Source organism: Macaca nemestrina, chromosome 1 (genome assembly GCF_043159975.1).
Source record: "Macaca nemestrina isolate mMacNem1 chromosome 1, mMacNem.hap1, whole genome shotgun sequence".
Lineage (NCBI taxonomy): Eukaryota > Metazoa > Chordata > Mammalia > Primates > Cercopithecidae > Macaca > Macaca nemestrina.
The window spans coordinates 107,937,835-107,998,782 of NC_092125.1; the positions used below are offsets into that span (position 1 = coordinate 107,937,835).

Consider the following 60,948-nt stretch of genomic DNA (forward strand, 5'->3'; position numbering starts at 1 on the left):
AATTCTCGAATAAGACAAAACTTCATTCTATAAAACAGAATGAGTGTTCCGATGAGCTGAGCAGAGGAGATTGGTTTTACAGAGAAGGGCTGAAGAAAGCAGAAACAAAGAACAACAAGCATATAACTCGTTTCACAGTTGCTTTCCTTGTACAGTGAGAACAGGAAACAGAAAAATAGAGAAATAACTAATTGGTTAACATCGGGTTACATTTTTTGGTAATGATGAGGGCAGACAAAACTTTATTATCATGCCCATTTGGGAAATTAGGCTGTTCTCTCCTGATTTCTAGGAAGGTCAGGTAACAACCTAGTTTGGGTTTGGTTACATTAAACTTTAGTGTGACTGACTCCGTTTTTATTTTTATTCTGATCTGCTGGGGCCTAGTGCAGAAGCTTAGTCCAAAACAATGGCCTCCTATAATTTTTATTTAATAATTTTCCCCTTTTGGTCAAGGCTCAAGTGAGAACCTGACCAAAACTAAGGGCATTGGCACTAGTCTCAGTTACCATCATTTTAGGTTTCCAGTCTCAACACATCATTCATAGGTTACAGTGTCCTCATCATCATGCATTTCTTTGAGTTTTTTGTTATTCCAGCCAAAGACAGACTATTTGACATTCAACAGATGGCTGTATGCAAACATTTAAAACTTTTTTTTTGAGACAGAGTCTCACTCTGTCACCCTGGTGGAGTGCAGTGGCGTGACCTCAGTTCACTGCAACCTCCGCCTCCCAGGTTCAAGCAATTCTCCTGCCTCAGCCTCACGAGTAGCTGAGACTACAGACATGCACCACCATGTCCAGCTAATTTTTGTATTTTTAGTAGAGACAGGGTTTCACCATGTTGGCCAGCCTGGTCTCGAAATCCTGACCTCAGGTGGTCCGCCCACCTCAGCCTCCCAAAGTGCTGGGATTACAGGTGTGAGCCACCACACTCAGCCATGAACATTTAAAACTTTTTGAGAGCATACAGTGCAACAGAGAGACTACTATTATTACTCTCAGGAGGATAATAGCAAAAGTCTGGAGTATGCTCCTTAGCTAGGGTCCTCATAAAACAAACCAACTAAAATAGAATAGATTGGAGAATGAATCAGATGAGGAGTGTATCCATCTTAACCAAGTAGCCAGTCTATTGTTCAACCCAGTCTCTATGATACCTGATGTATTTATCCCTGTGCAACAAGAAGTGTTAGCAACTGCAACGATTCCTTCTTGTTCAGCTAATAGAAAATCTCATGACTGAGTTAAAGTATGGAATGACAATTTGCAAGTCACCCACAGAAGCTACTGATTGTGAACTTCTAACTATGGCATTATTCTGCCAGACAAAAAAGACAGGCATAAACAAGGAAAAATTAAGGGAAATAATAGTCTCATTATGGCAGGGTCTTGTTCCGACAGTTTTGTCTGTTTGTTTGTTTGTTTGTTTGTTTGTTTGTTTTTGGAGACAGGGTCTGGCTCTGTCACCCAGGCTGGAGTGCAGTGGCAGTGGCATGATCTCAGCTCACTGCAGCCTCCACTTCCTGGGCTCAGGTCATCCTCCCACATCAGCCTTTTGAGTAGCCGGGATTGCAGGCATGCACCACCGTGCCTGGCTAATTTTTGTATTTTTTGTAGAGTCAAGGTTTTGCCATGTTCCCCAGGCTGGTCTCGAACTCCTGGGCTCAGCAATTCACCTGCCTCAGCCTCCCAAAGTGCTAGGATTACAGGCATGAGCCATCGCACTCAGCTACTCTGACAGTCTTGAGAAAAACTCCCCACGATAAGGTTAACAACTCATGTGGGTTTGCAGTTTGAATGTCTCTGGTTATAGCATCAGGCAGTTTGGTGAACTTGATGTGGTCCACACATCAGGCATGAGGCTTGTCCCTTAAAATTTACATTGAGTTGTCCAGCTTCAGCTTTGGGGCTTTAGGAACAGAGCAATTCTTGTTCTTAGCTGGAAAATTATAGCCAGATACTGAAGGAAACTAGAATACGGGATCCAGTCCAGTACACAGGTAGATAAAAATTTGAAAACAATGAATAGGAGTACAACCTAATAACAGGTGTACTATAGTTTTTCTTCAGAAACATAATTATTTTCTTTATAGTCATCCCCATTTCTATCGAAGATAAACAGTATAAGACTAATATCTTTGCAACATAAATTTAGTCTCATCAAACTTGATCTGTAGACTTTCTTCTCAGTATTTAAAAAAAGAAAGAACCATGTTTCTTTAAAAACAATCCTTTCTTCACCTCTGGCTGCTGTCCTCGCTTCTCACTATAAGAGGTCTAAAGAGTAGTCAATCTACTCCTGTTTGTATGTTTACCTCCCACTCATTCCTCCAGCCTCGCCTCCCCACCTCAGCTGCTCTTACTGATGTCTCTAATATGTTCTGTGTTCTAAACAAAGGACATTTTCAGGTCTTCATCTTAAGTTCCAAACTATTCTATTATCTCTGTGGTAGATACTTCAACACAACATATCCAGAAAAGAACTCAGTTTTCTTCCCTGTGCCCCCAAACGTACTCCTCCTTTTACCTTTCTAAAGAGTACCTCCGCTATTTGTAGTCCAAGAAACCTGGATGACATCTTAGTCCTCCTTCTTTCCCTTGCCCTTGGCCTCATCCATTACCAAATCCCCTCACTCTACCAACCCCCACAAAGCACTCAAATGTTTTCTTGATTCCAATGCAATTTCCTTATAGCCTCTATCATGATTCTTCAAATCATATAATGCCAGTCCTCTACTAACAGTCTTCCTGTAGCTCTCCATTGCCTCCAGAGTGATCTCTAAGCACACATAGGAGAATAGAGTCCTTTGGGATCTTGAAGTCCCAGCCTGCTTCTCCAGCCTTTTCAGCCTCATCTTTCACCACATCCCCCTCTTACTAGATGCCCAAACTCCACAGAAACTCTCAGTAGTGTCCAGATCTTGCCAGGTGACTTCAGGCTGTCCTTTGACATAGAACCTGCAATGTCCTCTCTTGTCTCATTTGCTGGGCCAACTCCAACTTGTCCCTCAAGACTTAGCTAGTACTTTACCTGCTCAGGGATTTAGTAACTTGTACAAGGACAGTTTCTTTTTTTTTTTTTTTTTTTGAGACGGAGTCTCGCTCTGTCGCCCAGGCTGGAGTGCAGTGGCCGGATCTCAGCTCACTGCAAGCTCCGCCTCCCGGGTTCAAGCAATTCTCCTGCCTCAGCCTCCTGAGTAGCTGGGATTACAGGTTCATGCCACCATGCCCAGCTAATTTTTGTATTTTTAGTAAAGATGGGGTTTCACTATGTTTGTCAGGCTGGTCTCGAACTCCTGACCTTGTAATCCACTTGCCTCAGCCTCCTAAAGTGTTGGGATTACAGGCATGAGCCACTGCCCCTGGACTTTTTTTTTTTTTTTTTGAGATGTAGTTTCGCTCTTGTTGCCCAGGCTGGAGTACAACAGCGCAGTCTCGGCTCGCTGCAACCCTCACCTGACAGATTCAAGCGATTCTCCTGCCTCAGCCTCCCAAGTAGCTGGGATTACAGGCATGTGCCACCAAGCCTATTTTTTTTTTTTTTTTTTTTGAGACAGAGTCTCCATCTGTCACCCAGACTGGAGTGCAGTGGCGCGATCTCGACTCACTGCAAGCTCCACCTCCCAGGTTCATGCCATTCTCCTGCCTCAGCCTCCCGAGTAGCTGGGATTACAGGTACCCACCACCACGCCTGGCTAATTTTTTGTATTTTTCGTAGAGACAGGGTTTCACCATGTTAGCCAGGATGGTCTCGATCTTCTGGCCTCGTGATCTGTCCGCCTCGGCCTCCCACAGTGCTGGGATTACAGGAGTGAGCCACTGCACCTGGCCTTAATTTTTGTATTTTTAGTAGAGACGGGGTTTCACCATGTTGGCCCGGCTAGTCTCAAACTCCTGACTTCAGGTGATCCACCCATCTCAGCCTCCCAAAGTGCTGGGATTATAGGTATGAGTCACCGTGCCCATCCCATGTTAACTATACCTCAATAAAGCTGTCTACAAAATTAAAGAATGGTGAGAAGACTATTAAGTTTTGTATCATTGGCTTATTCAAAGCATAGTTCTATCAAGATTGAACATTTGTTCGTCTAAACCATACAAGCTTCAAACTCCTCCACTTCCATAGCTTATCAATCCTATTTCTAGACTGTAACCTGCCCTTCCTCTTCCAAATCTGACCAGACATTTTATATGTGCTGTCAACACGACTATCCCAGAGTAAGCCTTGCAAGAGTGTGGATGACTTAGCTAAATGCACTGCCTCTACTTGAAAAATTTAGAGTTAAAATTTAACGAAGTTTAAACTCAGTGTAACTGACCTATAATTGCCCTAAGTCTAAGGTCTTTTAAGAAACTGATGGGTGCCAAGTGCAGTGGCTCATGTTGGTAACCCCAGTACTTTGGGAGGTGGGTGGATTACTTGAGGTCAGGAGTTCGAGACCAGCCTGGCCAACATGGTGAAAACCCATCTCTACCAAAAATATAAAAATTAGCCAGATGTGGTGGCACGCACCTGTAATCCCACCTACTCGGGAGGTTGAGGCAGGGAGAATCGCTTGAACCCTGGAGGCAGAGGTTGCAGTAAGCCAAGATCGTGCCACTGCACTTCCAGCCTGGGCAACAGAGCGAGACTCCGTCTCAAAAAAAAAAAAACAAAAGGAAGCTATTAGGTGAGCTATTGGTACATTAATCATATAGACAATCTTAGTAGGGTTGAAGTCTATAGGTTTTGATTGACTTGACTATACTGTAAGTTGTAAATAGATGCAATTTTAAGTTACCTGAATAAACTTTTCTATTAATTAACAGTAGTCATCTCAATTTTAGAGGTTTACGTTATACTTGTGCCTCCATCTGCATGCACAACATGGGAAGACAACGGACACCAAAGATACTTTGGATTCTTGCTGCTAAATAAGTATTCAAGCACTATGTGCGCATTGTTACAATTAATAAGGCAATCTGACCCCATCCCTGCCACCAGGAAACTGCAATACTATTAATATATTCAAAAGGAAGACAACTGAGATAAAGGGAATGTGGTGGGGGGGGGGTTAGGAGATATCAGAATGCAACCTCTTAGAATTACAGAATCTCAATATCCATCATTTATGCCTGGTCTTCGGTTCCGTAGCTCTGGGATTCCAAGGGCCCCTCCTAACTGCATTGCCTTCTCTCTCCAATTCCCTTTGTCTCAGAATGTTACACCTTCCCCCGGTTAATAGTGTAGGCTTAAAATATATCTAGGTGGAATATATCTAGACAAACTGCTGGAATTGTTCATGGGAAAGGAATCAACACAAAATATCTAATGCATTCAGGTCGTTGGAGTTTTCTTTTTAATTTATTGCTTTTTTGAGATGGGGCATCCGTATGTTGCCCAGGCTGAAGGGCAATAGCGATATCTCTGCGAGACTGTCTCAAAAAACAAAACAAAACAAAACAAAACCATTAGAGTCTTCACCTTCGGATGGACTAGGGCTATGGCATACTGGTAAGCACTTAAAGGGGTAGGATGGCCCGGATTTGCAGTATCTGAGTAATGGGAATACTCCAACCCAGTCCGATTTCAAGGTCCCAGTGAGGTTACTGAATTCGAAGTTCCGAAGGTATGCGCCTAGTATTCCCGCCATACGAATACAAGAGAGGTAAATAACCTCAAAAGCATTGATAACAGTAAAATAGTTACAATACCTATTACCTTTTTAGTATCCATTACCTTCGTTTGTAATATAATTTAACTGTCAGTTTACATAACAAGAGTCTTCTAAGGCGCAAGCTCCTGGGGAGGGTATGGGGCTATTGGCAGGGAAAGCAGCTTTTCAATCGTATAAATGCTCTTTGTGCCCAGACTGCCTTATATAAACCAGCACTATCCACCCTGTCCCAGAGACTTGTCCACGACCTTCAATAAAACACTTTATTCATACCACTTCTAGCGTGCGCTCCCACCCGCCCCAGGGAATTCAGTCCCGCGGGAGGGATAACTACTTGGGGACACGGAGCACTGCGTTCGCCCTGGGTCACGCGGGAAGGATGACTGCAGAGCCTCCAGTTGGCGCGCGGGTTCCGGGGCTGAGGGGCCCAAGGCGGTAAACCGGATCCGCCCCGGCCGCGCTTCCCTTGCCTTTAACAAGCCCCAGCAGTGGTCCGACGCTTGGCCGCAGCGGGAAGTCTTCGGAAAGAAAAGACCGGAACTAAAAGATAGACACAGCGATGCCCTCCCCGGACTCCGCCAGCCTCACACCCCTGCCAGCCCGCCGCCTGTAGTGCGCACCGCCTCTTCGCCAAGCTCCGCCCTGCGTCCACCCCAGGGGTTAACTCGGACGAGCGGTCGTGTGGCAGAGGTAGTGTGCGCCGTCCGGGGCTAGAGCAAGCGCGCCCGCGCGGCCGGGAGCCATGCTGAGGAGCTGCGCCGCGCGCCTCCGCACGCTCGGGGCCCTGCGCGGGCCGCCGGGAGGCCGGCGCCTGCCGGGTAGGGAGCCGCGTCCCGCGCTGGTGAGTCTGGGCACCCTTGGGCATGGGGCGGGAGCAGGACTCACAGTCAGAAACACGCCTGCGGCAACAGAGCCTTTGATTGTTTCTCCATACCCCAACCAGCCAATCTCAGAATAAAAGCTCCCTTGGGCACCACACGGCAGCGTAAGCAACAGGGGCCTAGGAATACTTAGTCCTGAGATTCAAACCGTTAGAAAACGGATGGAAAGATGACCCCGTTTTTTTTGTTTTTTTTTTTTTAAGAGACAGGGTCGGCAGGGCGCGGTGACTCACGCCTGTAATCCCAACACTTTGGGAGGCCGAGGCGGGCGGATCATTTGAGGTCGGAAGTTCGAGAGCAGCTTGACCAACATGGCGAAATCCCCTCTCTCTACTAAAATTACCGAATTAGCTGGGCGTGGTGGCGCATGCCTGTAATCCCAGCTACTTGGGAGGCTGAGGCAGGAGAATCCCTTGAACCCGGGAGGCGGAGGCTGTGGCGAGCCGAGATCGCGCCATTAGTGAGACTCCGTCTCAATAAAAAAGAGGGTCTATCTAGCTCTGTCGCCCAGGCTAGAGTGCAGTGGCGATTACTGTAACCTTGAACTCCTGGGCTCAAGCGGTCCTCCCACCTGAACCCCACAAAGCACTGGGATTACAGGCGAGTCACTGCTCTCTGCCTGGTTTTTTTTTTCCTAATTTGTTTTTAATTGACATAAAATTGTATGTTTAACATGTACAATATGATGTTTTGAAATCTATATACGCGACTCAGTTTTGAAGCAGAGTGCAGTATGCTGGGATCTGTTCAATTCAGCAGGGAAAGGACCACTACTGCTACGACTGATATTAATAAAGGTTCAGCAGGGGCACACACAAAATACGCGACAGAGCTGGCCTCTGAACTTAGGCAGTCTGGCTTATAACCATTACAGACCTCAGAAGAAGAGCACCATCTCTTCCAATGGTTTAATCCTGATTGTCTCTGACTCGTCTTATTTCTGAGAAGCAAAGCAGCCAACACTGGAGTGAGTAGGAGGCTTCTGGATGTCAGATAATCATTAATACCCTCTCCTAAGCCAGTTTCCTCACCTTTAAAGGTTGTTTTAAGATTAAATGACATAATGCAAGCAAACTTTAACGCAGTGCCTAAAATAGTATTAAATGTTACTTGTTTATATATCCCTATTTTGTGCTTTATTGATATATTCAATTAATACTGATTAAGCCCCAACACTGTGCCAGGCATTATTGGCCACTGATGATGTACAGGTAAGAAACAATCCTTTCTCTTAAGAAGCTCACAATCTAGTATAGGAGAATAGGGTGTCAAAAGACAAAATTATAACACATTTACTTTGAAGATCTTAATTGGCTTTTATTTGCAATTGTAGAATCAAGCAACTCCTCATTCTATAAAATAGAATGTTCCAATAAGCTGAGCAGAGGAGATTGGCTTTATAGACAGAAGGGGAGATTCCATCTCTACAAAAAATTAGCTGGACATGGTGGCACATGTCTGTGGTCCCAGCTACTTGGGAGGCTGAGGTAGGAGGATCTCTTGAGCCTAGGAGGTTGAGGCTGCAGTGAGCTGTGATCACACCACTGCACTCCAGCCTGGGCAACAGAGTTGAGACTTTATCTCAAAAAAAAAAGGGGAATGCCACAGGATTGGGTCATGTAATGCTTTCACATGTTCCCTCCTTGCACAGAAGTTTTCTTGAAGCTGACCCATTTCCATGACCAGCTTATCCTAACCCAAGAGTCTGTTTTTTGCTGGCAAGCATTCTGATGCTCTCAAGTGCCTGACTCATGCCCACCAATCACATTCTGGCTTTGGCATTGAGATCCCCTTAACCAAGTCAGCCAATGATTTTTCCCTACCTAAGCACACAAGAAAAAGAAATTAAGATAATAGAACATAAAATCCCTGTGAATTTCTGAAAGCCAGGGTTCACACCCCCTGCAGTAATTGCCATTTATTGCCCATTTCTGTCTGACCCAGTCAGACACCTGAGACCTCCCTACGGGATCAAGTTATGTTTCTGTCGTGACTTCCACTCTTGCCACTGACTTGTCAAGCCACTGCAAACCCCAAAAGGTCATATGCTGTCACATAGCACAAACTAACCCTTGGTACCCACCCCAAGTTCATGTGTCCTCTCATAGCACAAACTAATCCTGGAATTGGAAACCAAAATGATCAAGGGGATCTATGCAAAAAGAGCAAAGTCTAGGCCAGGCACAGTGGCTCACACCTGTATTCCCAGCACTTTGGGAGGCCGAGGCAGGTGGATCACGAGCTCAGGAGTTCAAGACCAGCCTGGCCAACATGGTGAAACCCTGTTTCTACTGAAGATTCAAAAAATTAGCCGGCATGATGGTGTGCGCCTGTAATCCCAGCTACTCGGGAGGCTGAGGCAGGAGAATCTCTTGAACCCGGGAGGTTGAGGTTGCAGTGAGCCAATCTTGCACCATTGCACTCCAGCCTGGGTGACAGGGTGAGACTCCGTCTCAAAAAAAAAAAAAAAGCAAAGTCTGACCTTGGATGTACAAGCCTCAGACTCTGAAGAAGACAGGGGAGCCTCAAAAGACATGGGCACTGTCTCTGTTGCATGCCTCAAGGGATTTTAGGAGTTGTCAGCAAAGTCCCTCTAGTCCCTTTGTCCATGTTGGCCAGAACTGTCAAAAAATAAGATGACAAATTTAGTTTAAAGATCTTACATGGCTTTTATTTGCAACTCTAGAATCAAACAACACTTCCTCCTATAAAATAGAATGACCGTTCTGATGCGCTGAGCAGAGGAGGTTGGCTTTAGAGACACAAAGGGGCTAAAGAAAGCAGAAACAAAAAAGCAGATTGGTGGTTTCAAAGTTAATTTCCTTGTAAAGGTTAAAGCAGAGGAGACACCCTTATCATGCCAGCTAAAACTGGCTTGTTTGGGTATTTGGCTATTGTCTCTCTCATTCTCCTTCTCAAAAGATCAGATAAGCAACTTAATTTCCACTTAAAGGTGTGGAACTTCAGCATGAGTAACTCCATTTGGTTTGGTCTGTTGGGCCTGGTGTAGAAGCTCAGACGAAACCAATGGCCTCCTATAAATTTTATTTAGCAGGAATGAAATTGCAAAATTAAAATAAGTATATACTATGTGCTATAATGAAGTACTAAGGGAACAAAGAGGAGGGAACAGCTCTGTATTGATAAGAACTGAAAGACCAAATAGTAATTTAGATGAGTATAGTGTTTCTATTAAGCTACTATAGCTTTCTTTTAAAGAATAATGAATACAGATTAGTCACTAATCCTGTACCATCTTGCACATTGGGGAAAAAATGTGCTAATCTTACAAAGATGAATTCATTTATTTAATTATATGTTGGTACCTTGTAATCTGTGCTGAGAATAAGCATTAGTATTTACAGGCTTTATAAATCATGCTTCTTTCGGTTCAGTAACTTACTCTCAAAAAAGAAGACACATTTAAAGAGTCATAACTTTTCTTAACAAGCCCTACTATTGTAGGACTTTCTTCTCAGTTCAACTAAAAACCGAGTTCTTGTCACATGACTAGGAAAGATTAGGCTCATGGACACATAGTAAGGTGAGAAAACCGGAATTTACTGGGTGAAAAAGGAAAAGGAGAAAAACTTTCAGCAGAGAGGGAAGCCTGTTACCTGGCTCCTGCCCCACCACCGGAACTCACGAGGTGAGGCGCCTTCCTTCTGCAAACAGCTCGAACTTCCATGGCTCCACCCTGTTCTCCTGGTGTGCAGGCCGGTTAGAGATTCTCCGGGGACACGTTTATACTTGCTTGTCTCATTCCCCCTCTAAAGAAATACATTTAACTACCATTAGGATAAGGATAAGGATGAGGACTTATCTTAACTGCTTCCTGCTGACAGGGGGTGCTGTTTTGGAGAAAAGGCAGTCAGAGCTCCCTCAGAGGCCTATCTGAGGGTCCTTGGCAAAGGGGTCCCTTGTCCAAGGCTCTGGTTGCATGACTGTTTGGAGTTTGATGGCCTGAAGGCAAGAAGAGACAAACTGGGTTATTAGAAGACGTGTATCAAAACGAAACAGGGCCGAGGTAAGGACAGCTCAGAAATCCCAAGGCCTTTTACCAGTTTGTACAGGGAAAGGGAGGCCAAAAGCCCCACTAGTACAAAAAAAAACAAAAAAAAAGCCCTTTTGCCAGCATGTCAGGCTTCTGGGTTCCCTTTCCCTGAGCCGAATCCTGTGCCAACCAGTTTAAGGTTTGGGAAATTAACTCTTCCCAGTTTGGAGGATGCATCTGAGGGGAGTGTCCTGTAGTAAGTACAGAGATACAATTAACGTATCAGTGAAGAGAGGACAGAGGAGGAGAAAGGAAAAAGAGGTTCTCTTTTTTCAAAGGAATCCCAGGGGTTCAGGATGCATTCGAAAGGGGTACAAACTGAAGATGGATGGCTACTCATCTAGAAAGAGGGAAGCAAGTGTCTCTTCCTAGCAAATACCTGGGGTATGTGAGGGAGGGAAAGTGAGGTGTTCCTCTTTCTTTCCTCCGTCCTTCTATCCCCAAGTCCAGGCAACCATGACAGGGTGACACCCATGGGTGCCAAAGCAGCTTGTACCCATGAAGCAGGGAGGTGCTGGAGAATAGGAATTATCCGCTCTCATCTATGCCTCTATCCCCGCTACTGTCAGTAACCTGGGAGTTCTCTAAACCTCATTTATGCCATGGATATTAGCACAACCTTTATCCATAAAACAGGAGGCTTGGCTTAATCAGCAGGAATTAGCCATGCTCACCTGCACTGTGCAATTTAACTTCTGTTATCGTCTGCCTCTGGATCCCTTAGATCCAGTTTTCTTTCCTAGGGCTTTGACCTGAAGCTTGGAATTGAGTTTAGGACAGTGGCTCATGCCTATAATCCCAGCACTTTGGGAGGCTGAGGCAGGCGAATCACCTGAGGTCAGGAGTTTAAGACTAGCCTGGTCAACATGATAAAACCCCATCTTTACTAAAATTCAAAAACTAGCCAGATGTGATGGCGCATGCCTGTAGTCCCAACTACTCAGGAGGCTGAGGCACAAAAAATCTCTTGAACCCAGGAGGCGGAGGTTGCAGTGAGCCAAGATTGCACTACTGCACTCCAGCCTGGGTGACAGAGTGAGACTCCATCTCAGAAAAAAAGAGTACCTTGTTGTGCTTTTGTTTCAATGCTCAATTTACAGAAAAATCATATAATACCTTTTTGAATTTAGTCAGTATTTTCATACTGAATATAAGATTAATTTTGCAAGATTCTTACAATCTTTTTACCACTTGTTTGAACTTTTAGCCTTATCTGCAGTAGTGCAATCTTGGCTCACTAGAGCCTCCACCTCCTGTGTTCAAGTGATTCTCCTGCCTCAGCCTCCAAGTAGCTGGGATTACAGGTGCATGCCACCACGCCTGGCTAATTTTTGTATTTTTAGTAGAGACAGGTTTTCACCATGTTATCCAGGCTGATCTTGAACTCCTGACCTAAGTGCTAGGATTACAGGCGTGAGTCACTGCTCCTGGCCAGCTTTATCTTACCTAAAACAATTCAAGTAGTCTGAATTATATGTCATGCGGGTAACTCCTAGCAATTTTTAACTTTAATGTAAAACCTGGTAAGTTGTTTTAATTATGTGCTAGGTGCAGCTAAGGTTTGACTCCTTCCAGTATAATTAAGGGCGTGGTTAGTTTTATATGTCCCCAGGCCTTTCAAAGTTGTACAGTTCTTAAAAACCAAAAAGCAGTTTGTAACTGCTTTTTTAAGCAAACTTAGTAACTGAACTGCATAATTTAGTCCATCTATTTATATTTTGACAACATCTACATTTTACCAATAATCTGTGAGGCTGTTTTTATTTTTCAAAGATTAAAGTCACATAAACTAAAAGGTACCACAGCTTTTATCTTCCCTTTAAAAAAAATAGTCGATCCAAGCACTTATCTTCCTTTAGGTCAATTAATTAGAGCATTTTTTGTAGACATCACACACAACACATATGTAACTACACAGACAGGCAGAAGAAAACCCAGTTGCCATAAGATCTTTCATCACAGGGAGAGGGATCTATCTGCTTTTAATTCCTGGGGTTCCATGAGGAAAACAGAGGTCCCTCCCTCATGCGGGCATTAAAAGTGGCAAGGCAAAATGGAGAAAAATAACTCAGTCGACTGAAAAGAAACACTTTTTTCAGCAAAACAAGGTCCAAGAAAAGGAAAACATAAAGGCCTTATAAAGATAATTACAACTTAGATATCCACTTTTAATTAAGCTGAGCACTCCTTAAGAAAATTATTTTAACTCCCTTATTATCTAACTTTAGCTCCACCAAGCGGCCAATATTTCTGGCTTTCAAACTTTACTTAAAGGCTCAGAGAAAGAAAAATCCAAGGTGGTTGGTAGAGGGCAGGGGAACTGACAGATAGCAAAAGGGCATACAGATACCAAACCAGAAAGGACTCATTTCCTAAGCCAGGATGAATCTGGGCCTCACCAGGCTAAACAAAGCCATGCCATGGGGTTACAGGCCACGCCCCCAAGGATGTAAAACAAGATGGAGGCCTGCAGCAAAGTTTGCTATGGACCATACAGAAAGACATGCAAAATACACAGATTGGTTACAGCTTAAGACTAACCTCACAAATCCTTTCTCACAAAACTCTACAGAAAATATAAACAATAATCCTCTTCATTCTCAACAGAGCAAAATGTCTTCCAAAAGGAAAAGGAAAACCTCCTTTAAAAGTATACTGCTGATGGAGTGGAGAGGAGATAAGGATGCCTGGGGGAAGATCCTCTTATTCTTATGCAAATGGTTCCTCCACCAGAGAGAGAAGCTTAATTGCTGTGGGACAGAGCTAGACTCCCTGGAGGGGGGAGGGGGAGACTCTGTAGGCACCTGGTGAGGAACACCAACCAACCTTGCTGGCGCCTTGGGGCCTGGTCAGTGGCTATGGCTCATTCCTGCCCTGTGTGGCCATTGGACACCACACACACATGCTGCAGACACTGCCATGTACCCCAGCCAGTAAAGAAGTGGGGACAGGGAGCTACCCTACCCAACTGTCTTGTGAGTGCACCCGTGACCATTGGGGTGGTTGTGGACCACCTCCAGTATTGTAAAAGGAAAAATAGGTGCCATTGCTGTCACCCCAAAAAGAAGAGGAATGCCATAAGACCAAAAGGCTCAGAAACGAAAGTGAGAGGTTTTGAGTCCCCATTTGACTCACCCTTCTGTTGCGGGAATGAAGGAGGACTGGAGAGGCCACGGGGTGAAACAGGAGAACTTTACCGAGTGCACTCAGACCCAGCACATTAACATCCAAAAACTAGGCCCAGAACAAAGACAGCACTTGACTTTTATACACACTTCTAAAAGGGGGTGGGCTAGCTTGAAACAAGCTTACAGTGGCACAAAGCATAGTGGCGTGAAAGCAAGGATACAGAGGCAGAACAAAGGCAGTTAATCAAATTGTGACAGGTGCATTATTCAGGATTACATATGACCCTTGCTTATGCAGCCCAGGTGGCTGTTTTCTAGGCTTGCTCAAAAGAGCCTTGCAAGTGCTTATCTCATAACCTTCGCTATGGTGCCCAGACGGCCGCAGCCTAGGCCTACTCAGGCATGTCTTACAACCTTCACTGTGCTGTTTAGATAAAACAATACTGGAAGTTACTAGTTACAAAAAACAAGTATCTATAAACTGATAAAACTTGCAGAGCAAGGTACAATCATACAGAAGGAGGATGGGATTCAAGGGGGAACTTTACTTTTTCCTATCCTTTTGTTGAGGGAGTGCTGGGAGAGTCTCCAGAGCACATCCTTTGAGCCCTGGCTTCTTTGAGAGTGGTATCGAGACTTCACCCAGGTCCAGGCTTTGCCTGTTACTGCCTTTGGGATGAGTCAGCCTCATATAGAAAGCTTGTTTTTCTCTTTTTTAATTTTATTTTTCTTTCTTTAATTTCCTGCCTCACTTCCTCAGGCCCCACATTTGAGCGCCAAAGATGGTGTAGGACTTTCTTCTCAATTCATCTAAAAATTGGGTTCTTGTCACACAACCAGGAAAGATCAGACTCATGGACACATAGAAGGGTGAGAATAATGGAATTTATTGGGCGCAAAAGGAAAAAGAGAAAAATCTCAGCAGTGGAAGAGGGACCTGTTCCTACTTTGCCACACAGGAACTCAAGAGGCTGGGCTCCTCACCTCTGCCAATGGCATGAACTTCTGTGGCTCCACCCCATTCTCCCAGTCAAAGGCCAGTGGGAGGTTCTCTGGGGAGTTCTTTTTACTTCACTGTCTTACTGCTTTATAAATGTATAACCAAAGGTCAAGCAAGACCTTTCCTGTGTTCAGGACAAGAAAATATAATCGTTGTCCCGAACATTTCTACTTCATATATAATCTGTGCTTTGTCTTTACTTCAAGTATCTCTTAGTTTTCACCTCCTTGCTTTATTATTTCTATTTCTACATTATTATAGTGTCCATCTGGAGTAACAAACTCAACCCGTGCCAAACTAAAATAGTTCCACTCCTGTTTTCTCTCTCCTGATCCACATGTGCACACTAAGAAAAATCTTTCTTTTCATTCTATTCACCCTAGTTTTCAAAGCCACAGCTCTAGATAATATTCAAGACTCTTCTGCTTTCTGTTTCCCAGTCAGTAACTCCCCACATCCCTCAGTCCCAATGTCCTAAGTATCTTAAAACTTTACTTCTCATTACTCAGTACCTAGTTCAGATTCTGACCATATCTGACCTGGGCCTTTGCAACAGTCTTTTAACTAGTTTCCCTATCATTGCATTTCACCATTTTAATTCATTCATTACACCAGATGGAGCTTTCTAAAACCTATGTTCATATTACTCCCTTGCTTAAAACTCCTTAAGTTTCCTCATAAAGGAAAAAGGTGCTGTATCATTCAAGTACTTTCATGATTCTTTAAAGACTCCACTTTAGTTAACTTAATCCTATGTAATAACATTGGTGAAATCACATGTGGGTTTTCTACTTATATCCTTTCATAATATATGAATATATTTTGTTATATTTTAAAATACATATATTTTTGTCCTTGTGCCACCTAAAATCATTTTTCATACTGGTCTTTGGAAATACTGACCTAGAAGATGAAATCTAAGCCCTGTGATGTGATCCCTCTTGTTCTTCACATCTTGCTGCTCTTCCTCTCTTTCCACCTTACATGTATGAAGGCTGAAATCCTAGCAGTTCCCCAGTGTGATGTGGTTATTTCACTCTCCTATGCCTTTGCTTGGAGCAGGCCCCCCTACCCTGTTCTCTCTTTAATGAACTTTTTATCCGTAGGAAATCACTCCATCATTTTAAAGTTTTCCCTGAAAGTCACCCCTTCTTTGCCTGTATCTACTTCTCTTGTAGTATTTTTCACATCCAAGGCTGCTAACACTTGAAGGCAGGGTCTAAGTCTTCTCTGTGTTTTACCTGTCCCTTACATAGAACCAGGGCATATAGTAGGGCTCAAAAAAAGTTTCTTGGATTTTGCTGAATCCCAGACTTTAAAAGTTAAAATTAGGAGAACCCACAGTTAAGGGAGTCATTCTAATTCCTAAAAGCATTTAATTAGTTCTGTATCACTGGTCCATAAAAGGACAGTGGAACTGAAGGATCCTAGAGTTGCTTGTTTGAGATGAGACCAGTGGCTAATGAGATGAGTTCAAATTCGTAACTCCAAAGCTTATACATAGTATTCTGCCTCTCAGTTGACATGTTTTGGTCAATACATAGTAATCTGTGATGAATTGTCTTTGTTGGGTTACTTCTAGATTCATGTTCTTTAAAAGTTACATAATCAGGACTGGATTCTAAGGAAATAATCCAAAATAGAGGAAAAGCTATATTCATAATGTTCCAGTGGACATTTTCATTTAGAGCAGCAAAAGATTGGAAATAATTTAAATGTCTACCTTAATGGCTAATTATGTAGTATATCAGTTTAATGGACTATTTTTCTGCTGTTGAAAATGGTGGTAACTGATATTATGGAGAAAGTGAGCACTAAATAATTTCAAGTGGCAAAAGCAGAAAGCAAAATTGTGGGATTTTTAAAATTTTGTTTGTTTTTGTTTTTACTGAGTTTACAAGTATATTAGGAAAAATTATATTTTAAAAATTTGGAGGAAAGAAAATTTGCCCTTAGTTATTTTAAGAGGGAGAGATGGGTGGGTTTAAAACTTTTTCTTTTCTTTCTTTCCCAGATTTTCTGAGCTGGGTTCTGAAAGGATGAGCCGATTAAAAAAAATACGGAAGGCCGGGCGCGGTGGCTCACGCCTGTAATCCCAGCACTTTGGGAGGCCGAGGCGGGCGGATCACAAGGTCAGGAGATCGAGACCACGGTGAAACCCCGTCTCTACTAAAAATACAAAAAATTAGCCGGGCGCGGTTGTGGGCGCCTGTAGTCCCAGCTACTCGGGAGGCTGAGGCAGGAGAATGGCGTGAACCCGGGAGGCGGAGCTTGCAGTGAGCCGAGATCACGCCACTGCACTCCAGCCTGGGCGACAGAGCGAGACTCCGTCTCAAAAAAAAAAAAAAAAAAAATACGGAAAAAAATTACAAATCCTGGGCTAAGGGCAAAGTGGTTTCAACCCTGATCATGTATCCCCAACCCTCTGGTACTCCAAAGTCAGGACTTGCTTTTGTTCAGCCAGGAGGCTTTTATTCTGTAGAGTTTTTTGTTTGTTTGTTTTTGAAACAGAATCTCACTCTGTTGCCCGGACTGGAGTGCAGTGGTGCAGTCTTAGCTCACTGCAACCTCCACCTCCCTGGTTTAAGTAATTCTCGTTCCTCAGCCTCCCAAGTAGCTGAGACCACAGGCACACACCATCACGCCCAGCTAATTTTTGTATTTTTTGTAGAGATGGGGTTTCACCATGTTGGCCAGGCTGGTCTCAAACTCCTGACCTCAAGTGATCCACCCGCCTCGGCACCCTCAAAGTTCTGGGACTAAAGGTATGCCACCATGCCTCGGCTTCTGTAGACTTTTGTTTTGATTTGTTTTGTTTAATTTTTATTTTTTAATTTTTTTTTCCCGTAAGTTATTCAGGTACAGGTGGTATTTGGTTACATGAGTAAGTTCTTTACACTAGTGATTTGTGAGATATTGGTGCACCCATCACCCGAGCAGTATACACTGCACCATATTTATAGTCTTTTATCCCTCATCCCCCTCCCATTCTTCCCCCCAAGTCCCCAGAGTCCATTGTATCATTCTTATGCCTTTGCGTCCTCATAGCTTAGCTCTCACATATAAGTGAGAACATACAATGTTTGGTTTTCCATTCCTGAGTTACTTCACTTAGAATAATAGTCTCCAGTCTCATCCAGGTCACTGCAAATTTGGGTTGGTTCCACGATTTTGCAATTGTGAATTATGCTGCTATAAACATGCATGTGCAAGTATCTTTTTCAAATAATGACTTCTTTTCCACACTGTTTTCCATAGCAGCTGTACTAGTTTACATTCCCACCAGCAGTGCAGAAATGTTCCTTGATCACTGCATCCACGCCAACATCTACTATTTTTTTATTTTTTTTATTATGGCCATTCTTGCAGGAGTAAGGTGGTATCACATTGTGGTTTTGATTTGCATTTCCCTGATGATTAGTGATGTTGAGCATTTTTTCATGTGTTTGTTAGCCATTTGTATATCTTTTGAGAATTGTCTATTCATGTCCGTAGCCCACTTTTTGATGGGATTTTTTTCTTACTGATCTATTTAAGTTCGTTGTAGATTCTGGATATTGTCCTTTGTTAGATGTATAGATTGTGAAGATTTTCTCCCATTCTGTGTGTTGTCCGTTTACTCTGCTGACTGTTCCTTTGGCTATCCAAAAGCTCTTTAGTTTAATTAAAGTCCCAGCTATTTATCTTTGTTTTTATTATATTTGCTTTTGGGTACTTGGTCATAAAATCTTTGCCCAAGCCAAAGTCTAAAAGGGTTTTTACGGTGTTATCTTCTAGAATCTTTATAGTTTCAGGTCTTAGGTTTAAGTCCTTAATCCATCTTGAGTTGATTTTTGTATAAGGCGAGAGGTGACGATCCAGTTTTATTCCCTACATGTGGCTAGCCAATTATCCCAGCACCATTTGTTGAAAAGGGTGTCCATTCCCCACTTTATGTTTTTGTTTGCTTTGTCGAAGATCAGTTGGCTGTAAGTATTTGGGTTTATTTCTGGGTTCTCTATGCTGTTCCACTGGTCTATGTGCCTGTTTTTATACCAGTGCCATGCTATTTTGGTGACTATGGCTTTATAGTATAGTTTGAAATCAGGTAGTGTGATGCCTCCAGATTTGTTCTTTTTGCTTAGTCTTGCTTTGGCTATGTGGGTTCTTTTTTGGTTCCATATGAATTTTAGAATTGTTTTTTCTAACTCGGTGAAGAATGATGGTGGTATTTTGATGAGGGTTGCGTTGAATTTAGATTGCTTTTGGCAGTATGGTCATTTTCATAATATTGATTCTACCCATCCATGATCACGGGATGTGTTTCCATTTGTTTGTGTCATCTATGATTTCTTTCAGCAGTGTTTTGTAGTTTTCCTTGTAGAGGTCTTTCAACTCCTTTGTTAGGTATATTCCTAAATATTTTATATTTTATTTTTTGCAGCTATTGTAAAATGCATTGAGTTCTTGATTTCATTTTTTGCTTGGTTGCTCTTGGTATATAGAAGAGCTACTGATTTGTGTACATTAATCTTGTATCCGGTGGTCGGGTGCAGTGGCTCACGCCTGTAATCCCAGCACTTTGGGAGGCGGAGGCAGGTGGATCACCTGAGGTCAGGAGTTTGAGACCAGCCTGACCAACATGGAGAAACCCCGTCTCTACTAAAAATACAAAAATTAGCCAGGCATGGTGGCACATGCCTGTAATCCCAGCTACTCGGGAGGCTGAGGCAGGAGAATTGCTTGAACCCAGGAGGCAAAGGTTGTGGTAAGCTGAGATCGTGCCATTGCACTCCAACCTGGGCAGCAAGAGCAAAAATCTGTCTTTAAAAAAAAAAAAAAAAAAAAAAAGTCTTGTATCCAGAAACTTTGCTGAATACTTTTATGAGTTCAGGGAGATTTCTGGAGGAATTCTTAGGGTTTGCAAGGTAAACGATCAAACAGGGATGGTTAGACTTCCTCTTTACCAATTTGGATGCCCTTTATTTCTGTTGTCTGATTGCTCTGGCCAGGACTCCTCCAGTTGAAGAGGAGTGGTGAGAGTGGGCATCCTTTGTCTTGTTTCCGTTCTCAGAGGGAATGCTTTCAACTTTTCCCCATTTAGTATTATGTTGGCTGTGGGTTTGTCATAGATGGCTTTTATTACATTAAGATATGTCCCTTGTATGCCAATTTTGCTGAGGGCTTTAATCATAAAGGAATCCTGGATTTTATTGAATGCCTTTTCTGCATCTGTTGAGATGATCATGTGATTTTTGTTTTTAATTCTGTTTATGTAGCGTTATCACATTTATTGACTTGCATACATTAAACAGTGCCTGTATCGCTGGTATGAAACCCACTTTATCATGGCAGAATATCTTTTTGATATGTTGTTGGATTCGGTTAGCTAGTATTTTGTATTAGGATTTTAGCATCTTATGTTCATCAAGGATATCAGTCTGTAGTTTTCTTTTTTGGTTATGTTCTTTCCTGGTTTTGGTATTAGGGTGATGCTGGCTTCAAAGAATGAATTAGGGAGGGTTCCTTCTTTCTCTATCTTGTGGAATAGTGTCTAAAGGATTGGTACCAGTTCTTCTTTGAATGTCTCGTAGAGTTCTGCTGTGAATCCATCTTGTCCTGGACTTTTTTGTTGTTGTTGGTAATTTTTAAATTACCATTTCAATCTCGCTGCTTGTTATTGGTCCGTTCAGGATATCTAATTCTTCCTGATTTAAGCTAGATGGGCTGTATTTTTCCAGGAATTTACCCATCTCTTCTTGGTTTTCTAGTTTATGTGTGTAAAGATGTTCATAGTAGCCTTAATCTTTTGTATTTCAGTGGTGTCAGTTGTAACATCTCCTGTTTCATTTCTTAGTGAGGTTATTTGGATTTTCTCTCTTCTTGGTTAATCTTGCTAATGGCTTATCAATTTTATTTATCTTTTCAAAGAACCAGTTTTTTGTTTCATTTATCTTTTATATTGTTTGTTTCAGTTTCATTTAGTTCTGCTCTGATCTTAGTTATTTCCTTTCATCTGCTGAGTTGGGTTTGGTTTGTTCTTGTTTCTCTAGTTCCTTGAGCTGTGACCTTAGATTGTCTGTTTGTGCTCTTTCAGACTTTTTGAGGTAGGCGTTTAGGGCTATGAACTTTCCTCTTAGCATTGCCTTAGCTGTATCCCAGAGGTTTTGATAGGTTGTGTCATTATTGTCATTCAGTTTGAAGAATTTTTTAAATTTCCATCTTGATGTCGTTTTTGACCTGAAGCTCATTCAGGAGCAGGTTTTTTGTTGTTGTTGTTGTTTTTGTTTTTTTCTGAGACAGAGTTTCGCTCTTATTGCCCAGGCTGGGGTGCAGTGGCATGATCTCAGCTCACTGCAACTTCTGCCTCCTGGGTTCAAGCAGTTCTCCTGCCTCAGTCTCCTGAGTAGCTGGGATTACAGGTGCATGCCACCACTCCTGCCTGATTTTTGTATTTTTAGTAGAGACAGGGTTTTGCCATGTTGGTCAGGCTGGTCTCGAACTCCTGACCTCAGGTGATCCTCCCACCTCAGCCTCCCAAAGTGCTGGGATTACAGGTGTAAGCCACTGCACCTGGCTTATTTGCATGGTGTTGAAGGTTCTTTTTGGAGTTGATTTCCAGTTTTATTCCACTATGGTCTGAGAGAGTGCTTGATATAATTTCAATTTTCTTAAATTTATGGAGGCTTGTTTATGGCCTATCATGATCTGTCTTGGAGAAAGTTCCATGCATTATCAAATAGAATGTGTATTCTGTGGTTGTCAGATGAAATGTTCTGTATATATCTGTTAAGTCGCTTTGTTCCAAGGTATAGTTTAAATCCATTGTTTCTTTGTTGACTTTCTGTCTTGATGACTTGTCTAGTGCTGTCTGCCGAGACCAACTCAGTTGTGGAGTCCCTAACCCAGTGGCGCTAGAGGAATTAAAGACACACACACAGAAATATAGGGTGTAGAGTGGGAAATCAGGGGTCTCACAACCTTCAGAGCTGAGAGCCCCGAACAGAGATTTACCCACATGTTTATTGACAGCAAGCCAGTGATAAGCATTGTTTCTATAGATTATAGGTTTACTAAAAGTATTCCTTACGGGAAACAAAGGGCTGGGCTCTGGCTAGTTATCTGCAGCAGGAACATGTCCTTAAGGCACAGATGTCCTTAAGGCTCATGTTATCGTTTGTGGCTTAGGAACACCTTTAAGCAGTTTTCCGTCCTGGTTGGGCCAGGTGTTCCTTGCCCTCATTCCGGTAAACCCACAACCTTCAGCGTGGGCATCATGGCCATCACAAATATGTCACAGTGCTGCAGAGGTTTTTTTATGGCCAGTTTTGGGGCCAGTTTATGGCCAGATTTGGGGGCTTAGCCCTAGCAGCTGTCAGTGGAGTATTGAAGTCCCCCACTATTATTTTGTTGTTGACTATCTCATTTCTTAGGTCATTAGTAATTGTTTTATAAATTTGGGACCTCCAGTGTTAGGTGCATATATATTTAGGATTGTGATATTTTCCTTTTGGACAAGGCCTTTTACCATTATATACTGTCCCTCTTTGTCTTTTTTGTCCGCTGTTGCTTTAAAGTTTGTTTTGTCGATGTAAGAATAGCTACCTATCTCTGCTTGCTTTTGGTGTCCATTTGCATGAAATGCCTTTTTCCACCCCTTTATTTGAGTCCTTATGTGTTAGGTGAGTCTCTTGAAGGCAGCATGTAGTTGGTTGTTGAGTTCTTATCCATTCTGCAGTTCTGCATCTTTTAAGTGGAGCACTTAGGCCATTTACATTCAATTTATTATTGAAATGTGAGGTTCCATTGTGTTCATTGTGCTCTTTGGGGTTTTTGTTTTTTTTTTTTTTTTGAGACGGAGTCTCGCTCTGTCACCCAGGCTGGAGTGCAGTGTCCGGATCTCAGCTCACTGCAAGCTCCACCTCCTGGGTTTACGCCATTTTCCTGCCTCAGCCTCCCGAGTAGCTGGGACTACAGGCGCCCGCCACCTCGCCCGGCTAATTTGTATTTTTGTTTTATAGGTCCTGTGTGATTTATGCTTTAAAGAGGTTCTGTTTTGACATGTTTCTGGGATTAGTTTCAAGATTTAGAGCTCCTTTTAGCAGTTCTTGTAATGGTGGCTTGAAAATGACAAATTCTCTCAGCATTTGTTTGTCTGAAAAGGACTGTATCTTTCCTTCGTATATGATACTTAGTTTCACTGGATACAAAATTCTTGGCTGATAATTGTTTTGTTTGAGGAGGCTGAAGATAGGGCCCCATTTCCTTCTGGCTTGTAAGGTTTCTGCTGATAAATCTGCTGTTAAACTGCTAGATTTTCCTTTATAGGTTACCTGGTGCTTCTGTCTCACAGCTCTTAGGATTCTTTCCTTTGTCTTAACTTTGGATAACCTGATGACAGTGTGCCTGGGTGCAGGTCTTTTTGTGATGAATTTCCCAGGTGCTCTTTGTGCTTCTTGTATTTGCATGTCTAGATCTCTAGCAAGACCAGGGAAGTTTTCCTCGATTATTCCCCAAATATGTTTTCCAAGCTTTTAGAATTGTCCTCTTCCTCAGGAACACTGATTGTTCTTAGGTTTGGTAGTTTAACAAAATCCCAGACTTCTCGGAGGCTTTGTTCATGTTTTCTTGCTATTTTTTCTTTCTCTTTGTTGGATTAGGTTAATTTGCATTTCTAAAAGTGTGTCCAGAATTTCCTGAATTTTATATTGTTTTTTCTTTAAGCTGTCTATTTCCTTGAATATTTCTTCCTTCACTTCTTTTTATTATTATTATTATTTTTTTTTTTTGACGAAGTCTCACTCTGTCACCCAGGCTGGAGTACAGGGGCACAATCTCGGCTCACTGCAACCTCCGTCTCCCAGGTTCAAGCAATTCTCCTGCCTCAGCCTCCTGAGTAGCTGGGACTATAGGCGTGCACCACCACACCCAGCTAATTTTTGTATTTTTAGTAGAGAGGGGGTTTCACCATGTTGGCCAGGATGGTCTCGATCTCTTGATCTTGTGATCTGCCCACCTTGGCCTCCCAAAGTGCTGAGATTACAGGCATAAGCCACCACACCCGGCCCTCTCTTCACTTCTTGTATCATTTTTTGGATTTCCTTGCATTGGGCTTTGCCTTTCTCTGGTATCTCCCTGATTGCCTTAACAGCTAACCTCCTGAATTCTTTTTCAGGGAAATCGGGGATTTCTTCTTGGTTTGTATCCATTGCCGGTGAACTAGTGTGATTTTTGGGGGGTGTTGACAGGCCTTGTTTTGTCATATTACCAGGGTAGGTTTTCTGGTTCCTTCTCATTTGGGTAGGTAGGCTCTGTCAAAGGGAAGGTCTAGGGCTGAAGGCTGTTGTTCAGATTTTTGTGTCCCACAAGGTGTTCCGTTGATGTAGTACTCTCCTGCTTTTCCTGTGGATGTGACTTCCTGTGAGCCAAACTGCCATGATTGTTGTCTCTCTTCTGGGTCTAGCCACCCAGCGAGTCTGCCCAGCTCTGGGTTGGTACTAGGAGTTGTCTGCACAGAGTCCTGTGATGTGAGCTGTCTGTGGGTCTCCCAGCCATGAATACCAGGGCCTGTTCTGGTGGAGGTGGCAGAGGGTGCAGTGGACTCTGTGAGGGTTCTTAGCTTTGGTTTAATGCTTTACTTTTGTGCTGGTTGGCCTCCTGCCAAAAGGTTGCACTTTCCAGAAAGCATCAGCTGTAGTAGTGTGGAGAGGGACCGGTGGTGGGCGGGGCCCTCGAACTCCCAAGATTATATGCCCTTTGTCTTCTGCTACCAGGGTAGATAGGGAAGGACCATCACGTAGGGCTGGGGCTAGGCACATCTGAGCTCAGATTCTCCTTGGGGGGATCTTGCTGTGGCTATTGTGGGGGATGGGGGTGAGATTCCCAGGTCACTGGAGTTGTATACCTAGAAGAATTATGGCTGCCTCTGCTGAGTCATACAGGTTGTCAGGGAAGTTGGGGAAAACCGGCAGTCACAGGCCTCACCCAGCTCCCATGCAAACTGAAGGACCGGTCTCACTCCCACCGCGGCCTTCCAATAGCCCCGAGTCTGTTTCCAGGTGGAGGGCAAGATGGGCTTGAAAACTTGTCTGAGGCTTTCCACCTCCCAGCTGCAAAAGAAGGAAGGGCTTTAGTTCTTCCCCGACCTCTGAAGTCTGCAAGCTGGGTTCATGCCCTCCCCGAGTTCTGGCCAGGAAGCTTCTCCCCAGTTGAAACTGTTACAAAGTTCAGCTAGAGAATTCCTTCTCCCTGTGGAATTTTACCCCCTGCTCCTTTGGGCACCCTCCTGATGGATCCCTGTGGTGCCAAGCAGGTATGGGCTGCTTGGGGACCCAGTGAGCTCCCAGGGCCTTTCTGCTGCTTCCTCTACCCCTGTATTTCGCTCGGCTTAGCTCTCTAACTTGACTCAGCTCCTGGTAAAGTCAGAAATTTCTCCTGCAGACAGACCAGCTTCCCCAGTGGGGGTGTGTGTTCGGGAGAGAAGGGTCTTTCTTTCCCACGTCCACAGTTGGGGCACTCATAGTGTTTGGGATGTCTCCCGGTCCTGCAGGAGCAGTCCGCTTCCTTCAGAGGGTCTGTGGGTCCTCTCCGGATTGCTGGTTTTTGCAGTCAATCTTGAGCTAAAATTCACAATGCATGCCTCCACATGCTCAGCTAATACAGTTTTGAAAATAGTTGGAGGAATCACTCTGCCCAATCCGACATGTATTATGTTCCTACAATAATTAAGAACGATCACAAGGTCCCACAATAGGCTGTCTGCAAGCTGAGGAGCAAGGAGAGCCAGTCAGAGTCCCAAAACTGAAGAACTTGGAGTCCGACGTTCGAGGGCAGAAAGCATCCAGCATGGGAGAAAGATGTAGGTTGGGAGGCTAGGCGTCTCCTCTTCCATAGAGTTTTTGAGACAGGTTCCCTGTATTCTTCCCACCAAGCCAGCATTGGAGCCAGCCCCTGTCAGCAGAAAGCTGGTTCTCCCATCATACTGTGACCTCCCTGTTTTGGTTTTATGGTGCAGTCTGTGTATTGTAGGTACATTAAATCTGAATGAATTGATAAGAGTGGCTGAAAGTAGAATGCCATGGAGTTAATAGCTTCTGTGATCCTACATGTTCCAAGATATCTGCAGCAGTCCAGAAAGCCAGTTTTCCTTTCTGGTGTCTGTGGGCATACACTTTGTTCTGCTCCTTAGTAAGTCACACCTTGTCTTCCAGGTCCTCTAGGATCCCTGTAATGTTCTAGTTGTTGCCTGGGCATTGGAGTAATAGCAGTGCTTGGTGCTACAGAAATAGATGGATGGAAGCTGTGGTTACTGTGACACCAAGAACTTTCCCCTGAGCTGCCTACTCCACTTTCTCCTATATTTTTTGGTAATTGGCTCTGTCATTCACCTCATTGCAGGATTCAGAATCCTGGGACTGGGTCTTGTACTTCTCTTTTTCCCTTACCCTCCTTATCCAAATAGTCACCCACCAAGTTCTGCTTCCTGCGCTCATCATTTCTCACCTGAATTACCCTAGTAGCTTCCAGATAGGGCCCTCTGATTTCAATCTTGGACACTCCCACTATCTTTTATGTTATGGAAAGATCTAATCATGTTACTCCCATTTAAAATCCCTCAGAGAGCACTGCAGATAAAATTCAAGCCAGTTAGCTTAGTATTAAGGTTTTACATGCATTTCTGCAGCCATCTGCTCCACTCTTGTACCCTAATAATGCCAAACTTCTTTTAGGCCTTAATTTTATCATCTGTAAAATGAGGATAATAAATAGTACCTCCTTCATATGATTGTAATAAGGCCCCTCAAAACTGTTTCATGCCTCTTTTGCAAACTGCATTAGGCTGTTCTCACATTGCTATAAAGAAATACCTGAGACTGGGTAATTTATAAAGAAAAGTTTAATTGACTCACATTTCTATAGGCTATACAGGAAGCATGATGGTGGCATCTGCTTGGCTGCTGGGGAGGCCTTAGAAAACTTACAGTCAGCCAGGCACAGTGGCTCACTCCTGTAATCCCAGCACTTTGGGAGGCCAAGGTGGGCAGATCACCTGAGGTCAGAAGTTTGAAACCAGCCTAACCAACATGGTGAAACCTCATCCCTACTAAAAATACAAAAAATAGCCGGGCGTGGTGAGGCTGTAACTCTAGCTACTTGGGAGGCTGAGGCAGGAGAGTCACTTGAACCCAGGAGGTGGAGGTTGCAGTGAGCCAAGATCGCGCCACTACACTCCAACCTGGACAACAGAGTGGGACTTTGTCTCAAAAAAAAAAAAAGAAAAGGAAGCAAGAAAACTTACAGTCATGGCAGAAGGCACAGTGGGAGCAGGCATTTCACATGGACACAGCAAGAGCAAGAGTGCAAGGCACGAGGTACTATACACTTTTAAACAACCAGATCTCATGAGAACTCACTATCATGAGGACAGTACCAAGGGGTGGTGCTAAACCGTTCATGAGAAATTCACCCCCATGATCCATTCACCTCTCACCAGGCCATACCTCCAACATTGGGGATTACATTTCAATATGAGATTTGAGCGGGAACACACATCCAAACTATATTCCAGTGTTCTTTTTGTTTTGTTTTGGTTTGGTTTTTTGCCTGTAATACTTTTTCCAGCTGGCTAATTTCTGCTTATCTAATCAATATTCAAGTCAAAGGACCCCTTCCTGAACCCCTAATCCTAGATGAATACTTCTCCCTTATCCCCTGACTTCCTGTGCATAGCCACTGGAAGAGCTTTTAACATTTAAGATAATGTCTGTTCTTCACCTCCATCTCCAGTGTCTTGGGCTCACCTGTGCTTGATTAAAGTTTGAAAAAAAGAATGGAATCAGCAGACCTGAGCATAATGCTGGCCCTGTCAATAGCTCGCTGAGTGATGTTGAGCAAATCATTTTCCCTCTCTCAATCTCTCATTTTCCCAAGGAGGTTGGACCAGGTGATCCCTGAAATTCCCTTCCATTTTGAAGTGACAAGCTTATGGGGAGAAGAAAGCAGCAAAATAGTCTTAGAAATTGGGAGAATATGTTATGAAATACAGTGCACCTCCCATTACTCACTCTTCTTTTTCTTCTGTCTTTTAGAGGTCATTTTCTTCTGAGGAAGTCATTCTTAAGGATTATTCTGTCCCCAACCCCAGCTGGAACAAGGACCTAAGACTGCTCTTTGACCAGTTTATGGAGAAATGTGAAGACGGCTCCTGGAAACGTTTGCCTTCATATAAACGTATACCTGCTGAAAAGATTCAAGACTTCAAAACCCATTTGCTTGGTAGAAACAGCCACTTTCTCATTAATATATCTGAGCATCAAATATAAAACTAAGAACAGAATGAAGTACTAGTTACTACCTGAAAAAAGAAAGAGTATAATGCAGGATTATATTCTATAGTCACCAGTTTTATAGACCAGAAATCACTATAAATTTTGCAGATTGGAGTGCATAAAGCCTATTGTCAAGAATAAGACTGCTCCCACCCTGGCATTCTTATCACCATTAGCAAGAGTGAAGAAAGGGCCCCAGAGAGCTTCCACCCTCCTACAACCTCATCACCTCTATGTCTTGAGGCTATCATCTAATCTCATTTCGCCCTTTATCCCATGTTTGTTTATATCACCCTAAGAAGCTCAGAACACTCAGGTTACACCCACATCTCCCAGTATCTAAATCCCCAGGGCAACCCACCCTACACCCAAAACACACACATTGCACTTCCTATCCTTCTGTGTTTTTTTACTAATATACTTTTTTAGCATTATAATTTTATAGAAAAATTAGCCCAAAGTGCAGAGAGTTTCCATATACCCTTCATCCCCTCCCCACCCCTAATTTCTCCTGTTATTAACATCTCAAATTATTACTGTGGTGTATTTGTTACAATTGATGAGCCAATATTGATATATTACTCTTAATTAAGGTGCATAGTTTGTTTTAGGGTTCACTCTTTGTGTTATGTTTTCCGTGGGTTTTACCAACTGTGTAATGAGAGATGTCTGTCATTATAGTATATTGAATTATTCACAGATATTTCTGAGTTACTCATTATCTTTTAATCATCCAAACACATCTTTAGGTGGTGGTGTTTTTTTTTTTTTTAACTGACTTTTAAGAAGGCCCTTGGGCTAGGCACTGTGGCTCATGCCTATAATCCCAGCACTTTGGGAGACTGAGGCGGGCGGATCACTTGTGGTCAGGAGTTCAAGACCAGCCTGGCCAACATAGTGAAACCCCGTCTCTACTAAAAATACAAAAAAAATTAGTTGGGCGTGGTGACAGGGACCTGTAATCCCAGCTATGTGGGAGGCTGAGGCAGGAGAATTACTTGAATCCAGGAGGCAGAGGTTGCAGTGAGCTGAGATCGCACCACTGCACTCCAGCCTGGGCAACAGCCTGTCTCCCCCCTACAAAAAAGAAAAGAAAAAGAAGGCTCTTAATATTGCCCAACAACCATCCTTCATGTTTCCCTAGTTTATTCACTCTCCTCCCTTACTGGATGACTATTTTCTGCCTTTTTCTTTCTTCTTATGCCTCTGATACTTTCTTTTCCCTTCTCACCCTCAGTTGGTCTCGCTTCCTATCTCACTAAGAGGCAATAAAAGCAGTCAGAAGAGAACTTCCAGTCTCCCATTGCCTCACATATCCTCCTCCCTGCATCTGTGCCTGATGTTCTGCTTCTTCCTGCTATAAGTGAACCATCCACACTCTCAGGGAGACCCAGCCTTCCATTTGTGTGCTACATTCCATTTTCTTTGGCCTACTGAAGGACATCCATCTCTGCTAGATGTTTCTTGTCAACATATAAATATGCCACAACTGCATTTCTCTCTTCCCAGTCTCTCTCTCTGTTTTGTTTTTGTTTGTTTTGTTTTGTTTTGTTTTTTTGGTTTCGAGAATGAGTCTCGCTCTGTCACTCAGGCTGGAGTGCAGTGGCATGATCTCGGCTCACTGCAACCTCCGCCTCCTAGGTTCAAGTGATTCTCCCACTTCAGCGTCTCAAGTAGCTGGGATTACAGGTGCACGCCACCACACCCAGCTTATTTTTGTATTTTTAGTACAGACAGGGTTTCACGATGTTGGCCTGGCTGGTCTCGAACACCTGACCTCAAGTGATCTGCCCCACCTTGGCCTCCCAAAGTGCTGGGACTACAGGCATCAGCCACTGTGCCCAGCCTATCTTGAACCCACTCCCTCAAAACAGCTCTTGCCAAGGGTACCGGTGACCTTCATGTTGCTGAGTCCACTAACCTCTCAGCTTTTGGCACAGCTGGTGACTCCTTTCTACTTGAACGTAATTTCCAGGACACCACATTCTCCACTTCACTGGTCCCTCCTTTTCAATTTTTTGTGCTGGTTCCTCCCCATTCTCAAACCCTTCATGTTAGGGTGCCCTCAAGTGTCAATCCTTAGTACTCCTGTCTTCTCCACACTCCGTTGGTAATCTCATGCAGTCTCTCAGCTTTAGAGACCATCCAAAAGTTGACAACTTCTTAATTAAATGATTGAAATTTAGTGCCTGGGTTTAAATTCTGGTTCCACAATTTAAAGCTGTGCAACTTTGAGCAAGGCACTTTACCTTTCTTTGCCTCAGTTTCCTCATGGTAGATACTTTAGTATTTGCGAAGGAATTAATAAAACAAAAATAAAACTAATCAAGAAAAATTATAGAGCTCTTAAGATTCTTTGCAGAATCTCTGATATATCTCAAGGGAATAATTATTCTGTTTTATAAATGAAGAGGAAAAATGTGTAGTTTGTATTACTAGTTCTCTTCCAACTGTTAGCATATCACACAACTGACTGTCCTTACTCCAGCACAATCTGGCTTCTACCCTAACAGCTCTACTGAAATGCCTTCGTTGAAGCTACTAGTGACTGAAGTGCCAAATTCAGTGTGCATTCTTCAGCACTTACTGTACTAGACCTCCCTGTCTTATTCTCATTGAAACATTTTCTCTTGGCTTTCATAAACCTTTCAGATCAATCTTCCCTCCTCCTTCTACTTGCTCCTTAAATGTCAATGTTTTCCAGGGTTCCATTCCTACATGGTTTTGCTCATTTCTTCATCCAACCCTCATTCACTCTTGACTAAAATTTGACCCTCTCAGAATCAAGAGGAGTTTGAGGTCCTCTTTGCTACCCACACTTGTTTTCAAACCATTACTTCCCCTCATCTTAAAAAGCCCTCTGGGCTGGGCACAGTGGCTCAACACTTTGGGAGGCCAAAGTGGCGGATCACTTGAGGCCAGGAGTTTGAGACCAGCCTGGGTGACAGAGCAAGATTCTGTCAAAAAAAAAAAAAAAAAATCCCTCGTTTCTTTGAGTTTATACCATCTAAATTTGTCACCCTCCTCCTCTTCCCCTCCTTGTTGCTGTCATCTGCCAACCTCTCCCTCAGTGTTTGAGTATTTCAGTAGTTGGTCCACTATCTATCCAACTCCATTCAGCATTCTCAGCAACTCGAGCATCCACACAGTGGCTCCTCAGTTTATGTGCTTCCTCATCACCCATGAACTTTTCTTATCCCCCAGCCCCAGGCACACACTCCCATGAACATCTTGAGCCTTATCTTCAGACAGTACACAGCCTCCAAATGCATACATTTAAACATCCTGTTTTCTGATGACAGCATTTTTCCTTTCAGCAGCTTACTTATTCAAAGGCCCCTCAGAAACAATTATTATTTCATTAAGACCTTCTGAGTTCATTGAATCCTTTACTTTCTCATGGTCCCATAGCCCTCATCTATCTGAACTTATGTAGCCCACTTAACCTAGAAAAACCCCAGCCCTGGATGAATCCAACCATCTGCCATCTGCCATCTTTACTTTGAACAGGCTTTCATGTAGTTAAGCATTGCTAGAGAAAATCACACCATCTAGCAGATAAGTTTGGTGATTGTGATTTTTGTAGTTTCCTGTCTCCATTCTTATCCTCCTCAAAGCCCTTCCTCCACTCAACTGTTAGAATGATTCAAAATGCAAATCTCATTTTCAGTGTTATCCCATTTCTTAAAATACTATTGCCTTTCAGACTTAAAAATGAACACGAAGCACCTAGGAATCTTGTTAAAATGCACGTTCTGCTTCAAAAGGTCAGAGGTAGAACCTGAGATTCTACATTTCCAACGAACTTCTTTCACCATCACAAAGGACAAATGCATCCTCTTGAGAGCAGTCGTTTTTGGTCTTTATTTTGAAATGACCTACATTTTAACTCAACCCAGACATTATTTTTCTCATTTTTATGAAATAAGTTCAAGGTCTGATAATCTAGACTAGAAATTTCAAACTCCTAAGTAAAAAAATTAGAAGCGCTTAACACCTATCTTATCCTGAAGTCCTGGAATGTCAGAGTTGGAAGAGATCCTTTTTTTTTTTTTTTTTTTTTTGGAGGCGGAGTCTCGCTCTATGGCCCAGGCTGGAGTGCAGTGGCTCAATCTCCGCTCACTGCAAGCTCCGCCTCCTGGGTTCACACCATTCTCCTGCCTCAGCCTCCCAAGTAGCTGGGACTACAGGCGCCTGCCACCTTGCCCGGCTAATTTTTTGTATTTTTAGTAGAGATGGGGTTTCACCGTGTTAGCCAGGACGGTCTCCATCTCCTGACCTCGTGATCCCCCACCTCGGCCTCCCAAAGTGCCGGGATTACAAGCGTGAGCCACCGCACCCGGCGGGAAGAGATCTTAGAGCTCATTTTATTTTATCTCCTCATTGTATGGTTAAAGTACGGTGCAAAAGAGTGAGTGCTAGGCCAGAGGTAGGCCAGTAATTTAATTTTCCCAACTCACGGGCCAAGGTTCTTTCCACTGCACCATAATACTGATCCCCAACTTTAAGTTTCCTTGTCCAGCCTTCTAAACCATCAATTCACTCAACAGCTGCTTAAGTGTATATAGTGTGTGCACATCTGTGCCATTTGTTGGGTATGCAAGGTCTAAAAGACAGGGTGCCTGCCCTGGGATGCTCATGACCTAAGTAAAAGGCATCCTTCCTGTCCCTCTCCCCACTTTTCCTGGATGCTCTTATCTGTATCCTTTTCCACATTTGTAAATATAAATTCAATAGAAAGAAAGAGTTTTACATGTGGCAAATCATGATGAGATATGAAAGAATGGTGAGTAGGGGGATTAAATTTTAAAACAGATACAAAAGGATAAATGCACCATTTCTTGAGAGCAATGGATTTCAATCTTTATTTTGAAGTGACCTATATTTTGACTCAGTCCAGTTCCCCCAACTTGCTCACAATTTTGTAGTGAAAAAAAATTGTCTAAACAAGTGCACTATTATTTACCCAGAGTATATGGTTCTGTTATCTAAGTGTTCTGTTTCTTTTTAAAGCCTGGTAAATGGCCGGGCACCGTGGCTCACGCCTATAATCCCAGCACTTTGGGAGGCCGAAGCAGGCGGATCCCTGAGTTCGGGAGTTCAAGACCAGCCAGACCAACATGGAGAAACCCCGTCTCTACTAAAAATACAAAATTAGCCGGGTGTGGTGGTGGGCGCCTGTAATCCTAGCTACTCGCAAAGCTAAGGCAGGAGAATCGCTTGAACCCAGGAGGCGGAGTTTGCAGTGAGCTGAGATCATACCTTTGCACTACAGCCTGGGCAATAAGAGCGAAACTCTGTCCAAAAAAAAAAAAAACCTGATTACAACCCACAGTCTGATTTCATGAACCCTAATAGTTCTAACTGCCAGTTTTGGGGGCTTAGAATCACAATCACATGAGTATTGGGCTGAACTGACCCTGTTGCTGATTCAAGCTAAACTCATGTCTGCCAGGGAAACCTCCTTTCTGTTACGTTTTTTATTTTCTGTAAATTGCATTTAAACCACAGTTCTTCCAAGAAGGGTTTCTGTCTTTACCGTACCATTTTATTCAGTATATTGTTAGCATTTATATACTGTATTCCTGATTGCCATGTGTGGGTACTTTGATTTGATTTCATGTCTGTTTGACTCTGTCCCCAGTTGGACTGTTAATTCCACAAGGGCAAAGATCCTATCTTCTGTTTCATTGAGACCCTCCCATTCCTTTTAATTTTGCACCCTGTGGACATTTGAGTCAATCATCCATTGACATGTGATTCTAGCAGGGTACAAGTGCTTGGCTCTGCCATGGCATTTCTCTCACCCTTGGTTCCTATTTGCCATCCACCTCATTTTCTATAGACCCAAAGCTTGTGAAAGAAGAACAATTGTCACAGACCCAGCTCTTCACCAGAAGCTTTGATGATGGCCTGGGCTTTGAATACGTGATGTTCTACAGTGACGTCGAGAAAAGGATGGTTTGCTTATTTCAAGGAGGCCCTTACCTGGAAGGACCACCTGGGTAAGAATGATAGCCTGAAAGTGTGGATCTAAAAAAATGTTATCTTACAGTGCCACCATGTGTCCTGTCCATGGACTACAATGAAGATTTTCAAATGGTCATGTAGATATATATTTATTGACATGGAAAGATGTTTATAATACATTATTAAATAACATCTTATCTATATTGTTAATATTGATTAAATATTTAATATATTAAAGAGCATTATATTATAGGGCCTAGGGCAACAGTATAGTTTGAGAGCATATCATTAATGTGTTAACAGTGGCTTGTCACTGACTAGGTGGGTAGTATTATGGGTCTTAAATTTTTTTTTCTTTTTTTCATATTTGCATTACCTAAATTTCTAAACAATGAGTATGTGTAGTTTGTTTTGTTTTGTGAGACAAGGTCTTGCTCTGTTGCCCAGGCTGAAGTGCAGTGGCATGATCATAGCTCACTGCAGCCTCGAACTCCTGGGCTCACGCAATCGTCCCACCTCAGCCTCCTGAGTAGCTGGGACTACAGGCACATGACACCACACTTGACTAATAATAAAAATATAATATAAATGTTCTAAATTATATTTTAGCTTTTTGCTTGCTTGTGATCTGGTTACTATTAAGTTCTGGTTTTATTACAAATACTTAAGACTATACTATTATGCTGTGAACAAAATAAAGTTGGGGACATAAATAGTGTTTGGCATTCAGTACGCTGAACATGGGCTAAGTGGACCTTTCATAAATAAATTGTGTGAAGATGCTTAGATAATTTCTCTCTTTCAAGAGGCTTGCTATCTTCAGAACTTCTGAAAACATTTCTCCTCCACTCCTGTTGTAACCAGATTCGTTCATGGAGGTGCCATTGCAACCATGATTGATAGTACTGTTGGTATGTGTGCATTGATGGCTGGAGGAGTCGTCGTGACTGCCAATCTCAACATCAATTATAAAAGGTAAATTCATAGTAATTCTCTATTTATCCTTATGTGTTGTTAAGTCAGGTTCCCAGTTGCAGATCTTGAGACCACAATTTGTGTTCAAGTGATTATTAAAGAAGTGCTCCCAGAGGAAACTAGCAAGGGAGTGGGAGAAGCAGGACAGGGAATATGAAGAAGTCAACCAAGGCTGAACTCTCAAAAGTCCAGCAAAGCATAGCTTTAGCTGGATCATACAAGGGAGCTCTAGAATGAAATTTATGCCTCAGAATTGTCTCTATCTCAGATGAGGGAGCTAGAGTCTTCATACTCTCACATGTATCGGTCATGGGATCGGGGCCATCCGAGGGACCATAAAGTTCCAAGTACTTCTAAGGGTCTCTGTGTTTGAACAAAGCAGACTCTAGGGAAAATAACCAAAATAAGTGAAGAAAGGATCCAAGGGGCTCTGGGTGGAGCACCAACATCAACTACGTAACAAAATTAACTTTTTAAAAATTTAGCTGGGCCCAGCAGTGCACATCTGTAGTCCTAGCTTCTTGAGAGGATTGCTTGAGCCCAGGAGTTCAAGGCTACAGTGAGCTAGGATCATGCCACTGCACTCCAGGGTGGGCAACAAAACAAGACCCCAACTGTAAAACACACACACACACACACACACACCCCCCAAGTCTTTTCAGTCCACAAGCACAGATGTCTTTCCATTTGTTTGTGTCTTTAATTTTTTTCATCAATGTTTTGTGGTTTTCAGTGTATAAGACTTTTGCTCTTTGGTTAAGTTTATTCCTAAGTATTTTATTCTTTGATATTTTTTAAAATTTTTAATTTATTTTTATTATTATTATTTTTTGAGACAGAGTCTCACTCTGTTGCCCAGGCTGGAGTGCAGTGGCATGATCTCTGTTCATTGCAACATCCACTTCCCAGGTTCAAGCTATTTTCATGCCTCAGCCTCCCAAGTAGCTGGTATTACAGGCACGTACCACCACACCTGGCTAACTTTTTGTATTTTCAGTAGAGACAGTGTTTCACTTTGTTGACCAGGCTGATCTCAAACTCCTGGCCTCAAGTGATCCGCCTGCCTTGGCCTTCCGAAGTGCTGGGATTACAGAAGTGAGTCACTGTACCTGGCCTTAATCGTTTTCTTAATTTCCTTTTAGGATTAGTCATTGTTTGTGTATAGAAATGCAATTGATTTTTCTGTGTTGATTTTACATCTTGCAGCTTTTCTGAATTTGTTTATTCATTCTAACAGGTTTTTGTGGAATCTTTAGGATTTTCTATATACAAAGTCATGTCATTTGTAAACAGATCTTTGTACTTCTTCCTTTCCAGTTTGAATACCTTTGATTTCTTTTTCTTGCCTAATTGCTCTGGCTAGGACTTCTAGTACCATGTAAAATAGAAGTGGCAAAAGTGGGCATCCTTGTCTTGTTTCTGATCTTAAAGAAAAAGGTTTTAGTCTTTCACCATTTAGCATGATGTTAGTTGTAGGGTTTTCATAAATAGCCTTTATTATGTTGAGAGAGTTTCTTTCTATTCCTAGTTGTGCCTTAGATTTTTAACGTTTAAACCCAGATTGTCATTGTACCTCCTTTTAATGATTTTAATAGCAGTTACATTGATTCTAGAGATTAATTTGGGGAAAGTTGACATATTTACAGATGGTCAATATTTCATATTAGTTATGACTATAAATTAGATTCTAGAAATCTGGGTTTTCTTAACATGATAAAAAAATATATTAAAAATTAAGTTTTTAATATTTTTCCATGTCCCATGTTTTCAAAAATATTTTTCCATGTTCAAATAAAGTTGAATAATGAAGTACAGCATCCTTCCTAAAAAATAAATGTAAAAGGTTACTTTGAAAACAAGCTGAAACAAAGTATTTAGATTGCGGTTTACTTCAAAAAGTGTTTTTGTCTTAAGCACATACTCCACATACTCAAGTGCAAAATGGGGAACAAAACCTGCCACACTCTATGCTTAGTGCTTGTCCCACCCAATAAACCATCCACAAAAGTCAGTTGCATTGCTGTTCATTTGTCCCCCACAATTGGAAAACATACTGAAAAGAAGTTTTACCTGAAGTCATATGGATAGAGAGCAATTTAGTCAGGATTAGAGCTCACATCTTATGATACCAAATCTGATACTTTTCACTACAACACACAGCTTCTATTGTCTTCTGTTAGTTGATGACTAAAGACCAGAATAAAGTATTGGATTTTATAAGTAGTTTAGAATTTAATATTTATCAGGCTCTGTTTTTTTGTATACAGTTATTTGGGTTCATAATAATAGTAATAATAACATTAAATTTAATATGATTACTTGATTCAGGATGCTACAGGTAACAACCTGGGATTATATTTTAGTTGAAAATAATTTGCAGTGTCAAAAAAAAGAAAATAATTTGCAGTGTCAATTAATCATCAGATGCCTTAATCTACCTTACTTCCTTTAAGAACCAAAATTATTCATTAATGATTTCAAGTAATTTCCAGCCCTCTGATCCAAATATCCCACTTGATTATTTCCTTGTGCCTAGCACATTAAGATAATAGACAAAGCAGGTCATAACTAGTGATGACTAGCTAGTTGAAAGGGTAAGTATCTCAGCATGCCAATGACCCATTCATGACACATGAGTTGAGAAGCTCCTGATTCTATTTCTTCATGCAACAAGGCAAACAAGAAATGCTAAAGGACATTCCTTCTTCAAAACAAGTAGATCCTATACCAAATACACAAAGAAAGAAACTACCAAGGGTGACTATCAACAGAAACAATAAGATTTAGACCTCAGGGATCTAAGATATCATGATAATAAAATACACAATATAAATGAATAAAGTATGAGATATTTAAAGAAATAAAAGATGAGGCTGGGCACGGTTGCTCACACCTGTAATCCCAGCACTTTGGGAGGCCAAGGCGGGTGGAACACCTGAGGTCAGGAGTTCAAGACTAGCATGGCCAACATGACAAAACCCTGACTTTACTAAAAATAGATTACGCAGGTGTGGTGGCACGTGCCTGTAATCCCAGCTATTTGGGGGGCTGAGGCAGAAGAATCACTTGAACCTGGGAGATGGAGGCTGCAGTGAGCCAAGATTGTGCCATTGCCCTCCAGCCTGGGCAACAGAACGATACTCCATCAAAAAATAAATAAATAAAAGATGAAGTCACAAAAAGAGAAAACAACAATAAACTATAAAATTATTAGGCAGGTTTGCCACGGAACCTAACAAAGCTTTTAGAAATGAGAGTGTAGGCCAGGCGTGGTGGCTCATGCCTGTAATCCCAACATTTTGGGAGGCTGAGGTGGGCAGATTATGAGGTCAGGAGTTTGAGACCAGCCTGACCAATATGGTGAAACCCCGTCTCTACTGAAAATACAAAAATTAGCTGGGTGTGGTGGTGCACACCTGTAATCCCAGCTACTTGGGAGGCTGAGGCAAGGAGGCGGAGGTTGCAGTGAACCCAGGAGGCGGAGGTTGCAGTGAGCCGAGATTGCTCCATTGCACCGCAGCCTGGGCGACAGAGTGAGACTCCATCTCAAAAAAAAAAAAGGAAATGAAAGTGTAATTGTTTTTAAAAACAAAAAAAATACCTCAGTGAATATGTTAAAGGACTATTTTAACACAGCTGAAAGTGAACAGAAATATAGAACTGAAGAGATTGGCCGGGCACGGTGGCTCAAGCCTGTAATCCCAGCACTTTGGGAGGCCGAGACGGGCGGATCACGAGGTCAGGAGATCGAGACCAGCCTGGCTAACACGGTGAAACCCCGTCTCTACTAAAAATACAAAAAACTAGCCGGGCGAGGTGGCGGGCGCCTGTAGTCCCAGCTATTTGGGAGGCTGAGGCAGGAGAATGGCGTAAACCTGGGAGGCAGAGCTTGTAGTGAGCTGAGATCTGGCCACTGCACTCCAGCCTGGGTGACAGAGCGAGACTCTGTCTCAAAAAAAAAAAAAAAAAAAAAAAAAAGAACTGAAGAGATTACCCTGATAAAAAGGTAGGCTGGTAAAGGTCAGAACCTTTCCTCTGAATTTACTAGAAACTCAAAAACTGTGAAATGTCATTTCTTTCTCTCCATTTTCCTATTATAACTACCCCACCTTGTGGGCAGTCTATATAGAAAGGTTTCTTTGATACCTGACTGATGTAAGAACAAGAGGGGTAAATGTGAATTCTTGTGGATAGATAACACAGGAGTTACTTCTAAATATGACTCCACTGCAAGAATTTAAAACAAAGCTTTAAAAATGCATTCAATAGTTTTCTTGAAAAGGGAAAATGATAATCCCTAGGCTTCTGGTTTTTGTTTGCTTTTTAGAGTTTCAATTGCTTTTAATTCTGTATTTTTTTTATCAGAAGCTCAGATCACTTTAATAATCTTGTGGGACTGTGTTTCTAATTTGTAGCCAACACATTCTGGAAGCTTGTTCCTTCCTTCCTTCCTTTATTTATTTATTTTTTATTTTGAGACAAGAGTCTTACTCTGCCACCCAGGCTGGAGTGCAGTGGCGCAGTCTTGGCTCACTGCAACCTCTGCATGCTGGGTTCAAGCGATTCTCCTGCCTTAGCCTCCCAAGTAGCTGGGATTACAGGTGTACACCACCATACCTGGCTAATTTTTGTATTTTTAGTAGAGAAAAGGTTTCACCATGTTGGCCAGGCTGGTCTCAAACTCCTGACCTCAGGTGATCTGCCCATCTCAGCCTCCCAAAGTGCTGGGATTACAGGTATGAGCCACCGCACCCGGTGCTTGTTCCTTTAAAATGCACAATTAAGGCCGGGCTACTTGGGAGGTTGAGGCAGAAGAATCGCTTGAACCTGGGAGATGGAGGTTGCAATGAGCCGAGATCGTGCCACTGCACCCCAGCCTAGGCAACAGAGTGAGACTCCATCTCAAAAAAAAAAAAAAAAAAGCCCAATAAAATCCTTTATTTTCACTAAAAATTTAGTTAGACATTTTGTAACTTTGATATGGTTTGGCTTTGTGTCCCCACCCAAATCTCATCTAGAATTGTAATTCCCATGTGTCAAGGGAGGGACCTGGTGAGAGGTGACTGGAACATGGGGGCAGTTTCCCCGATGCTGTTCTAGTGATAGTGAGTTCTCACGAAATCTGATGGTTCAAAAGTGTTTAGCAGGCCAGGCACCATGGCTCATGCCTGTAATCCCAGCACTTTGAGAGGTCAAGGTGGGTGGATCACCTGAGGTCAGGAGTTCAAGGCCAACCTGATCAACATGGTGAAACCCCATCTCTACTAAAAATAAAAAAAAAATTAGCTAGGTGTTGTGGTGTATGCCTATAATCCCAGTTACTTGGGAGGCTGAGGCAGGCAATCACTCGAATCTGGGAGTTGCAATGAGCTGAGATTGTGCCACTGCACTCCAGCCTGGGCAACAGAGCAAGACTCCATCTCATAAATAAATAAATAAATAAATAAATAAATAAATAAAAGAAAAGAAATAAAAGCATTTGACAGATCCCCCCTTGCTCGCTCTCTCTCTCTCTCTCTCTCTCTTTCCTGCCACCATGTAAAACGTGTCTTGCTTCCCCTTCCCCTTCACCTTTGCCATGATTGTCTCTTGAAGCCTCCCCGGCCATGCAGAACCGTGAGTCAATTAAACCTCTTTTCTTTATAAATTACCCAGTCTCAGGTAGTTCTTTATAGTAGCATGAAAACAAACTAATACAAACTCTCATGATTTTTATAATCTCACAGTCCAGTAAACCTTTCATTTCTCCCTACAAGTTATTTTCCCCTTCCACTGAAATTTAATCAAGAGTTCATTTATCAGATCCATATGCTCGGTGATGGTGGTGGTGGTTGTATTACTAAAAACACTAAATTAGTCACCCATTGTTCTAGTGTGGTATTGAGATATATCCCGTAAATACATCAACATGCCCACCTCAACTAAGTCATTTGGCAGATGAAACAAGCTCAAGTGCAAAGTGGGAAGCAGAACTTTGAATCAGACTGATGATGTGTGCCACCAAATAGCCATATAGCTTTATCAAATTACCTAACCTCTCTGGGCCTCAGTTTCCTCATCCATTAACCAAAGACAATAATACTTTTCTTAAAAAGATACTTTGAGGATCACAGTTCATATATTTAGAGCTAGCAGCTTAATATGTTAAATGAAGCTTTTTTTTTTTAGATGGAGTCTCTCTGTCACCCAGGCTGGAGTCAGTAGTGCAATCTCGGCTCATTGCAACCTCCGCCTCCCGTGTTCAAGCGATTCTCCTGCCTCAGCCTCCTGAGTCACTGAGATTACAGGCACATGCCACCATGCCCGGCTAATTTTTGTATTTTTAGCAGATATGGGGTTTTGCCAGGTTGGTCAGGCTGGTCTCGAACTCCTGGCCTCATGATCCATCCGCCTTGGCTTCCCAAAGTGCTGGGATTACAGGTGTGAGCCACCATGCCTGGCCTAAATGAAGCTTTTTAATTATTTTCAGATCTAGGTTTAGCAGAGAGAGAGAGAGAGAGAAAAAAAAACTATCCTGAATCCAGCACAGAGAAAAAAGGAAATGGAAAATATAGACAGTGTAAGCTATAATGGACAAATAAAAAGATCTAACATGCTAATTAGAGTCCTAGAACAAATAGAATAAAGAGAATCAAAAGATTCAGTATTTAAGGAAATAATGGGTCAGCATATTCAAGAGCTAAAGAAAATCATGAATTGACAATATAGAAAGCAATATATATCAAGCTAGATTTTAAAAGTATATCTAGAGACATTATAGAGAAATTGGAGAATACTTAAGACCAAGAGATCTTAAAAGCAGAGCTAAGACAGAGCAGCCATTGTAGAGCACTCTTTTTAGAAGCAAGAGGGCACCGTTACACTGGCAGTAAACCTCTCAATAGCAACAGTAGAAGCCAGAAGACAATAAAACATCTGCCGAAAGAAAATGTCAATCTAATATCATGCTCTCTGCACAGCTAAAGTTCAAAAATGAGGGCAAAATGAAGGTACTGTCATTCAAACAAATGGAGAGAATTTATGGAACAGCAGGACAACACCCAGGGAGCTCCTAAATGGTAGACTTTAGAAAGAAGGAAAGCAATCCCAACAGGCAGGAGGATGAAAGGAGGAATCATGAGCAAATGAATTGGTAAACATGTAGATAACTAAAATCTAAATAGAGTCTATAAGTAATGTTGATGTCTAAATTCTGAGGATTGGTGTGTTGCAGTGGCTCGTGCCTGTGGTCCTAGCTACTTGGGAGTTTGAGACAGGAAGATCACTAGAGCCCAAGAGTTAAGGGTTGCAGTAAGCTATGAGTGTGCCACTGCACTTCAGCCTGGGGGACAGATGGAGAACCCGTCTCTAAAAATAATAAAAATAAAAATTTACAATAAATAAATTATAGTGATTAACAAAAGGACAGCTAAAATACTGGATAACAACAGCATGTAGTTTGGGAGGAGATGAACAGAGTTAATGTTTATACATCCTCATATTTTTCAGTATAGAGAATGATTAAGAGAAAATGAGTGTATAATATCTAAAACAGTACAAGATCAAACAAGTAGTAAGACTCAATTTTTTAAAAAGCAAGGAAAAAATGGTTAGAAAAAGCAAGTCAAATAAGCCTAAATCAGAGGATAGAAATAAGTCTAAATAAATCAGTAATGACTCTCTATAAATAGACCAAACCATCAGTTCAAAGACAGATTATAAAATTGAATTTTTAAATGTAAAAAACTAGAAACTATATGAGACATATTTTTTAAATGACACCAAAAAGTTTAAAAGGAAGAGAAAATATGCTACACAGAAGTTAACCAGAAGAAAGCTGGGATCAGAAAAATAATGAACTGTCAAAAAAGTAATATTGGGGATGGAGAAGGCTACTTTGTAATAATAAAAGATTCAGTTCAATAGTAGGTAATTCTAAATCAATATGCATCTAATAAAGAGTATAAATAAAATTGATATAATCATAGGGAGAAGTTGACTAATCCACCTTTATATAGTGGGAGATTCCAATACGTTGTTCTCAATTTTTTTTTTTTTTTTTCAACACAGAGTCTCACTCTGTCACCCAGGCTGGAGTGCAGCGGTGCGAGCTCAGCTTACGGCAACCTCCACCTGCTGGATTCAAGCAATTCTCCTGCCTCAGCCTCCCGAGTAGCTGCAGGCACCCACCACCATGCCTGGCTAATTTTTTTCTATTTTTAGTAGAGATAGGGTTTCACCATGCTGGCCAGGCTGGTCTCCTAACCTTGTGATCCGCCCACCTTGGCCTCCCAAAGTGCTAGGATTACAGGTGTGAGCCACAGCGCCCAGCCTGTTCTCAATTATTGATAGGTCAAGCAGACCAAAAAAAAAAAAAAAAATTCAGAGCCAAGTGAGGTGGTGCACGTCTGTAGTCCCAGCTATTTGGGAGGCTAAGGCAGAGGATTGCTTTAGTCCAGGGGTTCGAGGCTGCAGTGTGCTATGATAACTCCTGTGAATAGTCACTGAGCTGCAGCCTGAGCAACATACTGAGACCCTGTCTCCGAAAAAAGAAAAAAACAATTAGAAAATGGAGGATTTAGGCCAGGCACGGTGGCTCAAGCCTGTAATCCCAGCACCTTGGGAGGCCAAGGGGTGGATCATGAGGTCAGAGATTGAGACCATCCTGACGAACACAGTGAAACCCCATCTCTACTACAAATACAAAAAATTAGCTGGGCATGGTGGCACACGCCTGTAATCCCAGCTACTAGGGAGGCTGAGGCAGGAGAATCGCTTGAACCCAGGAGGCAGAGGTTGCAGTGAACCGAGATCGCACCATTGCACTCCAGCCTGGGTGACAGAACAAGACTCCATCTCAAAAAAAAAAGAAAAAAGAAAATGGAGAATTTAAACACCACAACACAAGATAACAAGTATGGTTTATTAGACAAACATAGAACTCTGTATCCAATAATTAGAGAACAGCACACTTTCTTTTTCCCAGCACACATTTGCAAAAATTGATCATGTATTGGCTTATAAATTAAGTCTCAATAGATTTTACAGAATCAGAACCTTACAAGCCACTGTTCTGGCCACATTGAACTTGAGGTAAAAAAATAAAAGAACTTAAAAAAAAAAAAAACTATAGTAAATTAGAGTAACATTAGCTAGGGTAACTGCTACATCTCACTACTTTAAACCTATAGGCTTTTTTGGTTTACCTAATAGTCCCATGTGGTTATCCTGGTCAGTGAGGGTTTTACCCCCATGAAGTGATTGAGAGACCCAAGCTCGTTTCAGAGTGAGACTCCTCCTTCCTCTTAGAGTCTCAGTGTCTTCTTTACTCAACTATTCAGGCTTTCTAATAGTTTTATTCTTAGTTTTAATAAATTTTTGAAATTTTTTCTATTTCATCTGCATTTTCAAATGTATTGACATAAAGTTATTCATAATATTCACAATATTCTCAATTTTTAAAAAAATTCAGCTAAATCTATATTCTTTTTGACCTCAATAGTATTTATGTATGCTGTTTCTCATTGTCTTGATCTATCTTGCCAGAGATTATTAGTCTTTTCAAAGAGTTATCTTTTGGCTTTGTTATGCCTGTCTGCTGGTGTGTGGGGGGGTGTGTGTGTGTGTGTGTGTGTGTGTGTGTGTGTAGACATATACAAACATAATAAAAGAAATTTTTTTCTTTTTAAATGTTGCTTTTATCTGTGTTATCACTTTTCTGCCTCTGATACAAATCTAATTAAGTGTTCTAGCTAAATGAAGGAAAACAAGCTAAAGCCAGTTTCCTGTCCCAACCAAATTGATCTGTGCCTTAATATTAGTTACATTTAGAAAATTATGCTCTATAGTTGTTATATTATTTTGTATTTTCTGAAACATTTTCTGTTAGTCTCTTTACTAGTCTAGGACTTTCTGTTACAAGGGCAACTCTTAACTCTCAGTAGCTTAAGCAAAAAAGGGAACATATTGGCTTGTATGGTTGAGAAGGCAAGTGTTGCTGAGAGCAGGTATTCAGTGATGTCATTAGGAATCTCAGCCACATTTTCTTCTAGATCTGCTTCATCCTCCCATAGCCTTTCCCAGTGTAGTGGCACAATGGCCACCAGCCAGGCCAGCCAGCCTTGTGTCTTGTAAGCCTAGCACCTCAGAGAAAAAGAACCCAGCCCAAGGGCTCCAGCACAAGTTCCAGGATTGACTGTTTCAGCCTGTGCCCACCCCCACAACTGGTCACTATGTGTATGTGGAGTGGGGGGATCATTATTCAATGCCAGTCAACCTGCATGGGCTAAGAATGAGGGAGAGGTGGTTCCCTAACAAAACGGGTACATGAGTGTATCAAAGAGAGAGAGATGAAGAGAATGAAGGGAGGGTAGGGGGTGGATAAATGAAGAGAGTCATGTTAGTAGAAAAGGGAGATGCTGGGCTGGTGAGAACACCTGATGTCCCCTGGTTCTTAGTAAATGTTGAATTGGCTCAACAAAAGAGCAAAGGAAAAGCTAATGGGAGTGGAAGTATTAAAAGGTCATTGAAAGGAAAACTGGGCAGAGAGATCATCACAGTGATAACTTCCTTCCTACCTGGAGTAGTTCCATCATCTGCTGGGTAGTACCATAGGAGCACGAAACACATTTCCGTGCTCTACCTTCTGTTTCAACCAACTGAAATTTCAGCTTTAAAGAGATATCCTTTTCATTGTGATATGTATCTCCAGGATTCCTAGAAACGTCTGTAGCCACTAGTCACATGTAGCTATTTAAAGTTAAGTATAAATTAATTCAAATTAAATAAATGTAAGGACTCAACTTCTCAGTTATGCTAGCCACATTTCAAGTGCTCATTAGGCACATGTGGCTACCATATTGGATAGCTCAGATATGGAACATTTGTATCATCACAGAAAGTTCTATCGGACAGTACTGACTTAGAGCAATAAGCTGTTACCAGCAATTTGTTGTTATTAGGTGTCTGTCTAGTGACCATTACTCAGAATTGGTTGAGAAATGTTGATTATGACAGAAGAAATGAGAGAAGCTGCCTGGGACCATCTGTTAGCCCTGTTTTCACTTCTTTAAAGGATTTCAGCTCCCTTAGGACTTTGCAGTGGATCTCCAGATGGGATAGTCTCTGCCATCACAGAGCTGGAATTCCTGATGATCCCTTTGAAACAAGCCCAGAGAGACATCCAGGGACAGTAGCCCAGGAGCCACCTGAGAGCAGTGGTGCTTGGGAGAAGGGGAGCTTGAGAGGCTCCTGGTGTCAGAGCCCTTGAGGAATGTATTGTTTAAGGCAGTCAATACTCATTGTCAGGTGTCATAAATGTCTACCCCTTGTCATGTACTTGATCATCTTTTAATGTTACATAAGTGAGATAAAAACTGATTTTTTTCCTTTTTCTTTTTATTCTGCAGACCTATCCCTCTTTGCTCTGTTGTTATGATAAATAGCCAACTTGATAAAGTTGAAGGAAGGAAATTTTTTGTTTCCTGTAATGTTCAGAGTGTTGATGAGCAGACCCTATACTCAGAGGCGACAAGTAAGAAGCTGGTCATATCTCTTTCTTGGGGTTTAGTTGGGTTGGGTTGGGAGTTTTGGTTGATTTGGGTTTTGTGTGGGTCAGGGGGGTGTTTTGGTTTGGTTTGGTTTTTTGCCCGGGTATGATAACCCACACATGCCAAAAAATTCTTAATTCCCTGTCATGCAAAGAACAAGTTAAAGATATTCTTATACATTGCTAGTAAAGGGCGAGTTGCCAACATCTATCAAAATTACAGCCCAATGCAGAAGCTCATGCCTGTAGTCCCAGCACTTTGGTAGGCTGAGGTGGAAGGATCACTTGAGCCCAGGAGTTCGAGACCAGCCTTGGCAACATGGCAAGACCCCATCTCTACAAAAAACACAAAAAATTAGCTGGGCATGGTGGTGTGCGCCTGTAGTCCCAGCTACTTGGGAGACTGAGGTAGGAGGATCCCCTGAGCCCAGGAGACGGAGGTTGCAGTGAGCTGAGATCGCACCTCTCTGCACTGCAGCCTGGGTGACAGAGCCAGACCTTGTCTCAAAAAAAAAAAAATTTACAAAGTGATGTGTCCTTTAACCCACCTCCAGGACTTTATCTCACAGGTATAATAACTGCAAAATTATAATGTGTTAGATTGCTATCAGGTTCCAGTGATTGTGTCACTCATGCAACATTATTTGCAATAGCAAAAAAAACAAAAATGGCAAAACATGGCAAACATAGCTATCCATCAATAGGAGACTGGTTAAAGAACTACAGCTCACCTATAAACTATATTGTATGTATGTGCCATTAAAAAATGGTGAAATACTGTGATGCCATAAATAAGAAAAATATGTCTATACTTATGTGTGTGTAGACTGTCCCAGGAAAATCACACACATGACCTGTTACTTCCCAGGAGTACTGAGGTTCATCCATGTTGTTGACTGTGTTCACTTGTTTGTACCACTGTGTAATACTCCACGTGTGACTATCCCACAATGAATGTCTCTCTTCCGATGACAGGCCTCTGACTATTACCAACGGGGCTGCTATAAACATTCTTGTTCATGTCTCCTGGTGGTGTGCATGGGCAAGAGCTTGGCATATACTTAGGAATAGGATTTCTGGGTGGTAGAGTATTGCGAGTGTTCAGCTTTACAGAGGAATGCAAAATTGTTTTCTAAGCCTGTACGAAATTAAACTCCCACCAGCAATATATGAGATTCTTTAGACTCCCATCTTCTCTAGCAATTAGTGAAGTCAGACTTCATTGTTTTTGCCAGTCAAATGATTATAAAATGACTTCTCGGTGTGATCTTGATTTGCATTTCTCTGATTACCTGTGTGGTTGAGTGTCTCTTCATATGTTTATTGACCATATTTTTTCCCATTCTGTGAAATTTTTGTTTGTTTAGCTTTTTTCCATTTCTCATTTTCTTACTGATTTATAGACATTCTTTGTATATTTTATATCAGAACAATTTTTTTTGTTGGATATATAAGTCGCACATACCTCCTTATGGTGTGTAAGTTGTCTTTTATTTGCTTTAAGGTATCTTCTTTATGAACAGAAGTTTTTAATGTCAATTTAGTTGCATTTATTACATTTTTCCCTTTATGGCTAATGCTTTTTGTATCTTGTTTAAGAAATTTATTTTTCCTCTTAAGTATGAAGCATTTGCAGGAATGACGGATAAAAGGAGCAGGTGGAAAATAATAATTTAAATCCACAGTCAATTTAAGAACTCCATTCCAGGCTGTGGTTTATACTTCTTGTCTCACTAAACCTTTCAATATCATAAAGGTGCCAAATGGCTCTCTTGTAATTTTAGTTCTTATCATTTCCCTGACTATCTCTAATGGAAGTAGTAATGAACCATGAAATGGCCAAGTTGTGAGGACCTGGTTACCCAGGGAGAGGTAATACAGTATTGTGATAGTCAAAAGTTGATTCTTAATTTGGCTGCAAAATGAGAGTGGACAGATAGACTGAAGGGACAAATGTGAATCTAATCCCTCTTTTGTATATGTCTTTCCATTTAGAGTAGTCCATCAGATTGAAGTCAGTTGACAAATAATCATCTGCTGTTATTTTGTTTGTTTAGGCATATTTATAAAGCTGAATCCTGCTAAAAGTCTGACATAAAGAGCTGCCGTTGAACTCCATCCCATTCTCTCCCCTCCAGAAGAAGCAGTTGTCCCCCGAATACTCTGCTTCCTCACTGCTGAATCCTCGTAGGGAGAAGCCTGCCAACAGTGACCTTCCAAAACAGCCAAAAAAGGTGTTAGCATTCAGAATATATAAGGAATTCTTACAACTCAACAAAGAACCCAGTTTAAAAATGGGCAAAGAACTTGAATGGACATTTCTCCAAAGAAGATATGGAAATGGCTAACAAGTATATGAAAAGATCCTCAACATCACTAATCATTAGAAAAATGCAAATCAAAACCACAATGATCACACCTACTAAAATGCCTATAATTTTTTTATTTTATTATTATAATTATTTTGAGGTGGAGTTTCCTTCTTGTTGCCTAGGTTGGAATGCAATGGCGGGACCTGGGCTCACTGCAACCTCCACCTCCCAGGTTCGAATGATTCTCCTGCCTCAGCCTCCTGAGTAACTGAGATTACAGGCACCCGCCACCACACCTGGCTAATTTTTTGGTGTATCTTTAGTAGAGATGGGGTTTCACCATGTTGGCCAGGCTAATCTATAATTTTTTATTTTTAAAAATAGTGTCAAGGAGGATGTAAAAAAAATAGAAACTTCATACATTGCTGGGTGAATACAAAATAGTGCAGCTGCTACAGAAAAGTTTGGCAGTTCCCCAGAAAGTTACCATATGACCCAGCAATTCCACTGCTAGGTGTAAATACAAGAGAAATGAAACATACATCCACACAGAAGCTGTTACACTAGTGTTTATAATAGCATTTTTTCTAATAGCCAAAATGTGGAAACAACCCAAATGGCCATTAATGAATGAAGGGATAAACAAATTGTGGTACACACACACACACATACATACATATAATAGACTATTATTCAGCCATACAAAGGAATGAAATACTGAAACATGCTGCAGCTTGGATAAACCTCAAAAGCATCACATTAAGTGAAAGAAAACAATACTATGTTTAGAATAGGCAACTCCATAGAGACAGAAAGTGGATTAGTGATTAATATGGTTTGGCTGTGTTCCCACCCAAAATCTCATCTTGAATTGTAATCCAAATTGTAATCCCCATGTGTTGGAGGCAGGACCTTGTGGGAGGTGATTAGATCATGGGGGTGGTTCCCGCATGCTGTTATAGTGGTAGTGAGTGCATTCTCATGAGATCTGATGTTTTATAAAGGGCTTTTCCCCGCTTTGCTCAGCACTTCTCTTTCCTGCTGCTGTGTCAGGAAGGATATGTTTTCTTTCCTTTTTGCCATGATTGTAAGTCTCCTGTGTCCTCCCCAGCCATGCAGAACTGTGAGTCAATTAAACCTCTTTCCTTTAGAAATTTACCCAGTCTCGGGCAGTTCATAGCAGTGTGAGAATGGACTAATACAGTGCTTACTAGGGGAATGAGGGTGGTGGGCATGGAGGAGAGAACAGGAAGTGATTTAAGTGATTACTTACAGTACCGTTTTTCTAGGGTGATAAAGAAGTTTTAAAACTAGAGAAAGGTGCTAGTTGCATAACATTGTGAATGTACTAAATGCCAATGAGTTGTACATTTTTAAATGATTAGGCTGAGGGTGGTGACTCATGCCTGTAATCTTTGGGAGGCCAAGGCGGGAGGACCCCTTGAAACTAGGAGTTCAAGACCAGCCCGGTCAACATGGCAAGACCCCATTTCTACAAAAGAAAAATTTTGAAAATTAGCCAGGCATGGTGACAGGTGCCTGTAGTTCCAGCTACTTGGGAGGCTGAAGTGGAAGGATTGCTTGAGCCCAGGAGTTCATGGTTGCAGTGAGCTATGAACATGCCATTGCACTCCAACCTGGGCAACAGAACAAGACCCTATCTCAAAAATAATAATAATAATAATCAGAAATTGGAACCCTCATACATTGCTGGTTGGAATGCAAAATGATGCAACCATTCTGGCAGTTCCTCCAAAAGCCAAACAGAATTACCCAGCAATTCTAGTGGTAGGCTTATACCCAAAGGAACTGAAAAGAGGGATTCCAACAGATCGTTGTACTTCAGTGTTCATTGCAGAATTATTCATAATAGCCAAAAGGTAGAAACAACCCAAATGTCTACCTACAGATTAGCAGATAAACATAATGTGATATATACATACAATAGAATATGATTCAGCCATAAAGAGGAATGAAGTTCTGATACATGCTACAATATGGATTAACCTTGAACACATTATGCTAGTGAAATAAGATTTTAAAAGGACAAATATTGTGTGATTCTATTTACATGAAATATCTAGAATAAGCAAAATTGTAGAAAATATATTAGAGGTTACCAGGGGCAGGGGAGTGGAAGGAATGGGGAGTTATTGTTTAACAGGTACAGAGGTGGGATGATTACGTTTTGGAAATAGTGGTAATGGTTGTACAATATTGTGAATGTAATTCCTGCCACTGAATTGTACACTTAAAAGTGGTTAAAATGGCGAATTTTATGTTACATATATTTTACCACAACTTCAGAAGGTTATTGTAATTTACCAAAAACCATTGAATTGTACACTTTAAATGTGTAAATTGTGTATTATATGAATTTTATCAAAACAAAGCTATTTAAAAAAACAAAAAAGATAATACTAAAACTGCAAGTAGAGGCTGGGCACAGTGGCTCACACCTGTAATCCCAGCACTCCAGGAGGCCGAAGCAGGTGGATCACTTGAGGCCAGGAGTTTGAGACTAGCCTGGCCAACGTGGTGAAACCCTGTCTCTACTAAAAATACAAAAATTAGCTGGGCATGGTGACGGGCACCTGTAGTCCCAGCTACTCAGGAGGCTGAGGCAGGAGAATTACTTGAACCCAAGAGATGGAGGTTACAGTGAGCCGAGATCACGCCACTGCACCCCAGCCTGGGTGACAGAGTGAGACATATCTCAAAAAAAAAGCAAGTACAAGCAAACAATAAGAAGATGGCAGAGCTGACACTTGTACTACCAGGAGCCCTTTGCCAGCCACGTTACAAAATTAAAACAGCGACTCACATGCTCAATTTCACTGATCTCGCTTTAAATACTACTATAAGATTTTTCTAGTAGAAAAATGTGAAAATATTATTTGTATTGATACTAAATAAAACTTTTAATTGTTAAAATTAAGTGGTCTGGAAACTATCAATCTCGCGTGTGTGATATTTTGTTTTAAAGTGTTTTGTAGATATTGTTTATTGCTTAAATTAAAATTGCCCAACCAAGGGACCTTGAAAGTATATATATTATTTTTCCCATTTCTGCCTTCTCAGGTCCTTCCTAAACATTCCCTTCACCAGCAGAACTTTTTCAGACTCATCCCACTTATCTTTAACTCTCTAAAATCTTACAGTACTATGACCTGAATCTTACTTAATTCTCTAATTTTTTAACAAGCTAATAAGCCAAAAGCTCCTCCGGATGGATGGATGGATGGATGGATGGATGGATGGATGGATGGATGGATGGATGGATGGATGGATGGATGGATGATGGATGATGGATGATGGATGGATGGATGGATGGATGGATGGATGGATGGATGATGGATGGATGGATGGATGGATGGATGGATGGATGGATGGATGGATTTGAGACAGGGTCACACAGTTTGCCCACGCTGGAGTGCCGTGGCACAATCACAGCTCACTGCAGCCTCAACCACTCGGGCTCAAGTGATCCTCCTACCTCAGCCTCCTGAGTAGGTAGGACTACAGGCAGATAGCTTGAGCTTAGGATTTCGAGACTAGCCTGGGCAACATAGCGGAGGCTCCATAGGAGGAGAAAAGATGGCGAAGAGAAGCGATTCACAGTTTTTGGAATGTGTCTAGAAGCAGCTAGGTGGAGTGAGGGAGTTGCAGCAGGAGGGAGGAGAGCAGAAAGAGGCAGGAGCAGGGAACAAGAATTGGAAGGGGAAGGGGTTTGTAGAGTCAGGGCCATGAAGTAGCTCACCTCCAACGTGGGCCCCGTTCAGCCCCTTTGGGTGGCGGAGTCTGAACTAGGAGAAGCGGCCATGTGTGACCACAACTGAAGAACTGTGTCTGTCTGTTAAGCATCGTAGCAGTGGGAACCCAGGCCCACCTACTAGGAGCACCCAGAGGTGAGCCTCACTCTCGGGAGAGGAACTTCTTCACCCGATCCTGAGAAAGCAGTGGTGGCTGTCATCATGGAAGCAAGGGTGTGCTTGGGTAGCCATCACCACGGAAGAAAGACAGGCTCAGTGGAGGATGTGCCTCAGTCACCACAGGGAGCCATTGGAGACATGGCAGAGGTGACAGCAGCACCAGCATCCACCCTGGGCCCTTCAGCAGCCTCCCACCCTGTTTTCCATGTGAGGAGCTGGGGCTGCCCCCTTGGCCCTAGTGGCTCCTGGCTTCTTGGGCTGCCTACAGGAGGCCAGGAGGAGCAACCCTGAAGCAGGGTAGGAAATGACACGTTGCCTACCTGCACAGGTTGGAGGTGGCTTTGCAGCTCATATACTAAACTTGGGGCACCTTCTGTTAGACCAGTATTCACACCCCAAATAGTGTGTGCACAGTTATGAATGACTTTAATGAAAATGAAGGTCCCTGCTGGCTGCCCTGGGAACATGTGCCCAACCTTGAACTGTGGCAGTTCACGCGCCTCCTGCCAGCCCTCCCCAGTCCTCACACTTGTGCTTCCAGAGCATAGCAGTCTGGCCAAGTGCCAATGGGGAGGGACAAAAACAGGAATGTCAACTTCCAGGGGCAGCTGACCTTACTTAACCTTTTCATGAGCATATGTGCAATAGATTAATGCAAGACTTTTACCCTACTTGGGAGAAGCAGTGTTAAAGACGACATACAGAGGCTGTTTATGAAGAGGCAGTATCCATCTGCAAGTGAAAAAAAAAAGATGAATTGGCCCATAACGCTTCTCTTGAGTTGTTCAAACCTACTGCAATACAAGTAATTAATTGTGAAAAAAAGAGTGATAGCTATTACTCAGTTACAATTTGCTAGGCATTGTGTAAGCACATTATTTGTGTCACCTTCTTTACTCCTTAGATACTATTGATAGCCTCAATTTACATGTGAGCAAACTTTGTGAGGCTTAAGTAAATTCCCAAAATCACACAGCTATTCTATTAAGTAGGTACTCTTATTATTCCCATTTTACAGACGCAGAAGTTGAGGCAAACCTGGGATTTGTATCTGGGTCCTCCTGGCTTCAGATCCCAAACTTCCAGCATCAGGATTCACTACCCCTCCACAATGACCAACACAGAAGTGCGTAAAGGTGTGATGGTGTAAGTGACAGATCTTGGAGAAGGCAGAGGTGGAAGAGACATTTCCTTTATCACTGCACTTAAGGCCAGAGTTTCCCATTTGCAATTTTGAAAACATTATATTTTATAAAAAATAATACCCTGATCAAGAAATTGATAAAGTTAGGCCAGGCATGGTGGCTCACGCCTATACTCCCGACATTTCAGGAGGCCAAGGTGGGAGGACTGCTTGAGCCCAGGAGTTCAAGACCATCTTGAACAACACAGCAAGATCTCATCTCTACAAATAATTTTTAAAGTTAGCTGAGCATGGTGGAATGCACCTGTGGTCCCAGCTACTGAGGAGACTGAGGCGGGAGAATCAATTAAGTCCAGGAGGTCAAAGCTGCAGTGAGTCATGATCACACCATTGCACTCTAACCTTGGTGACAGAGTGAGACCCTGTTTCTAGGAGGAAAAAAAAGAAATTGATAAAGTTTTGATAATAAGGAAAATTTTGATAGTGGTATATCATTAATGTCAATGTTAGGATCAGAATAAAACTCCTCTAGAATAATAAAGTAATGAGCAAATAAAAGTGTTAAGGACTGGAGTGGATGTTACAGAGTGGTCACTAATTATACATTAGCCTAATGTACAGTAGCCGAGGCGGGAATAGAAATGAAATAAATGTTCTAATTTAGGAGACAACACTTGGGCCATTGATTGCCTCTGAAATATGTTATTGTTCTTCAGGTAAAAAAAAAAAAAAAATCTCAGCAGGTGTAGATAAAGGTGACAAAAGGAAAACGTACTAGAAACAAGATTCAGGAATAATATCTACTTCACCCAAATCTAAAATATAGGAAAAATGTTTTCATAAAGTCACCCAAGTGCTCAGTTCATTTATAAAACACCCCCCGCAAACTTTAGCGATTTTCTAAAGAGCTCTAGGGTTGAAACACGAACTGTAGCACTTGAAAATGAGCCTTAGCCAGAAACACCACCTTCACCCCTCCCCTCTCTTATTTTGTCTCTGTTTCATCCCTTCTCTCCCAAAACACAATCTTCACAATGGGGACACGCCTCCTCCATCACCCCCACCCTATCCATCTCTGGGTCAGAAATGTCTAGGCTGTTGCTAAGATATAATCATGGACACCAGTTGTTTTCTTGTTTGTCATCTTCTGTCCCTTCCTCCCAGTCTTCTGAAAACAGAACCATGCTGACTTGGCAGAAAGCCCTTAGAGTCAAGCTGGGTGAGAGGACTGCCAGTCAAACCTGGCCACTTGACAAGCTTTGATCAGCATAGCTCCCCACCCCCTTGACCACAGACATTAGTCCAAGCAGGAGGTACATAACCTAACATTAGAGTCTTTCCTGGGATTTCATATGTGGATGATAGGTGAAGGAGAAAACAGATTGAGATGGATTTTGGAAATGCCATCCATGAGGCTTGATGTGTGGATGGACAAGTCACGTAACCTCAATGAACTTGAGTTTTCTTCTCTTTACAATGAGGGACTTGAACCAAAAGCTCTTGGAAGCACCTCCAAATTCAGTCTGAGGGTTCTGTGGGGCTTCACCTATGATTAGGTCAGTTCGTCTGGTCCAGTCATGCCCTTTCAGGGACGAGATACCTGGCAAAATTATGCATCCAGGGAAAATTTCTCTTTCATAAGCTCAGATACAAGGTTGTCCCCTTTGCCATCATTTTGCCCTTCTCCTTATCAAAATCTACTTTAGGTTCCCATTTAAACTAAGAAGTAAAATACAGGCCGGGCGCGGTGGCTCAAGCCTGTAATCCCAGCACTTTGGGAGGCCGAGACGGGTGGATCACGAGGTCAGGAGATCGAGACTATCCTGGCTAACACGGTGAAACCCCGTCTCTACTAAAAAATACAAAAAACTAGCCGGGCGAGGTGGCGGGCGCCTGTAGTCCCAGCTACTCGGGAGGCTGAGGCAGGAGAATGGCGGGAACTCGGGAGGCGGAGCTTGCAGTGAGCTGAGATCTGGCCACTGCACTCCAGCCTGGGCGACAGAGCGAGACTCCGTCTCAAAAAAAAAAAAGAAGTAAAATACAATAACTAATTTTATGTTATTGTATGATATAATAAACTAATGTAACATAACTCTTACATTATGACCCTTCACAGGAATATTTATATTTTATTTTATTTATTTATTGTAACAGAGATGGGGGGGTCTCACTATGTTGCCCAGGCTGATCCTTGAACTCCAGGGCTCAAGCAATTCTCCTGCCTCAGCCTCCCGAAGTGCTGGGATTACAGGCATGAGCCACCCAGCTCAGCCAGAATACCTACATTTTAAAAGAGAAGCAAAACTTTATGATGAACGATGCATGATGCAATAACTATCAACATCACAATTTCTTAAACTCATTCCAAGGTTCCTCCACATAGAAACATATACACAGTCTTCCTTCCCTTCACAGACTTTGGAAGGTCTGTGTGTGCTTGTGTGTGGTAGGTATTATGGAGGTATTATAGAGTCAATGTGGGAGTGAGCAGATATATATGCGAATGTGTGTATGTGCATGTATGTGCATTTGTGTTTATGTGTGTAAGTTTATGTATGTGTGTGTGCATGTATTTGTGTGTATGTGAGTGTGTGCGCACACCTGTGTGTATTGTATAGACGTGTGTGAGTATGCATGCATGCATGCGTGTATGTGTGTGAGCGTGTACATCCACATCTGTGGATGTGTGAGTGTATCTATGTGAGTGTAGGTGACTGCATGTGCCTGTGCATGTACTAAAAGAGCCAGTTAACTCTGGAGCTGCAGTTGCTGAAGGTGGGGCGGAGAGGAAAGCCCACAGTGCCAAGGAGTCAGGCCAGCTCAGGCTAATAGAGGGTGCTGGGGAGAGCGCAAGGCTTTCTCTCTCACCCTGGCACCAATAAACTCTACACTGAAGCGGTTATAGCTGATGGAGCCACCAAGGCACAGTGGCCATGCCATGTGCCCAGTGCCCAGCTGTGGGCAGCAGAAGTGCCCCTCCAAGGAGGCCACAACTCCAGAGTTTCCCTGCGCTGCTGAAGGCCAGGAGCCACAGCCACAGGAAGGAAAGGACTTCCCAATGAATTATTTCTATGTCTTCATAGACAGAACCCAAGACAGCCTCAGAGCTACACACTTGCAGACAGCCCAGCTTCCAGGAGGGAAAGCCATGGTCAGGCTGGTTTAGTATGACCCAGTCTTTTCAGGGCACTCAAAGAATGGAGTGTCATTGTTTTCCCTCATCCTCTAGAAGCCCAAAGATAGAGCCCTACCAGCCCCCAGGGGAAAAAGTACCTGTTTTTCAGTTGCTAATTATTCCTGCCTGGGCTCAAATGGAAAGAATTCTGAGAAGAAAGGGGCCCTCCCCAGCGCTGACTGAACAGAGTCCTGAGGACTGGCTGGGGAGAGGGGAGGTAGAGAACCGTGGCTATGGGGATCTGGAAGGGAAAGGTACCCAAAGAGGGAAAGGGCTCCTTGTCTGGGAAACACAGAGGTAGGTAGGGGTGGCTGGGGGAGAACCTTGGGAGGCTCCCCTGCAGGGACAGTGCTCAAGAGCCCCACAGGAGCCTCCTGGGGCCTGAGGAGGACTTGCCTGCACCCCACCCTCGTCCGCCTGCTGCTGTGACTATCAGCAAGGACAGTGCCCTACTGGGGCCATGAGACTTGCTCCATAGCCATCTGTTAGCCTGTGTTGAACACACTTCAACCCTGGGATGTCCCTGACCTTGAGGGAGGGGGCTGGTTCCTGGGCATCCTCAGCAGCTGGTGAAGTCCACATCACCTGTACTTGGAAGCCTCGGGAGCGTGGCCCCTGAGCTGGCTCAGGCACCTGAACAGCCCTGCTTCAGAGTTCTCAGAGGAGAAAGGGGCTCAGGATGTCAGGGGTGCCAGTCGTTTAACATGCTTCTTAACAGGAAAGTGGCCTTACTTTGTACCCCAAGCTGGTAAAGCAGATATGCTAGTGGCACTGTGTGGCTGTCCCACTAGTTTGAAAGTATCCCCTCTCAAGCTATGATCTGGATTTGAGGAGGAGAAGATTGCAGTACAGGGCTGGCCAGGGCCTCTGAGCCCCACCTCAGCATGTACGCATGCGCGCGCGCGCCACACGCGCGCGCACACACACACATACACACACACACACACACACACACACACACACGCCCCTTCAGGATGTCACCACAGCTTTCTGAGCCTGGAGGTCGTGCCTCGCTGCCCCTTAGCATTTCACAAATAGGAACTCAGTTCTAGTTGAGCAGTGGTCAGGGCTCTGACATTTGTGGAATGGCCTCGGGTTTCCCCTCAGTCCCAACAGAGCTCCTGTTTCTGTCCCCTGCTGAGACCCCTGCATCAGCCCTGTGATCACACCGGCAGCTGCCCACACAGCCAACTCCTGCCTACCAGCTGCGTGGCTCCCCTAGGCAAAAAGTCCCTGTGCCATGGCCCAGTGGGCCCTTCAAGTCCAGCCTCCCAGGGTTCCTCTGGGCAGAGCGCTCAGTAACCATTTATTTTAGCTCCCATCCTGTGCCCCGTGTTTTGTCAAGACAGTCTTTTCCCTGGTCGTGGTGAGTCCTCACCAGCCCAGGATGGTCTGAGGGTGGGTTTGTGCCTTTCCCAAAGCTGCCCATTGGCACCTTTCTCCTGTAACAAAGACCAAAAACCTTAGAAACCAGATGAAGCACAAACCCTGAGGTACCATAGAGCCAGCTGATTCATTAGTTTCAACATGCAACAATTACTTTCCTTTTCAAAGAGTCCTCTGTGGGTGTCCAGGTGTAGAATGAATCTCAAGAAGGTCCCTCCCAGAGGGAACCAGGAAAAAAATGGCTAATCTGGGAAGAGTCACTAGATCTGCGGCGGGCAGACAGGCAGCAGACTCCTGGAGGGCCTGGGAATGAGCTGAGAACGAGGGGGCAGGACCGGCAGCCCACAGGATAGGATCCAGTCAGAGGCATTTGGTTTGGCTCAGGCAGTATTTTTATAAATTACGATAGCAGCATCTGAAAGTTAGAAGTTTTCACATAAAAGTCTAGATTTGCGCCAGCTTTTCTTGAAAAAGCAGAGACGCTGGCAGCTGGGCCTATATCATGGTAACTCCCACATGGAATGAGGCCAGGGTTGCCCCCAAGTCCCCTTGGGTCTGCCCCACCACCCCCCTATTATGCACAGCTGCTCTTGCCTAGCTTGCCTCTGACCCTTAGCTCTGCAGGTCAAGGAACCCAGCTTTCCTGAGGGCAGGGCAGCCTTGGCAGGAGTTTGACAAGGAGCCCTCCAGAAGTTGCCCGTGGTAAACCTGCAGGGGCTGAATCTTCGGGTGGGATCTGACGTCTAGAGAAGGTCCTTCCTCATCCAGAATGGCGAGATGGGAATCAGCCCGGACAGCACCACTCCAAAGTGCTGGGAGTCCCACGATCCCATGGGGAGCCAGCCAGTCCACATCAGGGGAGCTCAGCACATGTCCATGGTGATCTGAGAAGGGCTCCCAGGGCCACCCAAGACAAGGAGGGCTTTGGGAGACTTCTGGGAATGTTAATCATCTTCATGTTTCCTCTTAGTGGTTAACAGTAAATGTCTTTGAACAAAACATGTCCTGTGAATTTGTTCAGGGGGCAACAAAGAGGACAAGGTGGGGAGACTGAGTACTCCATAGTCAGCCTTACAAGGGAAGGAAACTCCAACTCCAAAAGGTAGAGAAGTGAGAGTGAGTTTAGATCTGGAACCAAGAGCTGATCTGCTGAACCTACCAAGGCCTTGGTTACTCCTGCTCTTGCACTGTGAGCCAAAGAGGTTGCTCACGCAGTGGTATTGCTGGAGCCAGGTCCTACTGGTTTACAAAAGCTGTTTGGGCTCACCTCCTCCCAACTGCACAGTGACTTCATATTGAGAGCTAGAAATCAGCCACCATGGGAATATTGACACTGCAGAAATGGGCAAATGCTACAAATCAGAGCTCCCCCAACCTCACCCCCAGCCCCAGGGCAGACTGTTACATGTTTGCCTGCACACCACTGCTGTGGACCACCGGCAGATCAGGCCCAAGACGTGCTTCTGGGCACAGGTCATACCCCAGGAAGAGAAGCTTTCAAACTCAACATGCACCCACATGTCCCAAACTGGAAATGAACCGGGCCGGCAGTAAGCTAAACCAAAACTCAGCAGGAGTTCTCAGTTGTGCTTAACCGGCACTGGCTTCCTCTTTTTTTTTTCTGATTGTTTCTCCAGAGACTCCAGGCCTGAGGAGGGGCTTTCTTGTCTCTGAGGTGAATTTTCTTTATTTTCTCTGAGCTAAATTCACACAGCAGAAGGGTTGGGGCTAAAGTTCACGTTGTCACAAAACCCATCCAAAGTATTAGCTGAGCACCTTTCCACCTCCCTGGAGAGTTGACCACTTGACCCACATCCAGGAAGGGCTTTGCATTGCAGAAAGCATCCACAAGGCATGTGGAATGGTGGGAGGAGGAGTTGGAAAGGCGGAAAGGAGCACTTTCTCAATAATCCTAATTTTCTCTTCCTGGATGGCCTTGGAAACCTCCTTCACTCTCCTCCAGCCAGCCTAATTCGGGGCCACATCCATGGTTGTACCATCAGTTATGGATGTTCTTCTCAAATACCCTAATTCTTTCCTTCTGTCATGCCCTTGATCCAGCTAGAGCTGCTCTGCAGCATCACAGACAGTGCCAGAGCCTCCTGGTAGGGAAGTGAAAGTTGACCTCCACCAGTTGTCAGCTCCTTCCCTTCGCCTGTTTTCCCCTGGACCACATCATCCAGCTGAACCTTGGTAATTATCCACTCAAGAAAATAAAGTGATACAGGAAACAAATGTAACTGTAGTATGTGGCAAGGCTGAGAGCAAAAGTTACATAATCATAATTCTGTGAATATTTGAAAGTCAATTTAACCAAAAATCGTCAAACAACCAACATAGGAGGCAACAAGATATCCAGACCCCACTGGGATCACCATGGGAAAATCGCTGGGCGACAACCCAGCTGATGCGGCGCTCAGCCAATAAAACAGCAATTTCCTTTCCCAGGTTCACCAACGACTTTTTTTTTTCTTTTAATTGAGACACGGTCTCAC

General features: G+C 42.9%; 1 protein-coding gene across 5 annotated transcripts; it reads left to right on the top strand.

Annotated features, from left to right (window-relative positions):
• Window positions 1–5,950: 5,950 nt before the first annotated feature.
• Window positions 5,951–59,346, top strand: LOC105497868 (thioesterase superfamily member 4). Of its 5 annotated transcripts, none has more exons than XM_071085419.1 (6): window positions 5,951–6,503; window positions 27,793–27,934; window positions 33,878–34,037; window positions 34,867–34,977; window positions 46,365–46,489; window positions 53,767–54,534. In XM_071085419.1, exons 1-6 carry the CDS (start codon window positions 6,405–6,407, stop codon window positions 53,880–53,882), a joined length of 753 nt encoding a protein of 250 aa, XP_070941520.1. In that variant the 5' UTR covers window positions 5,951–6,404; the 3' UTR covers window positions 53,883–54,534. The 5 variants fall into 5 exon arrangements, with proteins under 5 accessions (XP_070941520.1, XP_070941519.1, XP_070941525.1 ...); XM_071085418.1 differs by having other exon boundaries at window positions 5,966–6,503; window positions 27,793–27,979; window positions 53,767–54,047; XM_071085424.1 differs by lacking the exon at window positions 53,767–54,534 and adding an exon at window positions 59,070–59,346 and having other exon boundaries at window positions 5,969–6,503; window positions 27,793–27,979.
• The last annotated feature ends 1,602 nt before the right edge of the window (window positions 59,347–60,948 follow it).

Bases quoted from the DNA above. Each gene is read 5' to 3' on its own strand.
- LOC105497868 (XM_071085418.1), top strand. From the start codon at position 6,405: ATGCTGAGGAGCTGCGCCGCGCGCCTCCGCACGCTCGGGGCCCTGCGC. The intron at 6,504-27,792 runs GTGAGTCTGGGC...TCTGTCTTTTAG, and splicing joins GGGAGCCGCGTCCCGCGCTG to AGGTCATTTTCTTCTGAGGA. The intron at 46,490-53,766 runs GTAAGAAGCTGG...CCCATTTTACAG, and splicing joins CCTATACTCAGAGGCGACAA to ACGCAGAAGTTGAGGCAAAC.